Consider the following 71,324-nt stretch of genomic DNA (forward strand, 5'->3'; position numbering starts at 1 on the left):
GGATCAAAGGCTCCACTTCTTAGTGTGAAATAGGCAGCTGTCAATCTTAAATCACGTAACTCCCCAAAAATCAAAGCCGCATTATAAGCCTGTCGCGCTGCCATTGCACAGTTTCACGGCCAGGCTTGCACAAGGGTGCGAAGCCCACGTCCCTCACGGCCGCGGCGGAGCAGCGCGGGGCCCTGGCCTGCGGGGAGCGGCGGGGCCCGGGGCGGCGGTGCTGGGCGCTGCCGTCTGTCCACACCTCCGGAACCCCGGCGCGCTGCTCCCGCCGCGTTCCACGGAACAAAGCCGCTCCCCGTGCACCGGGCACGCCCAGCGCCCTCACCGCCAGCGTCCCGGTGCCCGCCAGCGGCTGCGACACAAGCAACCACCGCCCCCCTTCGCCCGCAGCCGCTGCCGAAGCGCCGCCCGGCGCCCTCCCCTCCCCTTCTCTCCTCTCCTTCCCCGCTTCCCCGTCCCTTCCCTCCCTCCCCTCAGCGGCCGCTCCCTCGCGAGAGGCGCCGCTCGCCGCCCCGCCCCGCCCCGCCCCGCACGCCGCAGCCCCGCCCGGCCGCGGCTCCGGCGGGCGCAGAGCGCCGGGAGCAGCCATGATGGTGGGTCCGGGGCGGCCGCGGAGCCGGGCCGGGGCGGGGCGGGGCGGGCGGCGCGGCCGGGCACTCGCTAACCTGTGCGCTTTGTCTCCCCTCACCCTCCCTGCCGCCCGCCGTGTCCCTCCGTGCCCCCTGCCCGCGCCGCCGCCTCGCCCCCAAGCAGGAAGGCTCGGACGACGGCCCAGATTTCCTCTCGGAGGAGGACCGAGGTGTAAGTGCCGCGGGGAGGCGTCGGGATCCCGGCGTCTGGGGCTGGGCGTGGGGGAAATGGGGTCGGGCCCTCTTCGGGGGCCTCCGGGCGCTGCTGGCCCGAGCCCGCCGTGTGGGTGTCGAAGGGAGGCGGGATGCTGGGCGGCGAGCGTCCAGGCTGGCTGGCAGTCCGTCCGTCCGCCCGCCGGGATCTGCTCCTGGCACAGCCTCCCGCTGATATCGGCGTCTGTGTGCGTGAGCTCTTCATTGTTCTGTCACCCAAGTTTTGGAAGGACAGTTCTCTGGTGCTGTCGTTGGCATAGCTGGGGAGGGGGTTGTGGCCGGCGATGGATGTTCTCTCCCTGCCGCCCCCTCCCGCTGCACACGCCCGGCGGGGCCGGTCCTGCCCTGGCTGACCAGCCCTGGGGAGCGCCAGCTTCCATCGCCAGCCGCGATCCTGGACCTGGCTGATGCAGTCCTGCCCTCTCTTCTCCCTTCAGGCCCAGGGGGCTCTCCCGTTGATAACAATGGGACATTTACATTGCAGACACATGCTGCATAATAAACTCTTTATTGAAAAGAAGTTCTGTTGTTGGGACAGGATGCCACAATTGCGTTTCTTACTGAGAAAACCTTTTTCCCTGCCTTCCTCTTTCTGGCCTTAGTTTCTCTTCTGACCTCTGTATCCATCTTTCTGTAACTTTCCTGCCTCACTTAAGCAACACATCAGCTAACCTAAGTGTAATTTGGTCGGACTGATTACCCCCTGTCACTTAGTATCTTGAGAAAGACCAACTTTGAGCAAGGTAGGAAAGCAGCTTCAGGATCCCTTAGGTTCCTTTGGCTGTTGGCGTGACTGTATACAGTATATTACTAAAAATACAAAAATCTGAGAAATATTATGTTGATATAATGTTTTATCATGCACACAATAGTCAGATGTTAAATTCAGTGCATTTTATGTTCCAGTAAATGGCCAGAAATTTAAAAAGGCATTCTCGTATTGGGCCAATTCTGGCCGCTGCAAAGCTTTGGTCTTTATACAGCTGCTTTACTAAGAATACCAGATAAGAGAGAGAGGAGGTTGTCATCGTTGTCCTTTGAGTGTCTTCAGAGCAAGGATGGAAGAGTTCTTTGGTCTAACTAACTGTGGAATTTTATTTACATAGGTGTTTTACCTAGGTCCTGGTACTTAGGAAGTGCCTTTGATGCACACAGTTAAGTTGCCTTTATCTGAAGGTGCAGGTAGAACATAGCGCTGTGGATGTGACCTCCTGTGAAACTTGTTTGCTTGTCTGGTTATTAGTTTTCCCTCTAAGGCTACAGGTTGTTCAGAGTTCACAGGTAATTTGAAAACCTTAAGAAATCTCTTAGCAGTCTTGTTTGTACGTTTGTGCTGTCATATGACTTACGATCTCAGTTGCAGGTTGTTTATTTTCTCTCCTGCATCTTCATCCAGTACTGAGGAATTAAACTGGAACAGTGGCCTTCTCATATCCCTCATTTTTTTAGGGTTTCTTATTTTCAATCACTGATTGCTGTGGGGGTTTAATTTTTTTTCTTCTGTGTAAATGCCTGGGGTTAAAACACAGGTTGTTATCTGCTTGGTTTTGTTTGTGATACAGAAAATTAATCAAAAGCAATATGGCAGTCTGTTCATGAATGGATTTGCTGTGCTTTAATCTTCAAAACTGTAATACTTTTTTCCCTAAGTAAAAGTAGTAAACATCTTTTCATAAAGTGAGTCCCTAGTTCTGATTTGTTGCCCTTCTCTGCAATTAAAATTTAACGAGTCAAGCCTTTATTTGAAAGCATGGATGGCAACTTCTGGTTGGAGTAATTGAGCTTTTAGTTTTGAAAATCAATAGTCTTGCCTCTGTTGAATTCAGATGTTACTGTGACAACTGTACTTCTAATCCTGCAGGAACATGTTTGTTGGCTACAGTTGTGTTAACTTTAACCTTGGGGTGATGGGATGAAAGAGGGCTGGAATTTATGCTGATGCCACACAGAAGAGCAATTCTCAAACAATGGTGTTACACCATATGGAGCCTTTTCTGGAGAACTGTAAAACAGCACTGAGAATCATCTTTGAGGAAGTAGCAGTGGGTGGTCTGTAGAAGGAACTTATTATAAATGGTCTGCATAAAATGAACTTGTGGGAATTGCTTTTCTGAATTTCACTTAGGAAATAGGATAGGGTTGAGTTTACTTGGTGCAGTTGGGATTTTTGTGCTCTTTCTAACGTAAACAGTATGTGCTTTGAAAAGTGGTGTGGTATTGCTCCATTAGTACTGCCTTGTGTATTTTATATCTGTATAATCTTTAGCTGACTTGGCTAAGACTCATTCAGTGGAAGTGAGCTATCCTTTAGAACAGGTCTGCTGGAAACTTAATGCAGTGAAAACACTTCGAAAGCTTTTGTTGTAAAGATATTCTTTGTCCCCTTGCTCTGTGTATTTATTTATCTGCCTGTAAAGAACCAGCTGAAGAAAGGGTCCTTTTACTCTAACATTTTTGAAAGAGCTTAGAGCAGGGAAGTTACTGTTAATGGATGACATTACCTAGGAATGTAACACTTGGTTGCTTCCCTTATCTGTACCAGATTCCTCTCATTATCATTTGAAGTATAATTGATCCTTAAGCAAGGGCTTAGATGTTACATCCTCTCCTTGCATTCTGTTCTCCTTTGGTACTGTAACATCGCTTGGCCTGGGTTTTGACTTCTGGTGTTTTCTAGACCCTTTGAATAGAACAGGGAATTTCTTGGTATAGCATAGGAAACTGTAAAGTAATTGAATCAGGTTTTGTTTTGCAAGTTGTTTAGCGTGGATGTAGATTACATACGTAAGTATAAAATTATTAGGAGATGTTGTATGTATTAGACTTGGATGGGGGCCAAGATAAAAAGGAACTATCCTATTTTTTCCATACTTTAAGGTACTTGCATTTCAGTTTTCATCTGTATCAGACTTCTTGTATTTTTTCATCTTCTACTTCCTTTGTGACTGGAAAACCATCCATTGGTAGCAATTTTAATAGTGAAAGTAGTGATGCAGAGTTTGTTTAAATTTGTGGTGTGATTATGTTGTTTGTGAATTCAATTTCATTGTGAATGCAATGTGAATCGTTGTGTCACTTGAATATATTTAAAGTCCTTCAACTTTCTGATTGTCTTTGACACCTTTCATAAATGCTTCATTACCATTGCAGATGAAAACATTCCCTGTTGGCAGTCAGGCTACATGGCATAATTTAACATATGATTAAACTCTTCAAAACCGTTACAAACTTAACTCAGTATAAATCAAACAAATAGTCCTTTACAGTTGTATGTCATGGGTGAAGTTGTCATATTTAGTTCTTAATTTTCTCAGCACAGATAGGACTTTTGTGTCTGAAATTCTAAATAGTCCATATGATCAGGCTGCACTGCACTGGTTATGCTCTAATGACAAACTTGATCAGCTGTTATACTGAATCCTAGAATTTTGTATAGTACCACTTTGAAAAAAAATAAAAAAGAGGTGCAAAAGTATTTTGGTAGAAACATTTGTGACCTGTGAAAGACGACAAAAATACCATTTAGATAATCCAGATTATTTGCTGAGATTACTCAGTCTGTTAATGTGTTCTGGGGGGACCGGAGAAAAACAAACAGTACCTCAGACAGTCTAACCACAAAAACTTTTTTACACGCTGAAAAGATGTGGTGTCATGACATAAGGGAGACATTGGTATGTCATTATATTTTTCTTTCCTAAATTAGATGATAAGCATATTGGAAACTCAGTGGGAGCTAGGAGATTCTGCCTCTGAGAAGTGATCTGCAAGGAACCGTTGCATGATAATATGCCTTTGTGTGAGGCAGTGACCCTCTAAACCTTGGGGAAACAAAACAAAAGGCAATGCCCGAATCACATCTGTGAATATGTTACTGTGCAGTCATTTTAATGATTTCCAACTTCACTGTAAGGAAAAACTATTACTCCTTGTGTAAGAACTATTAAACAGTTACATTTTGCTGGCCTTAGCAGAATATGCTAGACTGCATGATTCTGGTTTACTTTAATATGCTAACTCTAAGATCCAAGTGTCTGGTTGCTGCTGCATAGGCAAGTGTTGTCTGTGCATCAAAGTTAAGAGCAAGACTAGAGTGAGATCTGACCACTGTGATTTAAGATAAAGGTAAGTTAAGGAAAACGAGATGTGGCAGTTGATGCTTCTTTCCTAGAGCTTTTTCAGTGCCTCACAGCATTACCTTCAAAATCTGCTCATGTGTGACCTCTGTACTGTGTGTTGTGAATACTTAAAGCATTTTTTGTACTTGAGTATTGACTTACATATGCAATCCTGAAAAAAATCTACAGAGAAGAAGTCCAAATCTCTTAATGCTAAAGTATTTTTTATACTGTAGAATGGGATATTTGTAGAAAAAATGAAGCATCAGAGAAAACACCATCTCTCAGTAAAAAGTATGCCTTGTGAGCATGATGTTGAAATATTTTTTAACAAGATGATTGGAAAAGATTTCAGGGTTTGCATTAGTGTTTGTAAAAACATTCCAAATGTCTGTTGGTCATGATGATGAAATTGTCATGGGACAAATTCCTCTAGAACAAGGGTGCAGGGGTGAGGGGACTTGAATTTCCAGCTGGACTCTAGATGAGGTTGCACCAAGTATTGAAGCCTTTGGTTCAGTTACTGTCAAATATTGTGGTGCTCAGATAATATTTCAGTTTTGCTATATTTGATCATTATCTTTTTTTTTTTCCCAATGTGACTGGAATTATTTTGTGAAAGAGTTCAAGTTTCATGTCTTGTGGAAAAAAATACGTGTATTTCCTCGCACTTTTGCTATTTCGCATGCTCATTTTGAAGACATCATAGTCTTGGGTTTGAGTTTTTGCTTTGGGGTTTTTCAGAAGAATATTTCCAAGAAGACTTAGCTCTGTGAAGTTCAGGATATTCTTTTTAAGCTTTTTCATTATATGATGAGTTATGTTTAACAGAAGAATAGAGTAAGACAGTGTGAGTAAATCAGGTCTATAACTGCTCTCGCTTCTCTGAAATATAGAACTGCTTTTCTCCTTAAAAGTACTTTTCTAACTGTTAATATCTTTATAATTGCCTTTACAAGTGTATTTACTTAGAACACCTTGTCAGTTCAGAGGAATGGGGACAATAAAGAGAAAAACCTACCAAACTTGTTGGTATCTGTAAATGTACTTAATCTTGAGCATCTCAATTAGCAAGTTAACAATCTACAGAAATGAAAATAGTGCGTTAACAGGGAGTACTGTAAAGGAGATTATTATTTGTATGATCGTTTGTAAGGAGTACTACTGGAATTTCTGCTGGAAATGATCTTTTAATGTTGGGGGGGTTTTGTGATCTGTCTTCAGCATTGCAGGATCATGGTTCATTTCAAAGGAAGAATAATGGAAATATTGTTTACTTTTTTTTTAATTTTAAACAAAATATATATTTTTTTCTTTAGCTTAGAGCAATAAATGTAGATCTCCAGACTGATGCTGCTCTGCAAGTGGATATCTCAGATGCACTCAGTGAGAGGGATAAAGTGAAATTCACAGTCCATACAAAGGTAAAAACCTGGGTTTATACACGCAACAGTTCTTAATTATATACAAAAGTGAGTTTGCTTAAACTATTTGTTGAAACAAAGTGTAATGCAATCCAGAGGAAATGTGAAAGTAGAACTATCTTGTGTTTATGGGACTGCGTAGCTGCAGTGCATAAGAAAAAGATGATTAAGAGTTAAAACACTGTTTAGGAGAAAGTTATGTTCATTTTTTTTGTATCAATGTGTTGTCATGCCATTCTCATGCCTATTAATTAGCCTATTTGCAGGTAGAATCTGTAATATACAAGAATATACTTTAGTTTTTAGTATAGTTTTTAAAATTCAATTAGATCTTATAGTTTCAGATTCTAAAAGCATATTTTGTAATTGTATTACATTCAGGGATCATTTCTAATTACTGTTTATAGCTTTTTTTTAGATTTGAATGTTTATTGACTGCAGAGAGACAGAATAATTGAAGTTGAATAAATTATCGGGACATCATTAATCCTATCTCTTCCCTCACTTTCACCATTAAATTACAGTGCACAAGAGCACATTGCTCAGGATTTGTCCATTTGGGTTTTGATTACAAAATCATAGAATCACTTAAGTTGGAAAAAAACTCTAAGATTGAGTCCAACCATTAATCTAGCACTGCTGAATCCACCATTAAACCATGTCCCTAAGTCCCACATCTACATGTGTTTTAAATACCTTCAGGGGTGGTTGCTCAACCATTTCCCTGGGCAGCCCCTTCTAAAACTTGACAACCCTTTTGGTGAAGAAATTTTTTTAATATCCAATGTAAACCACCCCTGATGCAACTTAAGGCCATTTCCTCTTGTCCTGTCACCTGTTACTTGAGAGAGGAGACCAACCCCCACCTGGCTATGGTCTCATATCAGATACTTGTAAGAGTGATAACTTCAACCGCTGATGTTTCTCCAGGCTAAACCAGCTCTCTCAGCCACTCCTCACCAGATTTGTCCTCCAGAGCTGTCACCAGCGCTGTTGCCCTTCTCTGAACACGCTCCAGCACCTCTGTGTCTTTCTTGTAGTGAGGAGCCCGGAACAGGACACAGGACTTGAGGTGTGGCCTCTCCAGTGTCCAGTACAGGGGGACAATCACTGCCCTGCGTGCTGGCCACGTTATTTCTGATACAAGTCAGGATGTCATTGGCCTTCTTGGCCACCTGGGCACACGATGGATCATGTCCAACCATTGTTGATGAGGTTCTTTTCCGCTGGGCAGCTTTTCAGCTGCTCTGCCCCCAATCTGTAGCACTGCCTGGGTTTGTGACCCAAGCACAGACCCAGCTCCTCACCTTGTTGAACCTCCTACAATTGGCCTTAGTCCATGGATTCAACTGGTACAGATCCCTCTGCAGATCCTTCCTGCCCTCTGGCAGATCAACATCTCCACCCAGCTTGGTGTCATCTGCAAACTGACTAAGGGGCACTTGTCCCCCTCATCCAGATCATCAATAAAGGTACTAAACAGAACTCCAGGATTAAATTGATAAAAATACTAGACATGTCTACGAGCGCAGACACTCCACAACCTCTTATGGCAACCCATGTCAACTGATTGCTACACTAATTAAGATGAGGATAATTACTGTGGTATGAACTTTTGGGGACGTTTTTGTTGTTCCCTCAAGGTTTTTTCTTATGCAGTATTGAAAAACCTTGTTGTCTTTTGTTGAGCTTTTCTTCCTCCCTACTGCCTTCCTCCCCCATAACTCTACCCTCCTTTTACCCTTCTAGAGTTCCTTACCAAATTTCAAACAAAACGAATTTTCTGTTGTCCGGCAACATGAAGAGTTTATTTGGCTTCATGATTCTTTTGTTGAGAATGAGGACTATGCTGGCTATATTGTAAGTACTGGTATTCTTTTGGTTTATATGTGCCATTTTCCATGAGCTGGATCAAAACTACTAGAGACTGCTTTTAAATGCAGTGGAAACAGCAGGTGTCCATTCCTTATAAAATCAGATGAGCTTCTCTAATACTTAATTTTATGCAATTACATAGAATTAGTGGTTGAAGCAAGCTTGGAAGAAAGCTACAGTAGCTGTCATACTTTCTTGCACTTTACTCCTAAGAAATGAGTAGTTTAATTTGTCTCCAAGTGTATTTTTATGCCGCTGTGTTAAAAGCGTGGGAGAGAGTTGAGCTGTATAACTTGGTGGTATTGTTTTTGCAAGCTAATGTTTAACTTAGTTACAAGTTTCAAGTTGCCTTTGTTTTAGCTGGAATGGCAGAGTGAAGCAATTAGAGTTTTGATTTCTCATTATAGAGATCAGAATAATTTTTCAATAAATATGAGGAAGGAAAAAACTATTTAAATACTATGTAGAACTACAGGGAACCTCAATATGTAATAATATACAGTTTGAAGTTAATTTCAGGTCTTCCAGGAACAGAGGTCTCAAAACAGGCACTGTATGATACTGCATATTAAAAATGGTGCTGCTTTTCTTACATTAATTGCAAATAGGAATATTTGTCATCTAGGTATGAAAATTAGGTATTTGTTTTGTGTTTGGGGGGTGTTTACTGATTCAGAGGGTAAACAGATATGTCTAATTGATTAGTGGGTACATTATAATGAGTATAATCTGTGATGGTCATATCATTCTTGAGCTAGTGTTTTCTTAGTCAGAAAAGCTATTTGAAGTGTCTAGACCTTCAGTATGGTAATTACTAGTTTCACATGGTTGACTGTCAATATACTGGATTTTTCTTTTTTTTGTAACGTGTTTATGTAATGGGCCAATATCAGTAAACTGAAATTTAAACATAGTTCTGTGTTCGTTTCCTGGTACCAATTCAGGTTTAGTTTGACTCTTGTGTTTTCTCTTTCAGTGTTAATATACTATGTTATAAAATTAACCTAGAGCCTTGTTGACTGGGGGCTTTGTTATTTCAACACGTGTCTTTAATGTCAGCAGTGCTGCAAGAAAGAGCTAGTGCTTGCAAAACTTGCAAACAACAGAGAATGTTTTTTTGGTTTAAAGTTTTGGGGAGTTAGAAATGGATGGTGTGAAAACAATTGTGGTATTCTTTCTTTTTTCTTTAAACAAGAAATAATCCTTACCAAATAAGCTGAACCAAAACTAATTTGAAAATAATTATTTCAAGTTTTATGTCACTGTCATGGGAAATGAAGTATTATTTGGTTTCTCATGTAATTAAACTGAACCCATTAGTTAATACTTTAGTAATCTTCAAGGACACTTGATTGAAATTGGTGTAGTAATGCAGCACGTATAAGTCATGAATGAGAGACTTTATCCAGAAATGCTGTAATGAATGATGAAAGAGAGAAACATGTATTAAAAAGCTGCAGGCAGTCTACAGTTCCTGTACTGTGAATGGGTGTTGTTTTACTGAGAAAATGAGAACTAAGGAAAAATTGGATTCAATTCCAGATTCCACCAGCACCACCCAGGCCTGACTTTGATGCCTCCAGGGAGAAACTGCAGAAACTTGGAGAAGGGGAAGGATCAATGACTAAAGAAGAATTCACCAAGATGAAACAAGAACTGGAAGCGTATGTAGACCTGATTACTACTTTCTTTCTTTATTTATTTTCCAGAACTTTTAATGCTGTTTGCTATCCTGTGTTTCTGATTTCACTGTAATGGTTCTCTGTGAAACACAGACTTGAGAATCCAGTCGCTGTATAACCAAGGTTAAATCATAGTGATCATGATCAGTGCCATTAGGAAACTTGTAGAAATAATTTCATGGAAGAGCTTCTGAAACAGGAAATAAATCAGCTTGTTCTTGAGCATTCTTTTGTAAGAAAGAAAGTACTTAGATCCTGTTTTTCACAGAATATCTGCAAAGGGAGGAGATAACCTCTATCTTTTTAGTTCTGGTGTTCCACATTTTATAAATATGATTAGACTTTGAGGTTATACACACAGTGGTTGGGAGTAGGGAGTTGTGCATGTGGTTGGTACTGTAAACAAAGATGCCAACCTTCTGTTCCCCAAGAAATACGAAGATTACTAGAAAATTCCTTTTTTGACACTTTTTTTTTTTTAATTTTTGCACAAGGAGAATATACTTCCTGAAAATACTATTTTCCCTTACTATGAATTTAATTTATACTGAAACAACCACTCTGAAGCTTCTTGTTCCATATTGAGTGAAGTTTCTCCTTGCTTCGTCCATTTTCTTTATCATGCACTCACTTCTTTGATCTTTTTCCTGTCATTGGTTTCAGTTTTCAAGTGTATATTTACGCTGCTTCTAGACTGCTTCTATCAAGAGCTCTGAATTGGCGAGAAAAGTACATAGAACTCTTAGAACTGCGGCTTTCTCTCCGAACTTCAGCTGCTGTGAGCAAATGTCTTGAAAAGCTCTGTATTAGTGATATGTACCACATAATTTATAGCAGAGTAGATATACACTTCATATGCAGAAAACTGGAAATTAGAAGAACACTATAGATTTTAAAGAATCTGGTTTTCCAGCGGCCCTGATCATGATTCTCTTGTGGTCTGGTTAGGGGTTGGATAACACAGAAAACTTTGCGTTTCTTCTACTGCCACCTCCATCCTCTGCATCCTCCTTTTTTGTCTTCACTGAATGACTACTACTCTCACTGAGATCAAACATCTCCCAACACTGGCCCTGCTGGTTTGCTGGTATGTAAATCTTAACCTCCTTGCACATAGTGGAAGAAAAAGCACTGATTATAATTTCACTGCTTGACCTCAGAATGGGAAAAAGAGCCCTTTCCTCATTTTTAGATGAGTTGCACCTTACTCATTGAATTTGCGAAGCACAATTGAATTCTAGCAAACTTGTATTGATAAGAATGCCTTCTTTTTAATTAAATTGCACGTAATTGCTTTGAAGTTGAGTTGGCTGAACTGGGCAACTATGTGATTGTTATGGTTAAATGTGATATTTTGTTGTACCTACCAAATGCAACTCTTAATTTCACTTTAAGAACCACTATGAAGCAAGACATCAATGTAAACTTCGGCTCAAAAAGGCTAGGTGCTTTAACATGAAATAAAAGACTGTCTAAACAGCTACCAAAACTACATGAACATATAAATAAGTAAGGAGGGTGCAAATGGGCAAGGGGATGGAGATGGGGAGGAAGGAATTTGCACATCAATATACAGTGCCAAGGCACTGCACTCTGTACCTCGGTTTCTTGATTTTTGGGGTGCTGGGGAAAGGACAATGAAATGAGGCTACACTTTCAGCAAACCAGTGTCTGTTAGCTAACTATAAAAATTATGTATTTGTTGACTCTTCATTAAAGGTCTCTCTGTAGTGTGTTTGGGCTTCAAATTTCTCCCTAGTATTAACATTGCACTATTTATTTATGTCTATATCAAACATTGGAGTGATAAACTCCATTATATCTGCTTGTAATTTTGTACCCTTACTGAGGATCTCTTAAAGCTGCTCACTAGGTTTATCTCAAACTTAATTGCTTCATATGAAATTCTTATGTCTGTCTTATTTCTTATTTTTAGTGAATATTTGGCAATATTCAAGAAGACAGTTGCAATGCATGAAGTGTTTTTGTGTCGCGTGGCAGCACATCCTATTTTGAGAAAGGACTTAAATTTCCATGTATTCTTGGAATATAATCAGGATGTGAGTATTGAAAACTGAATTGCTGGTGAGAGAAATCAAGATGTACTTTTATGGTAGGATGGAAAATTGATTAAGAGGGATTTACCTGCTGGAGCAAATTACAGCAATTCCTTCAAGCCAGACATATTTGTACTGTAAAAGTTAGAAATTAATTTAGTCTGTAGGAGTTTATTTTCTGCCACCTGGGAAACCAAATGCACTATGTACTGTAACCTCAGCATCAAAAATATTACTGAAAGGCCAGTATATTTTGGATTAAAAAGATGAGCTTTTGGTGGTGATTTCACTTGACAGCATAGTTTTCCACTCTTTGAATCTTTGAATTTTTTTTTTTTTCCTGCAGGGAAGAATGAAGCAACAAAATGGAAAACTAATTTTTAGGATTTGGAACTGTGATACAAATTCTGTTGCTAACAAAGCTAGAGAGAATTTCTGATGAAATGTTCTGATACGTAAAACCTTTTTGTTAATGATGAGTGAAAATGTGGTTAACTTTTTCTGAGTATCCACATGTAACATACTGAATTGAGATAATGGAGAGTACTTTTGGATTCATAACTCTTTGGTGCTGGAGACAGTGGTTGCTCCTATTCTGCACACAGTTTTGGTTACTTTTTAAAATTGCAGGAATCAACATTAAGTGGAAAAAATTATTACAAAGACTGGCTCAACTGCCTATATACTTAATTAAAAATATGTTACAGAGGTTCCTCTGTTGCTTGATGTAGAAATGCTTACAGGTTCAGGCTCTCAGTTTACCTAAACTGAGTGAAGTTAGATGGACAGGAAGAGTGTGAGGAGGCTTAAACCAGCATTATCCTCTGGCAGTCAAAGATCTAGCATTCACCAGTGAAACATGGTTATATTAACTATCCTTTCATCAACTCAGCTATACTGTGCATAATAAATACTGTGTTATTGATAACTGAAATGTACATTCTGTACTATCTGCAGGTGCTAGAATGTTGCCGACTTTTTAATTTTAATTTTATTTTTTATTTTCCCTAGAATGGTATTTTAGGTGATAAACAATCTAGTAAATGAGGTAGTCTTCATTCTGGATGCAAGATGCTCTGTCCCCATTAGTGCAGATTATAAGAATAAACAGAGAACAGGAAAACTGTTTAAGTGTGGCAACTAGGAATATATAGTTCTGTTTAATTTTTTTTGAAGCTTGTATTGCCTACAGAAAATGAATTAACTTGATTAATTTGTTTTTCAGTTGAGTGTTCGTGGGAAAAATAAGAAAGAGAAACTTGAAGACTTCTTCAAAAATATGGTTAAATCAGCAGATGGTGTCATTGTTTCAGGAGTAAAGGTGATTACTGCTTAACATAGCAAGATTTTTTATATGATTTTTCCCGGTAGATGTAAGAATGTAACTGAGAAAAAAAAAGTAATGGAAATTCAATTTAATTTTTACTTTTTCAAAAGCTACAAGATCGCTTTTACAGCAAGCAGAAATTCTGCAGAGGATGATTTTTAATCTCTTTTCTTTCTAGTAGTAATCTTGCATTTGGTAGCAATTTTTACCCAAGTTTTCAGGTTTAAAGTCTTGGTTTTTTGAAACTACTGGAAGGTGGATATAACCATGGACTTGGAGAAAAATATAAAGTCCAAATAACTTCCAGTTTCATAAGAACATTGTTCAAAGCTCATGTTGTAGGCTATTCCATGGTGTTTAGCATCTGTGTTATTTTAGAGGATTTTTAAAATGAAGTATAAACCAGTTATCTCAAATTACAATACAATATACCACATTGAAAGAAGTCTGTCATTAAGTTCAGTGTTCTGAGCTAGGAGTTCACATCATCTTGTCTGAGACCACAGCCTCTGTGCTCCTCGGTGACTTTCATCCCTTCTCCCCTTTTCCTGGGTAGATTACATGTATTCTATTTTTCTGTCACCCTTGCTGACCCTTTGCTATTCCTTCATGTTTAGTTATATAGACCTTTAGAATGCTTGTTGCAAATTCTTAATTCTTGCTAAGTTCTTAATAAAACTTAAGGTCGTGATATAAGTGTAGAAGAAATCAGTTAATATAAATGATGTTTTATAAAATAAACAGCATTTCCTGTCACAGCAACAGTGAAATGTGCAAATTTACTCTGCAGTTGCTCTGTAGAGAGTGGGTGAAATCCTGTTTTTTTAATTGTTCTCTTTTTTTGTAGGATGTGGATGACTTCTTTGAACATGAGAGAACATTCCTTGTAGAATATCACAACCGAGTCAAAGATGCCTCTGCCAAATCTGATAAAATGACAAGATCACATAAAAGTGAGTTTTTTTCCCGGGGCGAAAATGGTGTTGGTTAAAGTGTACAGAAGTTGTTAGTGAGAAGAAGTAATTTTTAGTTTTCTTTTTGCATGTGAAAAGTGAATTCATTTCTCCAAGTGTAGCTTTCAGAGTCTAAAGCAGTTTAATCTGACTTTCTGAGTTTGGGCCTTGCTGCAGTAGACTAGTTGGAGTAAGAACAACCTGGTGCAACACTGAGGATACGTTGATTCTTCATGCTGTCTGCTTGAGAAGAAATGCACTTCAAGTATTAATTTTTTTTTTTAACTTATTTTTTTGACTTAGTCATTTAGGTGTAGAGGTGGGTAATATGGCAGTACGTGTGATTTTACTCCTAATGCAGTTGTTCTTGGTTGGATGTAGTTGATTCCACTGAGTGCAATCTCTTGACAAACTGGGCATTGCATTACCTTGCTAAAAAAGTTACTTTTGCTTGTAGCAATCTCCTGTTTGGGCCATTGGTTCTAGACTAGGTTTCCATTTTTTAGCTGTTTAGAGTAGAGACTGGAACGTCAGTAGCCTGATTTGCAGGACCCTTTTTTGTACTGAGACAAGATTTACAACTTGCCTATCGATTTGTCAAGCTGAGTGCTAGCTAATGTGATTTCTAAAAGCTCTAGATGGTTTTCTCAAGTGCAGCTCATTTATTTGAGAAAACTGAAACATCTTTGGGTTAGGACTTTTGTATTTGATTTAGGATTACTGTGTTTTGAGAAGCTCAGAAGAAATTGACCTGTGTTGCCCCTGATTTTTAAGTTTTTCTGCCTAGATAAATCAAAACTGATCTTCCAGACTCTGTCTACTTCTTTGAAGTTTGTGTCTGATTTACAGATATTGTCTTTGCTGTCTACAGTAATATAGTTCATACAGAACCAGGTCACAAACCTTTTATGAATCTCCATTGATAAGAGCTCTAACATGGATATTGGATGAGATGTTAAACCAAAAATTTTCGGAGTTCTTCAGATGTTTCTCTTGCTGTTGTATGAGCACTGAGTCTTTTGTAGTTTTATGTATCTATGCTAGATGGAAGGAGTCAGTTATGGCTCAGTGAGCTAAGGGGCCCTGTGTCTGCATTCGGTTCTCACCTGAAGTGGTTTCTGATAGTGTTGATTGCTTTCTTAAAATGATAAATGAACTTCATTCATGGTAATGAAGTGCCAAGATTTATTTACAGAGTCAGAAAGGCTTTCACATTGTTTGTAGAACTGGGAAAATCCTTTGAAATTAGGTTGTAGAGGATCTGATGGAAAGTGATTGATCAAACTCACGACAAAGCTTCATTGGTTTCCAGGCTCAAATCACGTACAATGTTTATTGACAACTTCTGCCAAACTGTGAATTGGGACAAATGGCACCTTTTGAAATTCTGGCTAGGGGATTAGAGCAATTACCTGGGAAACCTGTTCTGGAAATGGGCAATCTAGTTTATGGATAACATGATCAACAGAGAGTTGCAGGTCTTGCGAAGACACTGACTTGCTATTTCCAGTAGAAAATCCATTTTGATGTTGAAATGGGAAGAATAGAAGGGGAGATTAATTGCTTCCTAATATCCTTCTTCACTGTAACCAACTGCATTGATGACATATGGAGTAATGAATTACGTGGAAGTTGACCCGCTCAATCTGTTAAGGTTGTGCTATTAAGAAAAAATAATACTGCTTAAAGGCATATAAACTTCAGAACTAACAAACAAATGTATTTTCCTATTCATTGCTTGGATCTGTTAGTTTTCATCCATTGAGTTAATACTTAAAGCTTTTTAAAACAGCTCTGTGTGCCAAGATGTATTTTTTATGTTGATTATATAGCAATACCTCTCTAGTCAAATTATGCAGCTTTCTTACAAATGCTGCTTCTAATTTCATTGTTTAAAGTGATTTAACACTAATGCTACTTCAACCAGTGACTGCTTGTTGAAGAGGTAAGGGTTTCCTAAAAATAGGGATGTGCTAGAAAATAGGTTGTGCTTGATTTTTGGTAGTTTGGAGTTTATAGTCAATTAGCTGTGCTCAAGCACAGACTTTTTGTTACTGTTAAACTCTGATTTTATTTTTTCCAAATAGTTTTAAAATGAAATTTAAATTCAGACTTCAACCATTAAGTTTGTACATCTTCCACCAAAATAAAACCTAAAAAAATTGCACAATAAATTCACCTAGCAGGTTCTAATTGCTTAAAATACTCCTAGGAAAATATCAGACTGCACAATTTGGTGAAAGCACTGTTTTTATTGTGTGAAGTTATCCTTCTTATTAAGTGATGTGATCACAATTTTATTTCTACTTTTGTGTTAAAACATGTCCTTTTAGAAAAATACCTATTTTTGAAGAAAGGAATTTCAAAATTTTCAGAAAGATGAGGAATGAAGTGGTAAAACAAGTGCTTGTTTGTTTTTCTAGATGTGGCGGATGACTATAATAGAATTGGTTCTTCATTATATGCGTTAGGAACACAGGACTCCACAGATATCTGCAAGTAAGATATTGTTCATAACCTACGGCGTAATTTGCTGTGTAGCAGTCTTAATGGTGACCTGCTGAGATTGGTAGCTCTTCTTAGAAGAAAACTACAATTTATTACACCTGTATCACATTAAGATATTCTCATTTCTAGCATTTAATTTCTTTAGCAGGCTGCGTTTAACACCTTTAATAGTTGTCTGTGAAAAAATACTAATTTCTACAGTCTGTCAAAAATTGCACAGTTGAGATGGAGAAATCCTTGTCAAATAGGGAAAAAACCACAATTCCTTCACCATTTAAAAAAATGTTACAAATGCTTTGACATATGCAGCAAGCACAGGTCTCAGTCTGAGTACAGTAATTTCAGGATTACAAGCCGCACTGATTATAAGCTGCATGTCTGGGTGTCGGCAACATTTCTTTTTTTGTCCATAAATAAGCCGCACCGGATTATTAGCCGCACTTTCGTACACGGTGAGGATCCCTGTGCAACTTTCACAAAGTTGCCAATTAGTAGCAGAATTGCAGGATTTAGTGGCTCGGCTCGGGGTGGGCTCGGCCCGCTTGGGGCTGCCGATGGGGCTGAGTGAGCCAGCTCAGTGCTGCCACTTGGTGGGGCCGCTCAGGGCCGGCCGCTGCTGCCGGGCTCACTCGCCCCCGTCTGCACTGCCGGCGTTGGGCGGGCTGGCCCTAGGCTGGCCCTGGCCTGGCACTGCCGGTCCCGCTGCTGCCGTGTTTGCTCCCCCCGGCCCGGCACTGCCCGCCCGGCCCCCGCCGCGTTTGATCCCCCCGGCCTAGTGCTGCCCCGCCGGGGCCAAGTGGGCTCGGCTTGGCTTGGGGCTGCTGCTGGCTCGCATTTCCAGTTGGCAAATTTCAGAATTTTTTATCACATATTAGCCACTCTGTATTACAAGCCGCACTCTGGGTTCGGACCAAAACTTCAGTCAAAATGGTGCGGCTTATAGTCGTGAAATTACTGTATATAGATTTTTGAGTGTACCATCTTGAAAAATAGTTCTGCTGTTCTGGTGAGTTGACTGCCCTTAGGAAAAAAAAGGAATCTACAGAGATCCCCAAAACTTCAGAAGGGTGTCTCTACATACAGATGTTTGTCCTTTAATCTTTTCAGTGATTTGCTTGAAGTCTGGTGTATCTGAAAATAAAACTTAACTAGCTTAAAGATGTGTCAGTGCTTGTCAACATGCACACAGTTAGTTAGTGTGATGTTGGTGTCAGTGTGACAACAGGTAGGACATGAATATGAAAGTTAACGTTCTAATTTACCTGAATTGCAGTGATATGCTTCCAAATGTGGTGATAACTTATATACCAGATGCTTTGATGATAGCATTGATACTTGTAGTCTGTTAGAGTGTGTCAGAAATCACATCTGTCTTCTGTCAAATTAGTATAATTTGACTGTAATTCAGTCTGCTGTAGGACTGAAACCTTGTATTGTCTCCTGCAGTGGAAATGTTGCACAGCGTCCCTGAATTCCAAGCAGGACATACGTTGTGTTTACTGTGTGAAGAAAAGTACATTCAAATTTGTGTAAGGGACACTTGATAATAGTGTAAGACCATTGACCACGGTGCTGGTGTTTGGGGTTTAATTCAAAGAAGTGTAAAGAATCCTTGAGGAGCTGAGCAATTATTCTTTACTTTTAAATATCCTTTTGTTATGCTTTGTTTGTCCTTTGCTTTTTTTACATTGCACAGTTCCCACAGGTTCGAAGTTTCAACCTAGTGTGTTCTCTGAGTTTTGTGAATTATAATTGTAAGCAATGCCTTTGCAGTCTTTATTGCCAGACATAGACTATAGTGTGAGTTCTAGAAAGTAATTTGTCTGTTCAAAACAATGTTGTAATATGAGCTGTTTCCTTTGCACAGGTTTTTTCTGAAGGTGTCAGAGTTGTTTGACAAAACAAGGGTATGTACTATGAAACAGACATCATGTGTCAACAGGGCATTAATGCGTGGATGAATAGGGTGCTTCTAGCTGGAGTGTTTAAGCAATGTGTAGTATGGAATGAGAAAGCGTAAGATTTCAGTCATGTGTTTTGCAAAATGAACCCTGGGACTCTTCAGTTGACTAAACATTTCTAGGCAGTCTTTTGTAATACCCTTGTAAAGCTGCTGTTCCTCTAAAATGCAAAGGCATCTTCCACATGGAAGAAATCACAGAACTTCTTATGGATAAAAGAAATTAAGAAAGTGAATCCTTAATTTAAAAAAATGGTGGTCATGCTGCTTTTTTTCTGGAGCCAAGATCTGTTTCTGCAATTATTTGACTCAAAAGTAATGTTGCTTATGGTTGTAACAAGTTTTTCAGATATCTTCTCTTTTGCCTTACTTGCTTGTTTTGGTAGAGGGAAAATGTATGCTATGTATCAGGAAAACTTCCAGCTGAAAAATGTGTGCATTTCCTAATCTGACAATTGTATCTGCATAAACACATACTTCAAAGAAAATTAACAGAATTACTTGCTTTGACTCAAAATGTTGCATTTCAGAAATTATTTTTTAAATTAGAGTTTAAAAAATGCACTTGCAGACTTTATTTCTAATCTGTTTCATATGCAAGCAAATTAGTTTATTGGTTTTTTAGACCATTTAGCACATGCAGTTACACAATTAGTCTGCAAAGGTGCCTTAAAAATTTGTTTTCATTTGATATCAACAACATAGTACTGCTTGTGCAACTCTTAATGTAAGTTTGTTTCTCTATTTTCTTTCTAGCATATGATAAATATAATTGCTATTGGGGAAAAAAACCAGTTTTTAATATAGAAATTGTCAATTACTACTTCCAGAGTAGCTTATTCCTTATATTTTAATACAAAATCGTAATACTGCTTCTCATTTTGCATCTTTAAGTATCCTATCATTAATGCCTGATCATAGTTTTTGAAAAAGACCATCTGTTATGTACTGTGTATTTTACATTGAGTTTGTATTATGTAAATGAATACCCAAAGTCTGGATGTTTGTAAGTTTATCCTTTTGCTCACTCTTTTTTTGTTTTGTGGTGGTGTTTTGTTTTGTTTTTCCAGAAAATAGAGGCTCGGGTATCTGCTGATGAAGATCTTAAACTTTCTGATCTTCTGAAATATTACCTTAGGGAATCTCAAGCTGCTAAGGTGAATTTATGGATTTTTGTTCAGTGAAATTGTGTTTTTTTAACGTACAAAAAAACAAAATAAGAGAGAAAGTGATATGGGATCATGAACTCACAATATAGATAGATTAAAATGCTGCCAGCTCTAGCCTGCAATTTTTGCCTTAGCTGTAAAACCTATCTTTGTTGAGTATAAGGAATAGCAAAGCAGTTGCTGATGTGGGACTGACTGTGTGGAACTGAGTGAGCCACTTAAGGCCATATCATGTGGTAACAAGAAACAGTGGAAGGGCTGTTTGTGTGTTTGCAGTGTGTTTGTGCTTGTAATTGCAAGCAATTCTGCTTTTTTTTTTAATATTAAAATAGGATATTCCGTACAATCTGCTAGTGCTGATACAAAAACACATGAGCTATATTTGATATTTTGTGCTTGCAGAAAATTTCATTCTTACTTTTGTTTGATATAAGATTATTAAATAACATCACAGAATGAGCAAGCATTTGACAGAAAATGTCTGTAGTTAGAAGATCACTGTTTCACAAAAAAATATTACTGCTGTTTCTTGGGGTCTGTGTGTATTTCAAATACAGAATCTAAGTGTTGTTTGTTTCTAATCTAAGAAGCTGTGAAATTTCCCATGGTTTGCCTTCTTTGGTTTTTTGGAGTTTGATCTAAGCCATCTATTGCTAACCTCTGCCAGACAAGACAGAGACCAAACAGTATTATGGTGTGGATCTGATCTAGTATGGATATTCCTGTGACTTACAGGAGGAAGTAAAGTGAATGCAAATAATTTAGTAAGAACTGAAATACTGCAAGAAGGACTAAAATTAATGTGATTTTTTAAATTACTTGGAATACAATTAAATCCTTGGGTAGACTCTTCTAAACTCCATACAACGTTTGTTTTTTTAATAGGATCTCCTATATAGAAGATCTAGGTCACTAGTGGATTATGAAAATGCTAATAAGGCATTGGATAAAGCAAGAGCAAAAAATAAAGATGTGCTGCAAGCTGAAACTACTCAGCAAATATGCTGTCAGAAATTTGAGAAAATTTCTGAATCAGCAAAACAAGGTATTTGGGTGGTCTTTGACCCTATGTTACTTCTTGAAAACTAACATATTTTAGTATGTTATTAATGAGAATTAATGTAATTAATGAGAATAGATTTTTGTACTGTTTCCTAAGCAGGAATATTGTATTTTAATTATTATTTATTTGTTTTAGAAAGTTCAATTTTTTTTCTTCTCATAGCTCTGATAGGTAGAGCAAAGTCCAGGTGCAAATTACTTGTTAAGCTTTTTTTTTTCACACACATAAACTAGAATACAAAATGATAACTGTTAGCAGTAATAGCAAACAAGTATTTTAGTGTTGTTAAAAAACCCCTTTTGATTTTATGATTCCTTCTGTGAAGGCACCACTCTGTCATAGATATGATACTACATTAGAGAAGGGAGAAATAATAAAACGAGATTTCACAAAATTAGAGTTAATAGAGAAAAGGAACCTTATTTATGTGTTACTTTTCTTCTGGAAACTTACTGTCTTTTCTAGGTTAATACTTCAGTTAGTTAGTAGGTATCTGACTCATCATTTGTAGCAGATCTGTTCAAGGTTTAAACACTGTGCCCTCCTGTTTTTATCATTGAAGAGTTGTTTGAGCCTGTAAATCTGGTTAATGATTCCTACAAATGAGACAATGGAGCATGAGTGATCCTGTTAGCCACAAAGGTATATGCAGAAGGCATACTGTCATTCATCCTAATTTTAGCTTAATATATTCCCTGAAGACTTTCCAGTATCAGCCTTGAAAGAACAGTGCAGATGGAATAAGAGAAATAAATGTTAAAAGCATCCACTTGGCAGTCTTTTTTCGAAAGAGCTTTGTGTCCACAAAAGGTTATCTACAGGTGAGGAACTGCAGTGATGGTTTATTTCTTCCAACTGAGTCATAGTATTTTTGAGCCCAGACTGTGCTGAGATTAAATGTGAGGTTTTTCTTTTTTCCTTCTCTTACCCTTTACCCCTTCCATCCTGAAGGAGTGTCTATTAATAGCTGAGGTCACTAGCAGGGATACTGTTAATGAGTCCATTTTTATTTTCTGTAGAACTGATAGACTTTAAGACAAGAAGAGTTGCAGCATTCAGAAAAAATCTGGTGGAACTAGCAGAACTGGAATTAAAGCATGCTAAGGTAACTGCGATCCTTTTTGGCCTATATTTCAAGTGATTTTGAATATTATATGCTTGATTAGCCAAAATGGCTACAGTTGTTGTATGATACACACTTCCTGTTCAGGAAGGTGAATTTTAAACATTATCCAGAAAGATGAACTTTCTTTAATAATAGAGAAAATGAAGCATAGATGAAGTATCTCTGAGAGACTGGTATGCTTGAGGTGCCTTTGGAAAACTCATATCCCAGAAGACAGTTTTGCCTTCAGTTTTATGTTTATTTGACTGTTTGATATTTACAGTTGCAGAATTGGAAAACTTACCTATTTTTAAAACTTCATCTCATCATTTCACTATGCGATAGGAAGCAGTGTCTCCTGTTAGCCAGATTTTGGGACGTGATGTATAGGGTATTAAACATGAGGTCACACTGGCCTGTCTGGTATGATGAGTATGCTTTTTGAACCTTTTTGCCTTTAAACTCTAAACCATTAATAGAAGAGGCATGTTGCAGATAGCCTTTTCAAGAAAATAATTTTTGTGGGAAAAGAACTTCAAGAGGCCTGTATTGTCCTTAAATTTCACAACGTGCTTGATTTCATGGATGACTACAACAGCCTCTTACTTGAACAGTCTTATACTTGGAGGCAGCTTTCTTTTAAAAGTCAGTTCTTTAGCATTTCTCTTCAAATCTGAAACTGCATCTGTTGAAAGGACTTGTTAAGAGGTGTGTTGCTGCTTTACCCTCTTTTCAGTAGTGTTGATGGTGTCATTCTTCATTCTGCTAAATCCATTGCTTGTAAAACCAATGCACTGTAAAAAGGGTTGTTTGGGGGGACTTCTTTAGAGAAGATCTTTGTAGGTATAAGTTCAGCTTAATGAGATATGTATTGCTGGTAAAGCAATCAGTAATGTGTGGAACACATGACTCCTTTTTCAGATGAACAGTACTTTAAATAGTCCGATGTTATTTGCAACAGTTTTTATTGATTTGCCATATGGTGCTTTAGTAAGGGAATGCTTCTGTCCTGCTTCAATCATTGACTCCTCATCATCTCTTGTAACTGTCTCTTGCTGAACTCTCTGCATGCCTTGAAGTGGAATGCGTAGACAATGTCTCTGTCTTCTAAATTATCCTTAAAGAATCACTTGCAAGTCTATGCAAACTATGCAAGTCACAATGTTGGAGTAATATTCTCTTGAATCTTGACAGCTAATAACTATGGAATGCAGGGGGAAGATGCTTTATTTCTGTGACTTTCAACTTCATATGTGCTTCCTATGTCCTCAGTATGCCTGGAAGTGCTTGAAGATTTTTAGCTTTAGTTTGTTGCCACAGCTTGTGTCTAACACGGATTTCTTTGAATAGTCTGTCTGTGATATACCTTGTCTTTCTAGGTTAGTTCCATAAAAGGAAGAAAGAAGATATTAAAAGATTTGTTTCTTGGGGTTTTTTAATGTGATATTGTGCCCTGATGTGGGAAGAGCAATGTTAGAGGATTATGACTGAAATGCAAATCATGAACAATGCTCCCATTTCAAGGACTAGGTAGCCCTGGTTTTGCCTGGGCTAAGTTGGGCTGTTTCTAGACATCCAATTTCTCTTGAAGTACAGCCAGAAGAGGACCAGTAGAAGCATAAAAGAAAGCAATGTTTTTCAGGTAGGCAGTCAATTAATTAAGTCAGATTAAAAGCCCCCTGCTCCTAGATTCTTGGCACTTGGCCTGATGCTGGCAGTCTCTGTGCTTTTGCACTTACTGAATGCAGGCATGTGAAGTTTTAGTAGCAACAAAGTGGCAACTGCTTGGTCAATCCATCGGGGAGAACAGCACTGATAAACTTTGCAACATGACCTGTTACCCAAGGCTAAGTGTTTGCCTCCACCAAAAATCTAAGTAGGGAAGAGGTCTGGGGACAATGGATACCTACTGCCACAGCCTTTTGCTGGAAATCTTCTATTATGGGTTTTCTTTTTCAGTAGTGAGTGCCTCCAGACTAGATGCCATGCAGATGCATCTGCTTCTGAATCAGTCTAGCCATGTGTCTTCTGGACTCGGAGCTGCCTCGCACAAAAACATGGAGGTGAAATTCGATGCAGCAGTGGGTGCTGAACTCACCTGAGAGGCTCTTTTGGAGGAGTACAGACACAATGAAGGCTGCTGCTTGACTTGCTGTTAGAGTTACTTGCTCTGTGGAAAGAAAAACACAAATCTCAAAATACAGAGGTTGCTGCACTGAAGAAGTCAGAGTGACCAAAGAATCAAGAGAAGGTTCTGAGGCACAGCTTGCATTTTGTGAGCTATACCTGCCTGTAGCTCTAAAAGACTTGAGGGCCATAGGGAAATAAACTCAGAAATCACAGACACTGTATATACAAATTCTAAGTAAACCCTCTCTGCCCAGTTATATTCATACTACTTTCCTGTAACATACTTCTTGGAAGTATTGTTAATATCCTCTTATCCTTTTGAGTTGCAACTCAAGATTTTTGAAAAAGCTAAAAATCAGACTGTGGGTTGAGTTTGCTTTAAGTTGATGAAAGGGCAGTCTGCTGCCAGGAAGGATGATGATGCATGACTCTTCCTTTCCCTTATGTTGGCACAATTATGTGTGCAGCTGCATAGTAAGAAGGCGCTGAAAGTTGCTCTGGGTTTTCCTAAGCTTTACTTTGTCTTGTTTTTACAACATCCCTTGTATCAAAACACACAGTTTTTTGGCTGGGAGGGTCTGGCAATAAAAGAGAGCTGCCTCCTTAGCAGCAGCATGTACCCTAGATTTATTTAGAGTAGCTGCCAAACTGAAGCTTTAGATTATCATTGGTCAGTGACCTACTCTGAACATATTGATGTTTCTTTTTCTGTGGCCATTCTGGCTGATTATCCCCCTAGGTAATGCTTCTGTTTTGCTAGCTCTGTGTTTCCTCATGACTTAATGCAACTGTAGCTAATGTAAGATCTGAGTAAGTGTTTGGCCTTTTTGGTGCAAAAGCTGCATTTGGTGTACCGTTCAATATTTTAAATGGTCGGATTTTGAGGTATTCCTGTGTTGGACTTCATGTTCAGGAAGGGAGGTTTGACAGCTGGGGAAACTACTAAGGTTATAATCATATACTTAGAGCATTGATAGCCTTGGCTGTACATTTAGAGTCTTTTGACATTGTAACTAAGACAGCCACTTCCTTCACGTAAATAAATAGAAACATATATTTTCCACAAATATTAATACATGCACTTCTTGCCTCTCTGGGTTTTTTGGAAAGAGAATTTCTTGTGTTACTAGCAACAGATATCTGTTTGGAACCAACAGAAGGAAGTAAGCAAAATGCAGTGCTAAGGGATTTGCTGAAATGTTTTGTCAGTAATTCTTTCTTTCCTGAAAAGGATGTTTCTGTCACTGTGGTTCTGCCAGTAATTTTAATATCTACAGCTTAGGAGTGTGAGCTGGCAAGAAACACTTTTTGGAATCTGAATGCTTTTTTAAGCTGTGCTGATGTAAGTCAAGTATGTCAGATACTGCAGCCACAAGGAGTAATGGCTCACAGCTTCTATTGTCCTTGATTTATTATAATTTAAATAAGGTAGTTCTTGTGAACTTTGTAAATTTGATCTAATGAAAATGAATTATGTGCCTATTTGTAAAATTTTAGTAGACTGGCTGGTTTAGTCTGGAAATGACTGAAGTGTAAAGGATGTTGTGATGGTTTAACCTCAGCTGGCAGCTAAAACTCAGTAAAGTGAGAAAACTTGTGGGTTGAGTAAAAAGACAGTTTAACAGGGAAAGCAAAAGCCGTGCACACAAGCAAAGCTGAACAAGGACTATATTCAGTGCTTCCCATGGGCAGGCAGATGTTCAGCCATCTCCAGGAGAGGAGGGCCCCATCATGTGTGGCAGTGACTTGAGAAGACAACAGTCTGAATGTCCCTCTCTTCCTTCTTATTTCCCCCACCTTCTATCCTGAGCATGATGTCACATGGTCTGGAATATCCCTCTGGTCACTTGGGGTGAGCTGTCCTAGCTGTGTCCCCTCCCAACTCCCATGCACCCCCAGCCACTTTACCAGTGTGCCAGTACAAGAAGCAGAAAAGGCTGAGTGAGAGCTCTTCAATAATGAGAGCTTTTCAATAATGATGGCATCTCTGTTGTTATCAATACCATTTTCAATACCAAATCCAAAACACATCTCCATATTAGCCACTGAGAAGAAAATTAACTCTACCCCAGCCAAAACCAGCATGGATATCTTGGAACTTTTTTTTTATTTTTTCAAGAGTGCTACATGATGGTCTGTAAATTACAAATATACTTCATGCTTCCATAATAAGATGGCCAAAAGATTATTGTCACACTTTAGTTATAGATAATGTGTGCAGTTCGTAAGTGTACTTCAAATTGAATTCCATTTGAAGACTAAAGGCTTCAGATTGAAGTATTCCTTTCATTAGTTCATTACAGTCAAAAATCAGCTTTTCAGTTACAGAGCCCTTAAATTTATGAATCCTGTACACCACAAAAATGGGCCACCAAGTTCCCATGTATCTTGCTTATATAGAACTTGTTCATGTCACCGAATTTACAAGCCTTCTAAAAAATTGCTTGTGACTGTCCTCTGCCAGTAGAGACATAAAGAGACAAAAAAGCTGTTGAAGCTGTATCTGAAATTGCTGCCTTCTGTATAAGACTGAGGAGGATTTAGTAGGCATAACTGGGAATCTGCTTTCAAGCCTTTAAATCAGTTAAGTGCTTAATCTGGATTATAAGAACCTGAAGGCATAGAATTATGATTGACCTTTTGGGTCTTGCTTATCTATCACAAGTCACTTGGAGTGCTTTTAACTGAAAAAGTAATTATATATTCTTAAGGACTTCTGTGGACTGTTTATGAAAAGCATGCAAATCACACATACTTACATATTTTTGTGTGTCTGAAATTTTCTTTATATGTTTCTTTTTTGATACAAAATTTTTTTAGGAGTCAGCAGTTTCTTCCATGTTCTTAACTGGGAATTCAGACTGCTTAGTTCCTGCCTTTTATCTGAATCTGATAGGAATTACTCTCAACAGCCCAATATTTTTTTCTTACATAGAGATTTCAGATTTGGGAACAAATGTAGTACAGGTATTTAATAGTGAATAGCTCATAGTTGAAAGTGATGTAAGCATAAATGAATGCTGCATTTATGAATACTGTGTTGTTTTGGTCAGGTGTTTTTTCCTGCAAAGTAAATTCTGGCTTGTCAATCACATTTGCTTAATTCATAAGGGTATCAGTTCTCTAAATTCATTCAGATACCTGAAAATCAGTTTGCATATTTTTATGGAAGAGCCAGAATGCTTTAAGTAAGATTAAAAACTGTGTTCAGAAAGAAGGCCAGATCTTGGCTTAGGGTTGAGTTAATGTTCTGATAATCACTTCTGTAGCTCCAGCTGTAATGGATAAATTGAAGTTGATAGCTAAATCACCTGGCTAAGCATGTAAATCAGTCTGCTGTCGTCTACCAAGACCTCCTCCTTGAACAAAGCTGTCAGCTTGAATGGCCTCTATAAACAAGGAGATCCCAAGTGCTATGAATTGTTTACTATTTGTTGATGAATACAGTATTCAGCGTAACACATGAATATTTACGCTTTGGGAATCTCATTCCAGAGACAGCAATGGTCCTGCTATATAAAATATTTTAAACTTTGCAACTGTGAATTTCATTGCTGAAAGAGTGCTCTGTAGTTTTTGTAGCCAGGCTAGACCTCTAGGAAGAAACATGAAAGGGTATTAAGTGCTTGTTTTGGAATCTTAAATTGGCTCTGTTTATTTCCATGACACTATATTCTTACTTTTAATACAAAAGTAACACATATTTTTCTGTAAGTTTTAAAACCTGTCTATTCTTCTTTAGTGGTGTCATTGCTATTTAAAAAGCATTGTTCTGTCACAGGCTTAAAAGAAAGAAGACAAATGTGGTGATATTTTTCTTTATTTTTACAGGGTAACTTACAGCTTCTGCAGAGCTGCCTGGCAGTGTTAAATGGTGACACATAAGCTACGTTCCGTCCTCCCACTAACAAGGGCTGCCCTCCTCTGGATTTTGTTTTCGTGACTTTAAATAGGCATTTACAGTTCCCTGGAGAACACATTTGACAAAGTGCACATAAACAAGCTTCTTCTTCAAAAGAATTAAACACCTGAAAGTAGCTCCAGACGATACGAACAGCATACTTGTTACACATACATATTCATGTTTATTTAATCATTATACGCTTTCATTGTTCAGAAACCAAATGCTCGGGTTTTGTGAAAATAGCCAATATAATAATGTTCATGTTATGAATACTATGATACGGCTTCAATCTTATTTACCTTTGTAAGTAATTTCTGAAGATCACCATTTGAAGCACATTGTTCAAATGGGCTAAATATTACCATTAGATATTTGAATATTGTTACTATAATGGCATTGTATACACTTAGTTTTTTTTTCCATGTACTTATATCAAAAAACTTATCTTTTTTTCAATTGTGAACATTTCTTAGAAATTTTGGAGAACTTTGTGTAACCTTTATAACTATGATTTAAAAAGAAAAGCAGATGCATTAGTATGTTTGCCTTAACTTGTAGACTAATCCAATTATTGTAAAATAAACCATGAAATCAGTGATTTTTCTAAAATGATGCAGACACTGTATCATCTATAAGCTTAGTATTTTCTAGTAAATTAGATTAATTTGGTTTTTTTTCTCTATTCATCGTGTAAAAACCATTGACTAAGTATTGGATTGGTCTGACACTACTCGCCCACTACTTTTTCACTCGCATTCTCAGGTTTTATCTGTTTGTCTGTGACTTTCCTATCCAGTGTACTTAAATTGTTTTGAGCTTGGTGGCTGACTCTGCAATTTCTTTGGCAGAAATGTGTTTGAGAGAACTTCCTGGATTTCTTCTGACAAAGGGGAAATAAAGTAGCAGAAGGGAGTTCAGAAGGTACATAAAATATTAGTGAAAAGTAATACTGCCCCACTGTGATCCAGATAAAATGTTTTGCTTCAGGAAAAAAGTGAAGGTATCCCCTATAAAGAAATGTGTGAAAACAATCTCATTCTGCTAACTGGAAATAAGACTTAGAGCTATAAATCCAATATTGTTAGTTGTATTGAATGGTCTCCCTTCCTTGAACTATGACCCTTTTCCAAGAGGTGCTGCTATGTGATGTAATTTCAGATGTCATAAGATTAGGCTTTACTTGATGAACTGCTCTTCACAGTGGGATTGCTGCTTTATAAGCAATATATGCTGTCTGTAGGCCTTCAGTGGAGCATCGAGGTTTGGGTGAATGGTATGGTTGGAAATGCAGATCAGTAAGTCAATGTCTGTGTGATTACAGATGCCCTGTACTGCCATACAGAGGCGTGTGGTTTGTTTTTCTCAGATAGGGTGAATTGCACAGTGTAGTAAACTTACCCTGCTGCCTTGCACATCAAAACGTTGCAAAGGCAGAGAAGTTTGCATTGTGCTTTGATTCACGTACCCATCAGCTCAGGCTTTGATGACCAGTGTCCAGTGGGTTTTGGCAATTTACCTAGTACAGAGAGTATTCCCAGCAATGCCTACTACACTAATACTGTGCTGTTCATCTTCTAGATATAACAGGTATAATTCCTAAGGAACTCATCTATAAATAGACTACAAGAGACAACGCTGACAATGTAAATATCATTAACAATATTGTAAATATTTTAAGTAGGATGTGGGAACAGTTTTTAGGTTAGTCCTCGCTGTAGAGTGTTACTAGCTCATTAAATTTTTTCCAAGCCTCTTGGTATTGGGTGTGTCTCTTAAAGCTCCAAGTCTGGCTCGGTAACTCTTGAAAAAAGTGTTTAAAACGTGACCCGAGGAGTTGCAGCGCCAAGGAGCAAAGGGAAAGGACTCGCCTGCGCGGTGCTCGCAGCTCCGGCTCGGGCCGTGGCGGCGGGCGCGCCTTTCCCCGGCGGGCGGGGCCGGGCGGGCGGGGCGCGGCCGCCGGAAGCCGCCGGAGCGCCCGGAAGGGGCCGGGCCGGGCCTGGCTGCGGCAGGGGGCGGGAGCGGCGCCGCCATGAGCTGCCTGCGGGAGGAGGATGATCCGTACGTGGTGGAGGAGCCCAGCGACGATGAGCGAGCGCTCAGCAGGTGCCTGGAGCTGCCGGCCGGGGGATGGGCTCGGGCCCCGGTCCCCGCCTGGCATGTTCTGGCCCGGGCGCGCAGCGACGCCGGCGGTGCCAAGCCCTGAGCGCCGGGGCTCTCGCACGGCGCTGGGTGCCGACCCCGGGCTGGCTGCGGAGTGCAGGAGGATCGGCCTCACATCAGCCACGGCGATTTCCTTGAAACCGGCGTACTTACATTTCTGAGCCACAGCTCCCTGCGCGGAGCGAGAGCTGCAGGGGCATTGTGGCAAGGCCGCACGCAGTCGGCTGAGGCTCTTCTGCGTTTAAACGAGAGTTTTAATACCCCATAGCCAATAAAATGTTTTAATATGTACATTTTCCGTAAACATAGGAGTAAGTGCTTTCCAGTGCGCCCGCGCAATTCAGATGTTCGTTCTCCAAGTGCTTATGTCCACGTGTCTGCCTGTTTTTAATAATTAAGTGTGTACCACTTACATGTTTGTAGCTCAGAGGATGAGGTGGATGTGCTCCTACACGGCACTCCTGACCAGAAGCGGAAGCTGATACGGGAGTGCCTGACTGGCGAGAGCGAGTCTTCCAGTGATGATGAGTTCCAAAAGGAGATGGAAGCAGAACTGAACACCACCATGAAGACTATGGAAGGCACATGGAAATCACCCGAAATGGGTAAATCACGCTTAACGTCTGCTTGCATATGAAGTAGTGAATTATGTGTTAGTAGCCAAATCATCTTTACGTTTTGGTTATATAATTAAGATTATGTAGCAGTATTTGCATCACCCCATCCATACAGCACAGAATAGGAATTTTGGTGCAGAGTGGTTGTGACTGCTTGGCAGTTCATCAAGGTGTTTTTTGAACTTCTGTGGCCCTGAAATTTTGGGGGACTTCTTTTAGTGAATTTTACTGTAATCAAAGTTTGTGAAACAATGTGCCACACCTGTATTACTTTCACATGACTAAAGATGTCATGTGAGTATTATGTAGGGCAGAGACAGACATGTTTGACGTGGTGTCCTCTGTATCTAAAGGGAGTGTTGAGAGAAACTTTCCTTCAGATGCTATCTGAGGTTCATCTTCGAGGGAGAAGGAGCAGTTGTGCTCTGAGAATGCCTGTAAATGAAGTAACACAAGTGATGTGAATGGTAAGGGTGTAGGAATAAACTGGGAGAGCTGTTACCTCACACCCAGGTAGAACAGAGCACTTTGGACAGAGTAACTTGAAAGTAAAGGTTTGTTCTGGGCTATGTACTTTTTGTTTGTTTGTTTGTTTGTTTGTTCTGGGCTATATAGACCTTTTAGTGAGGTGTTCTTACCACTTCTAATTTCACTTGTAGGTACTTCCTCAAGTACTGGGCTGACTGGATCTGCCAGCACTTCAAAATACTATGATGATATTTACTTTGATTCTGATTCAGAGGATGAAGATAAAATAGGTAAATGACAAAGGCAAGAGGAGGGTATCTTTATAGTACCACTTACTGTCTCAGATCCTGTAAAATCCTCTTCAGAGGGTCAAGAGGCTGTTTTTGAAGGTAGCATTTTTGAGGGGAATTACCAGCTTGCATTATCTCTGTGTAGTTCTTGCAGTTTTATGATGTATCCCAATGTAATGTTTTGGGAGGAGAGATGCACTTGGAGGAGAGATGAGCCAGGCGTTTGAGTTTCAGTTTAGATTTATAGCAAGCATGGTGAATGAAAATTGGAAATTGTATATATTGATAATTTGTGTTTGATGTATGTAACATGTTCTTGCACAAATTTTTCCAGATACACAGGATGTCCGGAAAAGCAGAAAACATCAGCAGCGTCGGATTCTCTCCAATGATGAGCTCCTGTATGACCCAGAAGAAGACAGTAGGGACCAAGAGTGGGTAGATTCACAGAGGAGGGGGTAAGCAACCATAAATACTTGAACTGTAGGATCCTTAACATCAACTGAAAATTTTAAATTAAAATGGTAAATGTGGAGAAGAAGCCAATGCTGTCAAATCCGTGCAATGAAGCTAATTTTTGTATATAAACTTAAAGCATAAGAAACAAGCCTGTAAAATGTTTTAGGTGTATGTAATGGAAGTTGAGTCTTCAAAGCTACACAAAACTTTAACATTTTTAAAATTGAGATTTCCGAATTCTCTAAGCCCGTTTTGTCTGTAGATCTCATCTAAACAACCATGCCGTGAATTAAAAAATTGCAAGATTATTTGATTGCTGATGAATATTTGTTCCTGAGAAATACTGTATTTCTGGTTTTGGAAAACTTTGAATTTAGCAGGCAAAAAAAATGTTCAGAGAAAACAGGAGCAATACAAAGCTGCTTTAATGAGGGTTTTTTGAAGGCTGAAGTAGAAAAATTGTTGTTGCAGCAGAAGCAAAATTTTCCACTTAAATCTGTTGAACAAGATAATAAATGTTGCCTGCAGAGATTGCACTTGAGATACCTGCTTTGTCAGAGGAGAGGGTTATTAGGTAAAAATTCTCATGCTAGATGTATTTGGCTCACCAAATGAAAATACTCTGTAAATCTTAAGATACTGGTATGCGTTTTCCCCTCACCTTCTCATTTATGTTCTTTGAGTTAATGAAAAAGGTGTCCAGAAGAAGCCAAGTATTATTTGGTGTATTTTAATGCAAAGAAAGGTTTGACATTGAATTAATATGACAAACAGCAAGGGCATGTAATTGCACTTTTTGTCTCTGCCTCCTCCTCTCTCGAATTGGTAGGTACCGTAACCAGAGAAGAGCACCACAACAGCGGCAGGCAAAACCTGCCCCTGTTCCAAATAGTGATGCTGTTCTGAACTGCCCTGCTTGCATGACAACATTATGCCTGGACTGCCAGAGGTGAGAACAGTGAACAATAAGGGGTCTCTCTTATTTTGGTTAGTAGTATTGTCAGTATATTCTGTTTAATCTATGGATTTTTATCAACTGTTTTGCAAGGTGACCCTAATAAGAGAAGGCAGGTAGATGTTAGTCAGATTTAGGGTTATATGCTGATTTGTAAGAATGATGATCAGTTTAACCTGCAGTGTGGACATGTGGAAGAATAGGGTAGAATGTTAGCATAGTGAGAAAGTAAATGGAAAAAAAATAATCTTGGAGACGCAACAGGCATTTCAGGCAGATTGGGGATTTTAGAGATACCTATCTATATATGTTTTGCTTTGATGTTTAGAGTCATAAAACTATTCCAGATTATTTTTGTCTAAAAATGCCTTGTTAAAGGAGGATAAAGCAAAATAAAGATAATGTATTCTTACTTGGTTTGAGTCTTAGCAGTTACAGTTTGAGTATAGTTATATTTAAAAGTGCCAGGAAGGTATTCACGTGGGAATCCACAGTGCGTTTTGCAACTCTTCAGTATCTGTAGAGTGCATTGCAGGCCTAGTTAGTGCTGCTAACCCATACTAAGGAAAGGAAAATGCCTTTTAAAAACAACAGATGGCTGCAATTCTATGTTTTTATTATTTTTGTAGCTGTGAGTTCTGTTTATAAAATTCCTATTTATTTGGCTTCCAGCCCTGTGGCATGTTACTTCCTATCTTTAATCCCACTTTCAGTGATAGTAACAGATTTCTTGGAAGCAGAGCTGTATGAATGGTATGACTTGCATTTCTCCCCTTCTCCATAGACATGAATCTTACAAAACACAGTACAGAGCAATGTTTGTGATGAACTGTGTTGTTAACAAAGAGGAAATACTGAAATACAGAAAGAAGGCAAAAAGAAGAAGTAAGAAAATGAAGCACAGCAAAGAAATTGGCTCTATACAATCAAATCAAGAAGAAGAAGAAGAAGAAATATATCATCCAGTATTATGTAATGAATGCTCAACTGAAGTAGCAGTAATGGATAAAGATGAAGTTTTTCACTTCTTCAATGTTCTGGCCAGCCACTCCTAATGTGCAAATGCAGGGGGGAAAAATCCTGTGCTGTTTTTAAGAGCGTGGGAAGTGTTAGAAATGTTAGCACACTCTCCTTTTTTAAAATGTGGTCTTAGAAATGTACATTTTCATCTGAGAACTTTATAATGGTTGGACTTTTTGCAAAGTTTATAAAAGGCATACAGTTAACTGCGTGTGTATGAGAGCAATATTCTTTCCCACCATCAGGCGGTTGTATTATTGGGGATTGAATATTTTGTAAATACGATGTAAGATCTGTATATTATGATCATTCCCTGTATATATACTATCCATTCATTATCTCAGTGTTATCTCATATTAGAACAGCTTCTTGGAATAAATACTTTATAGTAAGTGTTTTTTCATAGCTGCATTGGTTATATTTATTGCAAGGCATAAACAATGTTTATCAAACATCAGAATGTTTGATGTCATTAGGCTGTTCCTGGTAGATTTGCACATGTGGTCTGTGTTGCGGTTTTACCCCAGCTGGCAACTAGACCACACAACTGCTTCCTCACCTCCCCCACTCCCTCCCCCAGTGGGGAGGAAAATTTGGATCTGAAACCCATGGCAAAAGGAGCCCACACTAGAGCAGGTGTTTTGATAGACCTTGTGACCCTATGGCAGACCCATGTTGGAGCAGGCTGTGCCTGAAGGACTGCACTCTGGAAAAATGACCCACATAGGAACAGTTTGGAAAGAACTGTTACCTGTGGGATGGACTCGTGGTGGAGAAGTTAGTGGAGTACTGTCTCCTGTGGGAGGTACCCCACACTGGAGCAGGGGAAGGACTTCTGGAGCAGTGGCAGGAGCAGTGGGTGATGAACTGACCATAACCCCTGTTCCCTGTTCCCCTGCACGTCTGGTGGGGGAGGAAGTAGAGCCCAAGAAGGAGGGAGAGTTAGGGGAAAGTGTTTTTAAGATTTATCGTACTTCTCATTATCCTGCTCTGATTTTGTAAGTAATAAATTCAGTTAATATCCACAAGTTCAGTGTGTTTTGCCCATGATGGTATTCGGTGAGTGAGCTCTCCCAATACTTAACTCATGGACCTTTTTCTGTGTTTCCCCTGTCCTTTTGCAGAAGGGAGTGACAGAGCAGCTTTGGTGGGTACCTGGTGTCCAGCCAGGGTCAACCCACCACAAGAACACAACTGCTCACCACCTGCTTGTCCTTGAACTGTGATCATCTGCCTTCCAGGTACCTCACCCAGTTTAGATACTGGGCATGATATTCTAAGGTATGGAATATCACTTCGGCCAATTCAGTCACTTGTCCTGGCCATACTCTCCCAGTTTTTTGTGGGGTTCCTCACTGGCTGAGCTTGAGACACTGAAAAGTCCTTGACTTATCCTAAGTACCACTTAGTGTTTTGCCAGTGAGTAGGGTCAGAGACAGACACAGACACCAACTTAAGAACAGTGTAATTTACTATAATGCAAAACTGCAAAGAATCACAAAAGGATAGGCTATACAATGCAAATAATCCTTATCAAAGAATTACAAAAGGATAAGGTAAGCAATGAACCTAACTGTTACTATGAAAGAATGCCTATAGTGATTAAGAAAGATACATCACCTAGTTACCCTAATAGTTGACCGTCATCCAAGTCCCCAGAGCATCACCTGGTGAGGAAGCTGTCACAGCAAAGGACTGGAGAACACAACTCCAGTGAGTGTGTCAGAACAGTAACAGAACTCCAGTGGTGTGTCCACCTTGCAGGCCATGAGGCTCCCTTGACTTTGTCGTGACAACAGCACAGATTTTATACTGTTAAACAAACAAGCTGATATAATTTCTACTTTCATTCTTCTATTGGCTTTTCCTCCCTCCAGGAGGAACCAAAGGGAGTTGTCTTTTATCCTATACCCCCCTAATAAGGCCTTACTGGGTTTCTAGATATGGAAAGGTAAATACATGTTTTGCCAATAAATGAATACATGTAACAATACTTCATTAATGAGTGAATATATACATAACATTTGGTTGGAATGTTCATCTAGAGGTTAACTTGGGCTCAGGGCCTGGTTTTTGGGCCTTAGTACTTAGCAACAATGAAAACATCAGGGTGTTTGTGAGAATATTATTCTCAGACTTAACCCAAGCTACTGACAAGAATATGAACTCCATCCCAGCCAAAACCAGGATTCTCTAATAAAGAAGAAATTGTTATGATATTTGGATTTTTGGTTCATTAAGATCTGAAAAAAATTGAAACTTCTTTATCCAGAGTGGAAGATGAGCTTATATTGATTTTGCTGGCATGGACTGTTCTGCCACTGATCATCTAAATCAACATGCCTAGTAATGCCTAGAATGCAGCTAAATGTTAGTATGTATATGAAGAAAATACTAACTTCATTGTCCTTTTTCCTTATGATGATACATTTTAAGAAGAAATTTGTAATCAGATCTATTACCATAGAATCAGTTTGTATGTTTTTTCTGTTTCTTTAATACATTTACAGCTTCTTTATGGAAGCACAAAGAGCTTCTTCTACTTGGTATTTATGTCTATGAAGCCAGGGTATTGTTAATGCTGGATCCTTCCATCTTTCATACAGATATGTGCCCAAGAGGCAAACTCTTGCTTTTTATTTGTAATTAACATCTCATAGCCTCATATTTTTTAACTGTACCTTGAACGAGGGTGTCTGGCAAAAAAAAAAATCTTTGTGTTTTTTCTTGTAATAGTACTAGGAATAATTAGTTGTATGTGCTTTAAGGAAGTGTCATAAATATTTGAATTTAGGAGATAGAGACCTGAATAACATCTTTTGTGCCTTAGATTATAATAAAATCTTGTAACTCTTTGGTTACCTTTTGTAGTCCCTGGTGTGGTATTTTACTGATCCACACTTACTCATTCTATGCTGTTACATGAGATTAAGAAGAAATAAATATGCTGGTTCATTTGGGATTACATAAGAAAAAACACTGAATTACTATTTTCAAATCAGCAGAAACTTAACCTCTGCTTCATAAAGTAGAGAACTGTTGATGCAGCTCTGAACATGTGGTTGGTCAGTACAATGAGCCTTTCTCTGCATGTGCAACCTAAGAACAAAATGGAGCTCTACTGGTTCTGAGGCCTGGGGTATATGTGAGACAAGATTTCAATCTGATCTTTGCTACCTGCATTCAGACTCATTAGTGAAGTATCTAACTTGCAGTATCAGATAGGTGTGGAGTCACGTGAAGTGGGATAAATTGTTACTGTGTGCCATGCGCCAGGAAAGTTTGGATGTATGAAGAGCTGTTTCTTGGTAGAAGTGTGGAGGAACACATGTAATAGGGAATATGGTCTGTGCTCTAGAGCATGCTGGCCTCGATTTACCTCTCTTCGCATTCCAGATGAAACACAAAGGCTCTCTAGTATCAGGTTAAGGATGTTTGCATTGACCTGCTGGAAACATGAGCACGTGAGAATGCAGTTCAAGGGCTCAAGTGTCGAGGCAGGTGGTATCAGTAAAAATAGTTACATGATGACAGTCCCTAAGCAGGGGTAGAATAGAGCTGGTGAAGGAAGGGAAACTATACAGAGGAATAATGTCAATTTCTATAAGGGGCTAACTAGCAAAAAAACTTGCATGAGTATGCACCATACCAAAAAGGTGTAAGGGGCCACCTACCTGGTGAGTTAGGGCAAATGTAGGAGATTTTGAAGCTGGCATGCCTCTAGGCATTACCTTTCCTCTCATCCCACGTCCTTTCTTGCTGCTGCGTTTTGCTTGCTTTACCACTTGAATTGCAGAATGTATTGCTAGGAATCACTGGAGCAGAGAGCACTGGACCTATTTACTCCACGTTGCTACTGTTCTTGCAGCTTTGAATGGGAGTAATGCTTTAGTTGTGCTGAATACCTCACTTGCCCTTGAACTTTGAATATGTTTATACAGAAAGGTACCTGTCATGATTACCACTGTTTACTCAAGCAGCAATACCAACACAGCGCTCCTCCAGCAGCAACTGCAACAAGCAGCAGACTTGGATAGTGGCAATAGCTCCCACAGGCAGTTATGTTGGGGTATTAACTGTGTGAATGCCTTAATTTCTCCTTGTGTTCAAATAAATCAGCATAGATAAGGTGTGTCTAAATGTCTTCAAGGTGAATCAAACCCCATTTCAAAATCCTGGTTTTTTTCTGATCCTGTAGTTTTATTTTACAGCTGTATGAGTAACTCAAACGTGCATTCTCCTGTGGTTGTATTTCCTTATTTTTCATTGTATAAATACACAGGTGAAGGTAGGGGTGAAATGGCTACGAGGACAGAATTACGTTGCTTAGTGACGTAATTGTGAATTGATTTACTAAGCAGACTAAGTATAGTGGGTCAATTCCAGTTTCTAATCTATGTTGTGCACACTTGGAATGTGTGGTCTGGACTACTGGCCTGGACCCAGTGCCTGGAAGTTGCAACACATGCTCTCCTTATTTAAGGTGTCTGATGATTGTGTACATCCCCGTCCAGCGGGCTTTCAACATGTGCCTTCTACAGTGCCAGCATGAACTGCCAAGGGCCTTCCTGATCACACAGTCCCAAAGCAGTCTGTGGGAATTTGCCTTAGGCCAAACGGCAGGGGTATCCACACCCTCTGGTTTCTGGCTCGAGTGCTTTAGGGTAGTGCAACGTTAGGAACAGTCACAGTAAACAGCTGATTCATCACCTCTTTGTGTTTCCTATTCATATGGATTAACCCCGACAGAGCTGGCCTATTTTAAGGTCGCATTTAATTGAGCCACGTTTTTAGTGGGCTTTACCCTCCGACAATTGAACCAAGCTAAAGACTCGTGCAGATAATTTTTAACAGGGCCCTTAGGCCCTGCCAAGCACAGGCTTTGGCTCTTCCGTGATTCCCAGAACGTTAATTCAGATTAAACAGGATGACAGAAAGTAGGTTGCAGCACCATCTCCTCGGTGTGACTCGAGCCGGGAGGTTACCAGCTTCAGGGTCAGGCGCATAGTTGAATCAGATCGGGCCCGATGTCGGCGTTCGGCGGGGAGAGCCGGGGCAGCCGTGTGTGCCCCACGTTCTCCCCCGCTCTGGGAGCGCCCCGTTCCGACCCCACAGGCCGCGGCGCCTCCTTGCCGGTGGCCGCGGCCGCCCGGGCCCGGGGCGGGGCCGGGGGAGGGCGGGCCCGGCTGCACCGCCCCCGTCTCCGCTCGGCCTGGGCCCGGCGCGGGGCCGCTGGCGGGCGGGGGAGCGCCATGGCGCTGGGCTCGGCGTGGAAGCAGATGTCGTGGCTGTACTACCAGTACCTGCTGGTCACTGCGCTTTACATGCTGGAGCCCTGGGAGCGCACCGTCTTCAGTATCCTTCTGCCGGCCGGGCCTGGCGGCGCGGGGGTGTGTGTGTGTGCGCGGGGCCGGGGCTGCCCCTCGCACCGTCGCGCTGTGTCCGGCGGCGGCTCCGGGGCTGCCCCGAGGCCGCCGGGCGGGTGTGGCGGCCCCGCCGGCCCTGCGCCGTGCTCGGGGAGCGCCCGGGCCGCGGTCGTGCGGAGGGCGCTGCCGCCGGCGGGGCTCGCTGGGGGTGGAGGAGAGCCGGGCCGGGAGGGGAGTGGGGCCCAGCCGGGCCGGGCCGGGCCGTGCCGGGCCGGGGGCAGCCGGCCTGAGGCGCCGAGCGCGGCCAGAGGAGCGGCAGTCTCCGCTTGGCACCGAGACTTGACCCCCCTCCTTGCTGGCGTGGACTCAGCTCCTCACCGTTCCAAACTAACATCCTGCCCGGGCTGGGAATAATCCTCACTCTGCTGTTTGGCGTGTCCGGGCTTCTGGCAGCCCAGTCCGTTTCTCCTCTGGCAAAAGTTTATATCTTTGGAATTATGGTAGTTCTGTCTTTTGCACTGAAATCCCGAGCTTTCTGTTAAGGAGATGTGTCTTAAATGATTTTTTAAAAATTATTTGCCTAGGGGAAAGTAAATGTGCACGCTGCAAAACCTTGGTAGCCTGGGCTTTCATGCTGCTTTGTCACATGGCGTTTATTGCATGGGTATTTAATCCTCGAGCTGGTAAGTTTGCTTGACTGTTTTAGAGTAGAAGAACTTGATAGATGCTCATGTAAAGGCATCTCTATAAAATCTGTTTATAGATTTGGTTCTTTACCCAACCCTTTCATACAGGCAGTGCATTTTCTTAAGTATTGCTGTGGCATCACGAGTATTTTTCTCTGAAGTGTGACTATTTTGATCCTGACTTAAAATGATATCTCAGTATGAGTGATCCTGAGCCATCTCTGGTTAATGCTGAGAGGTAGAATTAATTAAAATATTAACATAGAGAAGGGTTTAAGCAGTAGCAAGAAACTACTTTTACTGAGATTCTGCTCAGTTTTATAAAGAAACTCACATTTGTTATGTAAAAGTGGTTGCCCAAGTTAAAACGGTGTGATCAGTCTTTTTTTTTTTTTTCCCCTGTGTCAAGTCAATAGAAATGGAGATTGCTGGAAAAGAGAAGTAGTAAGTTTCTATAGACTTACTGTGCACGGTTGTTCAGACAGGAGTTCTTATGTTGTATTCCTTGTTAACATACCTTTTCCCTTTTATGCTGTGCCTGTATCACTGAGGAAACCTAATTTTTGTTTTCCCTGCAATTATATTAGTCATGAGTATTTTTTCCCTTTTTACCTTGTGCAAAGCATTTAATGAAGTGAAAGTGTATGCATGTTTACTTTCATAAAATGCCCATATTGTAATTGCCACATAAGGTACAAATGTAAAGAGTGGCACAAGCATTGCTTCTGATCTCAGATCGGCAAAAAATGTTCTTTGTCCTCAAACTGGATGCTTTGGCTGTAGGTGGGTCGTGTCTGCCAGGTGCTGCATGGATGCAGTGCGGGCACAGTGGCCTTGGGAGCTAATGGTGTGTGGCTGTGCTCCAGTATCAGAAGTGAGCACTGATACGGAAATGTGGATTTATGAGCTGACCTTCATTTTAGTATCTCTTACAGTATAATCCTCTGGGACTATAAATACACTGAGCAGCTCTAATAGGCACACCTCAGTGCCTCTGCTGTGTCTTGGTTGAGTCGGTCGTAGGGCGCTTGTTCCTCCTGTACTGTGGAGACTTGATTTCAGGAAAGCGCAGAGCATGCACAGCTCCTCTGGTTTCACCTGTGGAAACTGAGTACTGCTGTCTGGTGTTATCATGCTTGTTAATCTCCTGTGCGTTTTATAGTGTTTCGGGCTAAGTTTACTGAATCCCTGCAGGTAGCTGGATGAAATCGACAGCTTTTTATTCATTTTATGTACTTTTGAATTTCTGAAACCACAGGCTTTTAGTAATCTGATGCCAGAATTTGTTTAAATAAAGCTTCTAAAGCCCTAGAGCTTGACAAAAGTTCGGCTGTACATGTACTTTATAAGCTATTGTCTCAGTTCTCTATATGTTTTATAAAAGTTCCTGGTTAGAAGAGCAACTAATAAAGTGGTCATCTGCAGATTTTTTAGCTGATAACTTCCCATGAAGTTTATATTGCAGTGCAGTCTCCTGTAGTAAAATGAGTGTTTATTTAAGTACACACCTTGACTCAAAGCTGTGCTGGTGCTCTGAGGCTTTATGAGTGAAGTAGTTAGAAAACTCCTAATGCTGTCTGCTTAAAAAGGAGGTCGTCCACATATAGCAATGGTGTTGTTCAGTAAAGCTGCTCATATTATTGTAGTTTTATTTTGTTTTGGATTTTTGTGGTGGTTGATTTTTTTCTGCTTGGCTGAATGGGGCTGCCTTCTGCAAGACTTGCTCAACATCTGAGAAGATGAATGTGAAAATGTGTGTTTTCTCAACGCCCATTTTCCATTCTCCATCACACTTCCCATGCTCTGGCCTGTCCTCTTGCGTCACTGACAAAGCAGTGGATAATTTGCAAGGCATCCTTTGTAGTTCAGTTGATTGTTCTACTGGCATTCTGATTTTCAGTGTTCAGTACGTTTTTCTTTGGCTTATAATTGCCGAATACAGTTGATTGTGTCTGTATCAGAAATGTAATGTTGTAAGATAGTAACCACTAAAGTTTTAATGCTGTAGTTTCTGATGTCATGTGCTATTTCTATTTCAAATGCTTTTTTCCTCAACTGTTAAATCAGATTCCATGCTAGTTTCCATTGTTGGAATGGCACTGTACACAGGCTATGTGTTCATGCCTCAGCACATCATGGCAATATTGCACTACTTTGAAATTGTGCAGTGATGAAGAACGTATTTTCAAGACGTAACTGGGGCTTTGAAATCTGGTCTGCAATGAAGAATGAACCTCCTAGTTTTACCAAGATTTCTACTGATGTTTGAAAGACACAATTATGACTCTGAAGACTAGGAAATGAGATGTGTAGAGCAGGGACGTGAGATGTCCCCTGTGTTGTGTTCATTCCCTTTAATTTTACAAGATATGCCCTTGTATAGTAGTTTTGTCTACTTTAACATTGTGATTGTACTTTGATATCAGTATTTTCTTAACTTTGTGACAGTTTCAATATTGCACTGTGAAAGCTTTTCTTAATTGTAATTTTGAGTAAATCTTAATTGCCTTCTATTTTTAATCAGAAAGTCATCTTATTAAATGGGGCTTAAAGCTTTTGCTATTGTATGGTATGTATTTGCCTGGATATTTCTATTAATGCATTTTGTAAGAAAATACATCTAGATTCATATTAGAGACATGGATATATTAGTCTAATGCTATTTACAAAAGTTAGTTTGTATGACTGAACTCAGGTGTACTGTTCGCTGTCCAAACTTTGTTCAACAGTATATTTGTGTATATCACCTACATTTGAAATTAGCAATTATTTCAAGTTTCTGTACTTGCTGGAGGAGGGAGGGGCAGATGAGGCATTGAAGCAGAGTGAATACTGCGTTTGTTATGTTTGAAGTAGTGCTGAAGTAGTTCTGGGCTCGTCTCGGTGGGGGGGGAAATGGACTTTACTGGCATTGGGCCACATGCGGCTTTGGGATAGCACTTTAAATCAACCCTGTTTTTCTAGCTACCACTTCACTTTTACAGGATGCTTTATTATGTTCCAATGGCTATGGTTTCTGCTGATTTTCACTCAACAGTGTAATTATATCTAGGTTTTCAAGGGGTTTTCTATTGCTGCTAGTGTTCCAAACATGTTTTCGCTACAAACGACCAAAACATAGGGATTTTAAGGGACTTGAGTTACAACTACAGCAATAAGTAGCTGAATACTTGGCTGAAGTCCTGTCTTTTTTTTAATAGGGATTTTTTTCAGTTTTGTATTCTGAAATGTAAGATGGTGACAACTTAACTTTCCTAAGTGGACAATTTTTTGTTGTTGTTGTTTAAAAAATAAAAGTTAAAAAGCAGAGCTTTGATGCAAAACCTTCTTGGAGAAGTTAATGTCTTTCTGAGTGCTGCTTGCTTTTCTCAGAACTTTCCAAAAGTGATACTTGACCAGAAGAACTGTGATTTTAATGGCCCAGTAATAATCGATACTGTTCCATCTTTTATGCAACGTCTGTCCACATCAGAAATTGTAGAGGTACAGTGTCTGTAGAGATACTGTCTTTCAGATTTATTTCATTTTCTCAAACTTGTACTCGTGAGAAGAGAGTGTTTTTCCCGGTATTTAAAAACTTCATATGTATTTGATTAAAAATCCTGTTGTTGTTTTGGGAACTAAAAACAGTGAGCCTTAAACTTCTTTGATGAACCTGAGCTTTACTGAAGTTTGTAGGAGTCTCCCTCTAATTCAGTGCTTTCCCTTCTTAATAACTGGTCAACAAAACATGGATAGGTTTCTGGGATTGTGGTTTTTTGGTGCTTTTTTTCTTATTTTTTGTGGTGTTTTATGTGGTTTTATTTAAATGTGTCCGGAGGTGTATGTGAGCATTTTAAGTGTGTACGTGGAGATAATGATGAGTTAATGTACTCTTTTTGAAGTAACATAGCATAAATCCAATCTCTCTGTGGGTTAAATTGATACTTGATTGTGATGTTTCTTTGCAAACTACTACCATGATTGATAACCTCTTTTTCAGCAGTTGATACGTTATTTGTACGAGGGCGAGAAAATCCCTTCTTTGTGGTGGCATTAGGAATGTTAAGCATGATTTTTAATTGTGAAATGTTTTATAAAAGGCCTTTGATATACTGACTTTTATTAGCTGTCTGCTTTTCACTGAGAAAAAAAAAGAGTAACCATTAATTTCCAATTATTTGTGTTATGTTGGCTTGATTGATACCATACTTGAATTCAATTTGCTAATTTGAGTGCAGTATTTTTCAGTATTTCTTTTAGTATAAATCAAGAATCTATTAGTCTTGGACAGTTCTTTTTAGATTCTGAATATTTTGTTAAAGATGGAGTAATTTCATTAATAAAATATGATGTGTTTATTGAAGTTTAAATTTCTAGAAAAAAGTTTTTGCAGTGTGTCCTTTTGTTTAGATTAAACTAGTGAAGAGATGGTTTAAGTGGTGATAATTACAAAGCAGAGCTTTCTTTTTTAAAGTAGGGGTATTGGTAGGGATTTAATTAATCATTACATTTGAATAATAAATAAATTAATCAGAAGGCTATAAAATTGTTTTCCCACTGCAGTCTGCCTTATTTTTGTATCAGTTGGGGGATCATATCCTCGAGGATAGAACCATAAGCTTTTTCTGTGCAAGCTGGAGGTTGAAGGCAGTTCAAACATCATTTGGAGGCAGCTGGTCAATTATACTTTTGTTCAGACATGTTGATAACAATTGAGGCATTAGTAATTTAGGTAAAATTGAAAAAAAATGTGAGAAATGAGAAAAAAAATACCTGAGAGACCTGCAAGTGGCTGTATGTTAATCTTTTAAGAGTAATAGCTCTTGGAATTTAGATTGTATCATTAAAAATAAGCATTTAAAAATGCATTAGGTGTGTCATATAGCAGAACTGATAATTCCAGTTCGTGAGGCAGGCAGACTGAGCCAGGGTGACTCTCTGTGCTGGAGGCCCTGGGGCTCCCAGAGCCAGCTCTGCTGAGGCTCCTTGGCTGCCTCCAGGGCTGGGCACTGTAGAATTATTTATTAAAAACCTTTGCAGAAGGAGCTGCTTTAACCAAAACAGGCATTGCATTGCAGGACGTCAGGCTGGAGCCAGAAACAGATCCAGGACCTGTGTCATGTATGTATGTCTTGAATCAGTAATATCTTTTTATATACATATATATGCATATATAAGCTATTACATAGCAATTAATTTGGAGACAGAGGCTGTGAGGTTTCTTTTCTGGTTTCTTTCCCATGAAGGAGAACACAGCAAATCCTAAAATGAGACTTTCTTTATGAAATTTTGCAAGAAATATATTTGTATATCCAACAATATTAAAAAGAAATAGGTGTGAAAGGAGCATAACACTGTAAAGGGGACTCTTAGGTGATAGATGGGCATTGTGTTACTGCAGGCTGATGCAGCTGGTGTGGTGTGAAGCATTTGCCTTGTTCCATTCAGGTGAAGAAATGAAGTGTGCATTATAAGTGCTGAAGAAGGGGTATTTGCTGTTGACTAACAACAAATAAAGGTTCTATTGAGATGAAGAGACACAACTTGAAGAGATTGGGTACCATGGGCTGTGCACAAAGGTGTGGACAGAGCAGCCATCCTGTATAACACCAGAGCTGTGGACTCTGGAATTGGCACCCCAATAAAGCTTTTCAATGCCAGAAGTTCCTTGCACCTGCTTATTTGCTCATGTTTTCTACAACTGCTATTGTAGGAAGACAGTTTTTCCCCACTTGCTGACATGTTCTCCTGATACCAGTGTGGTGCTTTTGGCCTTTTTTTGTCCTTTGTCTTTTTTTTCCAGACAAAAGGAAACCAAAACCTTCACGCGTTGTTTCTCTGTTTGATCTGCTAGGTCAGCTTTAAACAGTAGTCATCACTGAACACAATAGCTGCTGTCTTTTCTGCCTTTTGTTCATGTAGTGATGATTTGCGAAGAAAATCTGGTATCATAATCCAGAGCTGGATCTGCCCTCTCCTTATGGACAGAGATGAATATCTAGGTCTCATCTAGATTTCAGTGTAGGATTTTGGCAGAAATCCCTCTGCTTTTCATAACCTTCAGTGCACCGCCACAAGATCCTCAATCCATTTTAACTAGCACTGCATGATGAAATAATAAGTTATGAAGGTATGAAGAATTCTTTCTGAGAGTTTAATTGGGTAAGAGTTGAATAGGCCTTGATGTAAACCTTAGTCAAGCAGCGATCCAATTTCTAAAGTAAAAGTAAAGACATTGTTGGAGCTAATAGGTGATCAACACTTTGCTCATCATGTATAATGTATCTGTTCTTTATTTGTGCCCATATCTGCAGGTGGAATTGTCTCAGCATGTTTTGCATTTTGAGTTCTCTGCAATTTGAGATGGATAGCATATCTCAGGCCCAGATTTTATACTGACAAGAAGATGCACTATATAACCCCCCAAATAACTTCTTTGGGAAAAAAGTCATCATGGCATATTTGTCTTTTCTGTAAAATTTATGTCTACTGAGGCAGAAAAGTCAAGTAGCTATGGATCACATTGGAATTTAAACCAAAAATCTTCTGATCAGTATTTATGTTGTTTTCTTGCCTCTGTAGTGATTGGCTGTTGTCCTCCCTTCTGTTCTTGCTCCACATACTTCCAAAGGGAAGAAACGAATGCCTCAGAACACATTGTTTTGTATTCCTATTTAATACACACTGGTAAGGTTATGAAAGTCTGGAAGATGCCTTTGAATAATAGTATTGCTGGAATAATAGGATTATCCTATTAGCTCATCTGAAGTGTGATCCAGAGGCATACATGCATGCTGAAGTTGAATATCTAGTTACTATCTAGGTGCTAGACTACTGACAGCTTATTATTGTGCTCATCTTATGTTAGCAGCTCAAAATAAGCATTTTTGAGAGAAAGCCTCCTGTGCCACATCCCAGGATCTGAGAAGTTTATATACTTAAGCAATACTTCTGAATTTTAATCAGAATTAGCAAATAGTTCCCAACCTGAGGATAGAATTAGTGGGTGATTATATGAAGTGAGGTACATTTTGTTGTTAAACTTTAAAAAAAAAATCTTCAAAACCCTTTCTGTGTTGTGGAGTATTTCAGTAGGTTGGACAAGAAGTAATGCTTAGCTCTGCGTGACTGAGGATAAAATATGCAGTCTCTTTGTCTTAGACCACAAAAAGGGACCTTTGAACTCTTGGTTTTCTAATCAAATGGAAAGGTGGGCTATCTGTACCCAGAGAATAAGTGACAACTTCTGTGGATGTGAGGCTTTCTGGGTCAGGACACAGCTTCAGGGTCTGCCTGCACAATGTGATGGTGCCTAATGCTGAGATCAGAAGTATCCTGCAGAAGGACTTTGTGCCACTTCTGCATTTCCTTGAAGAGAGAGTTATATTAAACTATGCTCACATTGAAAAAAGTTTCAAGTATTTGTGAGGAATCATAAGAAGTTGAAGTAAAGCATGCCAGCTCTGGTCTCTTTGTGGTATGAGGCCTGTAGGTATCTGCATGACATCTTGGGTTTCCATGCTGCCTCTGCTCAATGTCATGCACATGTGAGTACAAATGTCCTCTCTTGTGCCATTTGAAAAATCTTAAGGCTTCTTCAGAAGAGGGACAACTATAGTTCAAGTCTTTTGTTCCTCCTTTGACTGCAATCTGGGGAGCAGGTGCAATTACGCTGATTGGTAATCTTTAAGTTGATAGATGATAACTCATTCCTTTTGAAGCCAATGTGTATACATCCCATGATATACCAATGATATGGGTATCTCTACTTGCTGCAAGAAGCAGTCTTGCTGGAAAATCCTCTTGTCTGACATTTCCGCAACATTGGAACTCTCCATGGAACTACTGATAAACACTTTGCATTGTGCATTAGTTTCAGGCCTAGACAGGACAGTAGACATGCTGAAACAGGGATAAGAGAAACAGAAATCCATCCATGTCAATTTTATCTCACCTGCTGAGTTACCAGGAATGTTTTGATAGCTGGCTACCAAGGGTGAATTACATTAACAAAGGAAAACAATATCTGGAAGGTATCAGTTGTGATACTGTGGTGAGGATTGAGGGTCTATTCAGACATCTGGCCTGTGAGGGTGGATTTAAAATTTTTTTTTCCTTTTCTTTTCTTTTAGGGCTTACCTATATAAGCGAGGTGCTTGTTACTGAACTAGAAGTAAAAAAAAAAAAAAAAAAAAAAGGGGAAATATGTAGGGACAGGCTCTAAAAGAGATGTGTAAAAGCATTGCTTATACAAATAAATGGTCTTATAAGACTAAATTACTTGTTATGTCAGCAATGGCAGTGCTTGTCAAGTGCTCATACCTTGACTTTAGAATGGCTTCTGACACACTTTCCCACAGTGTTTGCACGTGTACCTCAGGAGCTATGAGTAACATGAATGGACTGTTTGGTGGTTTGAACTGGATGGATCACCGTACTCAGGTGAGTTACTCAATGTTAATTTGTGAAGTGGCTAAAAGTGGAGTACCCTGTAAGATGATATTGGGGCTGATGTTCATTATCTTCATAGCTGACCTTAATTATTAGTCAGCGTTGTTCTATGGGGAAAATAATTGCAGTAATTTCACTATTACAAGCTGCACCACTTTGACTAAAATTTTGGTCCAAACCTGAAGTGCGGCTTATAATCAGGTGTGGCTTATATATGGACAAAGAACAAAAAGTGCTGTTTTAGTTTGGAGGACAGGTGTCTGCTGAGAGAGGCAGGAGTGTCTCTTTGAAATGGAGAATGTAAACCCCCTCCCTCCAAATTATTATAATTTTGAAATCAAGGGGCTTTCAGGCAAAAATATGGGAATTAGGAAACAGTTCTTTACCAGGGAAGTTAAAATAGAAATACAGTACTACAAAGAAACAAACTCCAAACCCTGACAGAGTACAATCTGACACCCCGTCAGGCAGGGTGTTGGTAGCAGTCCCATTAAATGGTGGCTGCATCCTCCTGCAGTGACAGATGTGATTCAGTTGAAGCAGTGCTCCTGTAGAAGGTGCAGTTTCCCTCCAGAGGTCCAGTGGTGATGTGGAGAAATCTGGTTTTCCTCTGGAGTCCAGTGGAGAAAGGGGCTCCCTTAGTGTCCCAAAACCTCTGTTTTTATCTTGGTAAGAAATGTTGGGCTCTTGCCCCTGGCTGGAGCAACTTCCAATGGGATGCAGTAATTTTATCAGTCACACAGTGGGACTCAATGGGCCATTAGCAGAAAATGACTGGCTGGAGGAAGGATGGGGTGTGAAAAGATAAAGAACAATGCCCCGCCTGGTTTCAATGGATGGCCCATTAGCAGAGTATCTGCCGCAGAGATAAGGATCACTGTCCCCACCCTCAACAGATGGTGATAGAATAGATACCTTTTATCACACTCTGTATTGTAACATGTGGCTTATAATCTGGTGTGGCTTATATATGGACAAAGAATGAAAAGTTGCTGACACCCGGGAGTATGGCTTATAATCGTGAAATTACTGTAATATGCTGCAAGATAGAGCCTGGGTTCAGAATCTGGCTGACAGAAACCTCAAACTGTTTGACAAGAAGTGCAAAATTCTCAGCTTTGCTGATCCTTGGAATCAGTGGTGTCTGCTGAACATGAGCCAGCAGTGAATTCACAGCAGTTATGGCAGCCTGCATGCCAGCCTATGGTAGGAGAATGTTGCTACCAAATTGATGAAAATTTTTGTCCTCATCATGCTGCTGAAGCAGCTGCTGCAATATTGTGTTTCATTCTATGCACTTTGATTCCAGAAACTATTCAGAAGAGAGTATAAGGATAGCTAGGAACAATTTTCCTAGACCAGCTGTGAAACCTTTCTCCTTGAAGGTTTTCAAGGCTTCTCTGGACAAAGCCTTGACTAACCTGATAAGAACTAGTGTTGGCATTAATCCTGCTTGCAGTGGGAAGCTGGACTAGGTGATCTCAGGAAGCACAGCTTTTTTATTGTTCTTTGAAGACCAAGGAAGAAGTCAGGTGAAGGAGTGTGAGAAAAGTATTTACATGGATCATAATAGCAACTGAAGCAGTAGGCATTGGGAGAATGATACAGAATCCAGTGTTAGAAACTCACAGGATGACAGAGTGAAAGTATAGGGAAGGTGCTGAGATGACAGTGGTGACATGATTCCAGTATGATCTTTACAGCAACACTGCATTCCCCTCAATGCTATTTTTAGTCAATAAAACATTATAAGACTGAAACCAACAGAACAAGCCCCACTGTTTTCTGAGCCTTGCAATGAGAAAAAAAATCACTAGAGGCATCTGCTGCAATATTTTGCAGGTGTGTTTCCTATAAAACTGAACAGCTTTCAAACTGAGTGGTTATTTACCTTCTTATGAGCTCTGTTTTCAGAACAGGTGTCTCATGGACTTGCTCTGTATTTTGTTGTTATTTGCCTTGGAATGTATGTCCTGAGTTGTCTTCTGGGCTTAAACGTTGATTCATTCTTACTCACATTTGAGGACTTTTATATTTGAGACTTAACATGTCATAGTCTTGGATGACTGCTGTTAGAAATCACAATATTTCCTTGTATTTTCTGTAAAGTATTGTTTCTGGAAGAGAACAAAAAGAAGAATCTAATTCCCACTCATTCTGTTTGAAACTGTTCTGTGTGGAAGTAGCTTATTTTTGGGAGCTTGTTTTCTTCATGAAAGCCCAAAACTGTAAACTGGGGAAAACAAGCTTGTTTTTGCAGTAAGTATTTATGGAGTGATTTTTTCTTTCCTTTTGGTTATTGTAGAGTTGTTATCAATGTTCTTTTGTAAATTCCTGAATGATACGTGGTTAAGAATTGTTAAAAAGAAATGCTCTGTTGTCTCCTAGCCCTGGATCTTCCTTATCAAGAAAAAAGTACCTTGTAAAGAACTTCTTTATTGTAGGTGTCAGAACACTTCAAAAATGTCACCTAGATGCTTTCTGTCAGATAGCCCTTTATTTCATGGCCTTTTGCAGTACCTGAAAAGAGACAGAGCTTTTCTTCTTGCTAGAGCCAATTTTTAGTTTTTTTGGACTATAAGGTACTGAGATTTTGGCAAACATGAGGATCCCTGTAACTTGAATTCCTCTTGTCTCTATGTCTAGTCATGTGGGTATGGGATGTGCTTACCCTTTCTAGCTGAAGTTTTTGTCAGCTGTAACTTAGGTAGCTAAAATGCAGTAGTATGGTCATATACCTGGGGGAAACCCAGCTTCCAGTCATTGCTTTCACATCCATATAAATTTAGGAGTGTATCAAGGAGACTGTCACATCCTTCTTAGCATGTGTCCAGCCTAGGTATCCCTCGACCACACTGTATATTTGGTCTTAAGTACATTAGCTTCCAGTTTTTCTTTACACCTTGATTGAAAATTTTACTCTGGGAATAAGATGTATCAATTGAGTTGTCAATGGAAAATCTATTTCAGGGCACCTTCACCTGATCCCTGCAATTCCCCTCTACACAACAACTCTAAATCTAGTGACTTGTTTTGAATGACAGCACTCAAGGAATTAGAGCTCACCTCTACAGTGTGGGGTGAAGCTTGTGAAAATAGTCCCTGCTCTCCATTTAATTAGCCAGTTTGTCATACCATCTTGATGTACTGGTATAACAAGCCAGCATGTGAAGTGGATTAAAAACATCAAACAACTGCTATGCTTCTAAATGAGCTGTAAGTCGAAGATTTCTAGTCAAAACAACCTTCTCCCAAAACTATCAGCAAATGACAGCCCTGCGAGAATTACTCTTTAACAAGGATGCTGTCAAGTAAGTCATGGAGTTTACACAAGTGAAAAGGGAATGGCACCTGTCTCTCTGCAAGTGGCTGATTCCCCAGCTGCTCCCAGCTGTGTGCTTTTGCAGAGCTCTGTTCCAATTAGAGATTCATTTTGGGGACTGCTAGCACAGCAACATGCAGTGCATGGTTTTGAAGAGAAGGGAGTCTATTTTCATGATCAGCAGGATCTTCTGTAGTTTTGGAAGCTAAAATGTGGTCTGATTGTTCTTGTCCCTGTGTCTTTTCAGGATGCTTTGTGTATGTGTCACATGCTTGTACAAATAAAGAAACAAACCAGATAATCTCTAGTGGGGTGTGGCTACTACACTTCCAGTTATAACAATTTTCCTTATTTCTAACCATAATCCTGCTTTTCTTTAAGCCTGTCCTGTCTGCCATGTCCAGAGATGTGATTGTTCTTTTGCAACTAATTTTTTTACACTTCAAGGCAGAAGGGACAAGGCAGGGAATTTATTCCATAAGTTAAATTGCCTCAAGTATTTTCGGAAACTGGATGTTACCTCATCCGAGGTGTTATCAGTACCAATTGAAATAGACAAATTGTATCCTGAAACCCACATGAAATAATCCTGTTCATACATCCCTGACAAATGTTTCTCTTTTCATTATGGCATTATATTGACTTGCTTTTGCTTGGTATCTCCTGCCTTCCCCTCTCCTAAGAGCTGTTACCTTGCCAGCCATTTCCTGTCCCAAATAATTAAATTGGGGGTTATTATGAAAATACAATGCTTGACATAAGTTCCTGCCTGGTTTGTGTCCTTTTTCCTTATCCCAACCACTTTCCAGTTTGTTTATGTTGAATTCTGTTTGCAATCCAGTATACTTGCAGTTCTTCCTACTTTCTCATGTACAGACTTAATAAGGTTGTTTATTCCATTGTCCAAATTTTTAGTGAAAGCACTGAATGAAGTGGTGCAGTTACCATGAAATACCCACCTCAATGCATTTTCTTTTTTTGAAAGGGAACCACAGGTAATTAGTGCTTAGGAATAATATCTGATGACTTTTGCAGGCATCCTATGATGGTTTGTTCTCATCTTTGCTTCTGCAGCTTACTTGCTTGCTTACTTACAGTAAGTTTGTCATACTGGGTAATGTCAAAGGCCTTTACTGAAACTGAGCTTTGACATTGATTTCTTTTTCCCTGTCCATAAGGTCTGTTGGTCTATTGTGGAAGAAATCATACTGGTTTGGTATGAATTGTTCCCTACCATTCATCTGCTTTAGTACCTTTGGTGGGTTTATAGACATGATTTATTCTAGTAGTTTTCTGATAATTGAACATGACAGGTTTTTAATTTCCAGCTCCTCTTTTTTTCTCCCCTTGTTAGAGATTTGATGTAGATCTTCTGCCTTCTAGAAACTACCTATGGGTTCTTCAGGGTGACTACCGACTTCCTCTGGGTTTTTTTTGGTGTTTGTTTTTCTGGTGTGTGGTTTTTTTTGTTTGTGTTTGGTTTTTCTTCATTATTATCCTAGAACCGAAAACATCATGCTTTACCAATATGAAAAAGGATGGCCAAGTTATCAAACCTATTGTTTTTGCTAGGGGTTTTGGGTTAAAATTTCAAGCAATCTTCTTGAAATCTTTGATTTTATTACTTTATTTTAAAGTATTTTTCCTTTAAATACTTAAGCAACAGTGCCATATGTAATTTTTTACCTTTTTTTTGTTTTGATATGAATTATATTAACCATCTGCATACTGCTGATGTTTCTGGTGAAGACTCTTCTGTGATATTAAGTGTTGTGGACTTGTGCCATTTTAAAATATTTTTCTTTTTTGAATTTCTAAGCTTAATTTCCTATTCTTCTAGCTGCCTAAGTGTATATGTTAATGTTCCTTCTTAGTTGTGTCTCACTTTGTCTTACCATTCCTGATTTTGTCTCTAGGCTCTCCTACTATTCTTTTACATTCATCTTTAATGGTAAGACCTAGATTGTTTTCCATGTACTTCCCTGTTTTTATCTGAGGTGACTAAAGAGCTTTTATGTAATTTCTTTGCGGAACTGGCACCCTAATACCTCCATTATTTATTTATTTTTATTTCCTAAGTGCAGAATGAGTTTGTAAGAGGCATCTTTCTTTAAATTTGCCTCATATTGAAGGTAATTTTCTTAATCCTTTTTACTCCAAAGGGATCAGTCAGTCTATCATTCCTTGGTTGCTGTCACCTTCGGTTTCCCAGGTGATCCCTCCTTACATGTTAGCACCAAATCTAGCAAGCCTTCCTCATGTTCCTTTGCCTTCCATGTCAGAAAGGATTTTTATTATCACCATCCACAGGGCTATGTGCTGCTCTGCTCCCCTCCCGTGGTGATGTGGCCGGCTCTCCATTCTCTGAAACGGAGAGCAGAGCTTTGTGTACTGAAGCTGGGAAAACCATCAGATTGTCATCAAAACTTGGAAAGCCAACAAATTCCACAGAAAACCTGGGTGGTTTTCTGATGCTTACTGCTGGAAGTCCCCCTTTTGGTGACTTGAAGGAAACTGAGTAGAAACAGAGAAAACGGTACTGCAGGATATACAGATCACAGCAGCAGATAAAAAATGCAGTGACTCTTCATTTTCTTCAGGTTTTATTTATGTTCTATCTGGGTAAAACACGTCGTAGCTTGTTTTGAAACTGTGCTGAAGGCAGCAGGGGTGCAGGCTGTTCCTTGGGGTGTTTCCAAGGGAGGGTGGAGGTGATGCCGCCCTGGCTCCCGTGCGGGGAGCCGCAGGTGCGGTGCCGTGGCCGCAGGTGCGGGGCCCTGGCCGCAGGTGCCCTGGCCGCAGGTGCCCTGGCCGCAGGTGCGGGGCCCTTGGCCGCAGGTTCACTGTGCTCTGGGCCTGAGCCAGCCCCCGCCTTAGTGGGGATGGCACAGCAACGAGCTGCAGGTGGAACAGGGGGCCTCTGCTTGTCTTGAGCCAGTGCTCTTATTTCTCTTTTTCTGCCCAGTTTCCCAGGTGTCTTCAGGTAGAGCAGGGCTAGGTAAGCCTGCTGTTAGGGTAGCAGGTAGCTTGGCCGAAATGCCGAGGAATCCCAGCCCCGTTCAACTCAGTGGGATTGGTGTTGCTGATGTGCCAAGTGCCAGGATTTAATGCCGGTGAGTCTGGACTGTTTGGAGATATTGTGCTGTATTGAATGCTGAGTGCAGTGTCGTTAGCGCTTACTTATTCTCTCTTTTTAAGTGGTTACTTAATACTCAAACCTTTAGCCAACTCAATTCATTGTAGTAAAGCTGAATATTTGTGAGAAATAAGTGCAAGTCTATTCTCAAAGCGTTAACACGTACATTTTCATTGCACCCAGTGTAAATGCTTCTGTAAAATGAAGGCAACGCTGGTGAAGAGTGCCAGTTTGAGGGCTTTAAAGCTGGAGATCTCTATCCTTAGGGCAAATCAAGCGGGAACTTCTGATGCAAGGTCCCTGGCTTTACAGTTCAGCTTTGCACAGGGCTGAGTACTTCAGATAGCCTGAGCTGACTACAGTACAGCAAATAGTTCAGTCTGTGGCAGCACAGAGCAGTTCCATGAGATTTTTTGAACCTTATTTCTTACAGTTAGGTACACTGAACTTCAGTGAAGAATAAAATTAAAATATGCTTTCTGGTCAGAGTCAGTTTGCTATACTTTGTAAAGAGTATATCTCTGGCAAATTGACTAAAAACTTCTCTCAATTTAGATTACACTTCAGGCTGTGCTTAGGGACTTGTGTGGGATGGTGTTCAAGTAGGGCTTATTTCCATAAGCTTTATGATGCTGTGTAAGACCTCATATGAAACTCCACCTTGCCCTTAGTGAATGCCTCACCCTTACCTGGGCATTTATTGCACTGCCACCTGCCTGATGGTGCTACCCCATGCTCACCCTGCAGCCCAACCCAGATGTGAGGGGTGGGACTGGGGCATGCCCTGGAAGAATGGGACAAAGATTCCTATTGCTCATCTTCTCCAAACTGATTTCCACTAGTTTTAACGCAGAGCTCGGCAGTGCCTGAGGAAGTGGAAGGTAATCAGGGATAACTGAGAAGAAAAATACCAGATTTTTAATACCTGGAAACCTATAGTGGTGCTAGAACGATTTCTTTTGACATAATGAGGGCCAAAAATTGGGTAATTCAAATTAACTCCATATATTTTCCCTACTTCTGGTTGAGTGATAGGATGATTCAACCCTGACTTGAAGTATGAATCATGTTATATGATACAATATTGAAAAACTGGTGATAATGTGAAAGATGGTATTACCTAGTATTGAATGTTTCTGTCTTCCTGAATGGAAGCTCATAATTATGATAGTAACACTGGGAATTATTTAAAAATTTTGGTCATTACTGTTTTCATTATGAGCCACTATATGTATATATATATGCACCATTGAAAATTGCTACCATTATCTGTGTCTGAGGTCAACAGTTCCTGTTCACAAAGTTTTTCTGAGGGGAGATGGAGCCTTCCAAAAGGCATTGCTGACTGCTTTTTCCTAGAAGCCCCTTCTGAAAGCCATGACCAAGGGGCAGCTGAGGAAATTGGTTAACTGGGTGTGCTGAGTTAGATCCAATCCTGTGCTGGCCAGTTTCTGCTGAAGGATCTATGGATTGTTCACAGTGGTCTTATTTGTTTTGGGAACAGAAGGGACTGACTTTCTGTTTTATATTGACTTACCTTGGACTCAGTGTCTATTTTGTTTTTCACTATGGCAATTAATTTTTGCATTCTGTGAACATACTATTTCTGTGCTGTAACCTACTGTACACATATTTGCTGCCACATGCTGGCTGCCTTGGGTCTGTGCTTATGCACAAGAAGCTGAAAGAACTCTTTTTGGTTAACCACCACCACCTTGCTGTCCCTGGCCAGCCTCAACTCCTGTTTTGTTTTCTAGAATTGGCTTCAGAGGATCTTTGGGGACTGGGAAGAGTGGGGCTGGTGATGGTGCCAGCACTGCAGATGAGAACTGATGGGCATCAAAGCCAGACCTGTTGTGAGAGTTCCTGACACCTGTGACACCTGGGAGGTGTGTTACATAACAGGACAGTGACTTTAGGTTCTTTTTCTTATGGATCCATATATTTGTGGTCAAGGCTGAGCAAGTGGGCAGTAACAAGAACCTAGGGGATGAAACAGAAGCGTGGAAGTGTGTTGCATTGCTTGGTAAGGAGGGGTATTGATGTGAGGAGTAAATATCCTTGCTTCTGGACTGTAAGTTCAGGCAGATGGTATTTGTGCACTGCCTTTAACTGTGCTTTCATCACAGCCAGTGAAACCTCAGCAGGAGACTAGGGAGCCAAGTCAAGGTCTGTGCTCTGAGGATGGTGGATCTGAGTGAGGATGGCCTGTGCCCACAAATGCTCTCAGCTTTTCAGCAGTGGCAGAAGTGCACTCCGTTTGTGTTTTCTTCTTTGTGATGCACACAGACCAGAAAGGTTATGATCATGTTATGGCTTGTGGGTTTAATGAAAGCTTTGATAAACCTGGTCTTTTTTATCCTCGGTTAAAGCTGACTTTCAGTCATTTTTTGTTTGAAAAACAGATCTGCATTAAAAACGTGTTACAGGGGAACAAACCTATACTTTAAGGTGGTTTATGTTTCAAGTCAAATCTGGATATAGCTGCAATGCTTAAAGGGTGGGTCTGAAGCAAAGTTAAACATGGTATTCTTTCACATCTTTCTCCTTTTCTTGACCTGCCATGCAGTAAAAGGGAGACACAAGAATGACTATGCCAAGGCACAGCACAGAAAAAAATACTCTGATCTCATCACCATCTCCATTTAGCAAATATATCCAGAGCACAGTACTGACAAACTCTTATTTGTCTGGTTCCTAATTCCCCTTTGAAATGTTACATGCCAAAGTTTATCTGGAGTCTCCAATGCCTCATTTTAGGTCCAAACAGACATTAATTAGAGACATTAAGCTCTCTGCTGCTCCTAAGCTTTTCATGCACCACAGCTGGAGTTTGTTTGTATTGCAAATCAGTGCCAAACAAGGCACACCCAAGTGCAGGCTCTGCATAGTCAAAATCTTTAATAAACAAAGTGAGGTTAAGCCTGTTCTTTATTTAAAAAGAAAACAAAAGGAAGAAAAAGGAGGAGGGGGGAGTCTTTTCAGTCTTGAAATCCTGTAGGTTTGTTTACGTTTTGTTGTTGTTTTTAGTTTAATGATGTTTTGGAGGCAGAATTCCTATTTTTATGAAGACAAAAGTTGACAAGACTGTTCTTTTCTGTTGTCCTTCCACTTTTGTTTTGCTGCTGGCCCTCTTACCCTTCTTTGCACACTGTTTTCACTTTCAGTTTCCATGCTACTTTAAATTTGTGCTCTTTCTGATTTTACTGAAAGTCTGTTTCCTAATTAATCCCATTGTCTAAGTCTTTGGTTGGTTATACTTTTCCTTGTTTTAAGGCTATTGAGGCAGGATAGTAATAATTACCTTATGGATATCCTCTCCATATTTATTACCCTACTGTTCTGGTTTTATTTGGTCTGATTTGTTCTGTAACAAATTTACAGGACTTTTAGCTTTCTCAACATTTCAATTTATACTTGGGTTTGTTTCCTGAAGTTTTCATACAGCAGCTGTAGATATTTTGGTTAGGAAAGAACTGTGGAGTGCTAGTTACAGATTATTTAGGAGCTCCCTTGGTAAACCAGGGTCCATATGTTGTTTTGACTTGGTCTGCCATAGAATTACTTCTGATTATTACTTAGTGCCTTCTCCCAGCCACAGCTTCTGGATATTAACAAAGGTCTAATTATTAGTAATTGATATTATTAATTATAATGAATAATTGTGAGGGGAATTTGAGATAATAATTGGGAATTGTCAGGGAAGGCTTGTACAACCAGGTTGCTGGCTAATTTTATCAGAAGTGTTTGCTGGGGAAGGAACAAATACCTGCTTTTGTAGTTTTCAAAAGTCCATGTAAATCTTGCCTCCATGGTGAAATGTGGCAGAAGTAGGTGGTTTTACTGTGTCAGTGTGGGTCAGGCCTGGGTGTGCTCCAAACCACATCTCTAATTGCACTGTGGTTTTATCTCTAATTTGGAAGGTATTTTACCTGACTGCTTGATCTGAAGTGTTTCAGCTACTCTTGGGCAATACACCCACTTTATTTATTGCAGATGGGACCAGTGTGAGATACTGTTCCAGCCTGTGCTTTGGGTGGTGAGGTAACCTTGAGCAGACTGGCAGGTGCAGTTCCCTTTAATTACCTTTCTTCAGGCAGTGTAATGATCAGCTTGCTAAGGGTCAAAGTTAATCTGATGTAAGGGGGAGGCAGCTCTCTCTTCTCTGCATGTTTGTTGGTTTTTAATTCAATAAGTGGTTTGTTTGGATGAACAGACAAAAGAAAAAGACCAAAGCAATGTTAGGATAGCAAAATCTGAGTTCCACAGAAAAAATTACACTGGACATAGCTTTGCTCATGTCCCATCCAAGCACAGGACCAGTTGTGCAGATCAGCAACATCTACTTTGTTGAACTAGGCTGATGCCTGTCTAACCTGAGACATCACCAGTGCTGGTGATTTTGTAACATCCCTGCTCCATCTATTCTTCTGCATAGGGGAATATGTATTTATTAAATTAATGAGTGGTTATTGATTAATAATGTTGGTGACTCTACTGTAGCCTCCTCTTGGATTTTGTGATGACATGGAGAAGGTAAGCAGATGTGGGTGGTGCCATGCCTGGGCAGTGCTTATCTCTTGTAGGTGCATCCTGCAGTCCCCACGGATGGGTGCTGATGCTGCATGCAGGTGGCCTGACTGTGGTGCTCACAGCTGTCAGCTCTGAAAAGAGGAGGTTGAATCTGCACTGGCCCATGATTTTAGATGCTTACTGCTTTCTGAATGTAATATTGAGGGACAGTCAGCTCAGTAATGATTAACCTTTGCAGCCTGTCATGGAGCTTATATTCTGGAGGCAGATAGACAACATGTGCAAACACTTGTTCCTTGTCAGCATAATAGCAATAATGAGATTACAATGTCAGCAATGGTAATTGAAATTAAAACAAAGCCAGGTGTATAAAATATAGTACAATAATCTAGAGCCAATTAAGCTTCATTGTAAACTGTCAATGAATTTAGCTGCAAATCATTCAAAACCTCAAATTATGTGACAGTGGGATTAGTTTGTTTGCATTAGTATATCACTGTGTGTATCAGGCTGGTATGAATAGACCAGGTTTTTTTTCTGAAAAAACAAGCAGCACTTTCCTAAATTTGTCTTCAACTGTTGTTTTGTACCTCTTGAATGAGACCCAGCATTTTTTCAAGATTGTTGAAAAATATATATATCACCTCCTTGTCAGTTTCTCACACTGCCTCATTTTTGCTTTGATTAGATTGTTTATATTCAGACTAATCCTCATTCCTAGGTTGTATTGGATGTATAGGAAAATAAAAAGGGAGACAGTAATCCACAAGCTCTAAATGAGATTTATCTCATGTAAGACTTGAGATTTGAAATATACTGCTACTGTGGGATACTGAGTTTCTGACAGTTCTTGTTCTTTCCTATTTATATAAATTGTCACCTTTCTGGTCCAGGTGCTAACTCAGTCGCCTGAAATAGTGCTACAGGACAGACCCATCTAAGTGATGGTAGAAATGCTTCATTCCAGTGTTTCAAGTTTAGCAGCATCATGCTTCTGTCTCAGTCTCATTGACAGTTCATAGGGGTTCAAACCTTTCGAAATGGAGGGAGGATGACAGCTGTGACTCACGGCTGGTGTATCTTGATATTTACCCTTGTGAGGAGATTTTTGTGACTCATTTGAGAACAGCCTGAGTTGCCTGATGTGCAATCACTCTACCTCTGAGAGTGAACCTCATCCTCCTCAAAATAGGTTTCTATACAAATTGTTCCTGTGAGAAGTGCCTCAGTGCTTGGGTGTCTCAGCAATGGAAATAGCAGTGGGGTACAGAGCCCGCTCAACAGTAAGTGCCACAAAGACCGAATGTCTCTCTGCTGATGCTCTGCCTCATGTTATTGCCAGGAAAGAGCTCCCTTGATAAAACTCCAGGAGACACTAGAACTGTTACTTCTCAAAAATATATGAGAGGCAGCTGCTCACCAATAGATTTATCGAGACCACAGTACTTGTCATTACTTCAGAGTATCGACATGTCACAGTGAGCAAAATAAGAACAACTCATCTTTCCAGAGATATGCTAGGAAAAGAAGAGCTCACCCTTAAATGAGCACCTCTTACACAGAGGGTCAACCTGATATGCATAAGTCATACAAGACGTGAAACAGAGCTCTTCCTCATGTTGACATGGGACATTTTTTTGTCATTACAGCAAAACAAATCTGTTACCATGAAGCAGTGTTGGTGCTAGGTAGTTGTTTGGGCTAGTGGTCATTGCAACCACCTAATGCTGTTTTTGCCTTGTTCAAATCTTGCAGTTCTATTTCCCCCTCCTCCCTTAAATGTATTTGATCTGACCTCAGGCTTCTGCTCATTACAGCCTTCTAGGCTTCTGTCTCTTCGCTTATGAATCAAGCTCCATCACAAATATCTGCAGTTTTAATGCTGTGATGGTAGCACTCCTTACATGTTGTTATAGCAACAGTGCATACTGTATATCTCAGAATATCCCACCTTATATCACTGAAATGAAATATTTCATGCTCTATCAGGTACATGAAATCTGTGGTGTTTTAAAGGATATGTTGTAGCCCCTATCTGCTTTCTTAGATAACAGCTCCATTTCCTTGCACTTGCTCTACACTTCCTGGGTTTCTAATCATCCATAACATTTGTCCCAGAAACACTGTCAGTGCTGATGTATCCCTTTTGTAGTGGAGCGAGCAGAAATGCGTGTGTGCCTGTGGCAAAGAGCGGACAATTGATTTATACAGTGGCAGCAAAGGAGCCACTCTCTCCTGGAATAAATGTGTGTAACAGAATAAATTAATGTTTGGAATTGAAATTGGGTGGGAGCCCAGGAAAAGTAAGCTTATTTTAGGGGAGGATGGGTTGCATGGCCCAGAGTTCCCAACGTATTGTGAATTACTGGGATGAAGCAGAAGGATGATGGCAGGACCTCCAGTGGTCTGAGGGGGGAAGATGAGAGGGGGTCATACTGGTCCTTCCTGATTCTTCCCTGTCCTACCGTAAGCAACCTGAGGATTTGTCTCTGCTCAAAACCTCTTTTTTCTCCTGCAGCTGTCTAAGTCTCCTGGCTGTCAGTCCCTGCTCTGCTCAGCCCAACACAGCCCTCTGCTGTGAGCGAGTGGGAAGCCTCACAGCCTGCCTTCAGCTCATCTGCATGAGCCTGATTTTCAGACACAGGTTTTAGGGATGTTGCCCACTTTTTTTTTTTTTTTTTTTTTTTTTACTGCAGGCTGGTATATTGTGTTGTGTATTAATTCAATGCTACAAATGTTTGGCTCGGTTTGAAAATAAAAAAATCCATCGATTCTCTCAAAAATTTCACAGGTAAATGTTGTCCCTGCCTCACTCCACCAAGAACCTCCACAAGGAGACCCTCAGCCCACGCTTGTGTGAGCACATGTTAAGGACAGCTCTTACGTGGGGGCTGTTTTTACAGGTTCTATCAAAGTATTGTTGGGGAAAGGAGCTGGAGCTGCAAATGGAGTATTTCCATTTATGGACAGAGTGACTTGAATTACTGCAGTTTCTGGCAGATGATACCAGTGACCTTCTCAATAATTTTACCATTGCCAATAGGTGGTGCTGTTAAGTACATGAATTTACAAAGCATTCATTTGTGTCTGCCTCTGCATGTTCACTGTCGAGGGGTGATCCCCACTGTGTGTTTATAGGAATTTGCTGTAACCTGTTTCTCATGGTGCCATACGAAGGCACCTTTTCTTCTCTCTGGTGGAAAAATATAAAAGTATGATGTCTGGATAAGTTAATAGGCTAGAAGGCTTTTGAGTACTTTGAAAAGTTTATGGATGAATACTTCCTGTATATGTTCTGCTTTTGCATGCTCGTAACACAGAGATTAGAAATCTGTAGCAAAGCAGGGGATGGACTAGATGACCCGCAAAGGGTCCCAGTCAACCTCAGCACCTCTTTGTGTAAGAGGCATATTGCTAAAATGAACATAAAGTGATTAGTGGGGAAGGGGAATCTCATATACATGCAGAGCTGGGGGAGGAAGGTGAAATCAAAAAGGATTGAAAGGTCCCTTTTTTTGTGCCTTGCTTACATTGATGTTATTAAACCAACCAATGTGTGCTCCTTCCAGAAATGAGTCCAGAACGGGAGACCCTGTTGTTAGAAAGAAATGAAGGGCTGGTTTCCAGCAAGGCACATACATAATAGTGCTTTCTCCTCTCCTGAACAGCACATACTACTGTGCTTTCTTCCCAGTGCCTGTTTGAGGTGTACTGAACTCTTCTGTAATTCACTTCAACTCAACATCTTTGAAAGGTCACATCAACAGCAGGCAGTTGTGTGAAACTGGAAGGTTTTGCATAGGATCAGCAGGGGTATTTCAGGCTGTGCTGAAGAAGTATTTGTAGGAATCTACTTACAAGTTTATGTGGAATTTATTTATGTCATTCCAGTGATAGTATTTTTGCTTTCACAAGCATGCAATTAAAAAAAAAAAAAAAAAGAAAAAAGGGTAAGTTAAAAAAAAAGACTGTCACAAAAACTTCTGCAAAATAGGGAATATCAAAACCTTGAACTATTTGCTACCTGAGTAGTAAGTATGTACTTTTCTCATCATGGGCTTTGTTAGAGGGCTGTAATAGCATGCAGTGCTTTCTCTCTGAATGATGTATGACAGTGTGGTCTGAGCAGCAGTGTGCAGGCTGCATGGGGCCCATGCACACTTCTGCCTGTTCTCAGACACTGCCCACAAAGCCAGACTTCACACACCCAGGCTAGAGCTTCATGTGCCACCTCTCCCAGTATAGGTGGGCAGGAGGTAAATGCTTCCACAGCATCTGCAAAGTGCTGTTGATGCATTTCCCCATGGTGGGGTAAATGCTGGAGCATCTCAGCAGGCTCTGTGAGGCTGTGCCTGAGGGAGGGAGAAGGGGCAGTGTTTAGATGGTGCTTGTAGTGTAGGTGTGTGTGAGTCATGGAGACGTGTTTGTGTCTGAGAAAGGAGTTGTGGTTACAGAATTATTGCAGGGACAGCCTGGAGCCATCTCTGCAGTGAGAAGAACTTGGCAGAGGCAATACCCTGAGTATTCCAGCAGTGTAGCAAAGCTCTTGAAAAAACTGGGTAATCACAGAGCTGCAAAGATAGTGAAAATAAATTGTCAAATGTAAGGTTCCTGGGATCAGTTAATTAGTACTAACACATGACTGGTGGCACCTTTGAATTTACATTGCAGATGGACCTTGGATTTAAGTCCTGCTCTGTGGATAAGTTCCTTCTGCTTTTCAGCCTGACCTCTACTTGTGCCTGGTGTTGCCTGCAAGGGTTGGAAGGGCTCTGTAAGGTTTTCAGGCCTCCTCACTGATCTCAGTGGCACTGTATACTTACAATATAGATTCTATTAGCATGATTCATAAACAGACTTTGCAGACCATTGAGTTTATGAATTAATCTAATCTAAATTAGAATTTAGACTAATCTGAATTAGAACTTGGACTAAACTAAATTAGAACTCCCTCTTAATTTGGGGGAAGTTTGAATTTTTGGCCTGAACTCTGGTGATATGGTCTCTTTTCCAATCCCCTGATTTAGTGGGCTGGGAGTCCTAATTCTGTATCTGTCAAAACTTTGATTTCCTTTGTGTGCCTGGCAGTCTGGACAATCACTGGATCTATTTGTTTCACAGTCATTCAAGGTGCTCAATAATAAGTGCTTTGGGCAAGATGTAAGAAGCTCTGTAATGGAATGGCTGGCTAAGGCTCCTTGTGACCTTTGATTTAAAAGTTTGGATGTGAATACTACATAGCCCTTGCTGCTCAGTGTTTTCTTCATTGGAATCAGTGGGACCTTGATGGGTCTGTGGCTCTGCTCGCTCAGCTATTCATCCCCAGGACGTGCTTTGCTTGTTCTGTGCCTAAATTATTTCTGCAACCTGCTGCTAAACATCTAGCATCAGTTTGCTTCAGCAGCAATAGAGAAAAAATGTCTGAAAGGTAGTTTATAGAGGGAATGAATCTCAGGCATTGTTGCTTTTATTGCACATCTCTGTTCTGCAGATGACTTTCAGCATCTTCATTGGTTTGTTATGTGGGGTAGGTTTCTGTGTGCATAACCCTGGGTCTTGACCCGATAATTGGAGAGAGTTATCTTGTGCATAACAAGAAAACTAAAGAGAGTAATGATTTATTAGTCGCTCTACCAAAATGTCATTTTTAAATAATGATGATAGGAAACGTCCTGATTCTCTAAAACAAGAACTGAGAGCAGTTTGAGAATACATCAGACTGCAGTTAACAGATGCAATTGTTTCTGCTTTCCTTCCCAAAAGAATGCAGTTCAGCCTCATACACATTGTACCAGGACAACTGCTCATATAAATAGAGCAGGCTAACAGCTGAACAGTTTCTGGAAAGATTTAGCAAGTAAGATAAACAGAAACTACTGATATTAACCCTCTGAATAACCTTATCAAAGATTTGAACGACTTATGTTTCTGCTGTATTATTTTATTTAGGTGAGATCTACTTTCAATACTTTGTTTGGAGAGCATATTGTCAGAAATTCTACTTGCTGTTAATAAATACATGGAAAAAAATGTTTCAACAAAAAAAACAGATTAAGCCCAGTTTCTTGAGAAATGCTATTAACTCCTGTCAACAACTGCTGTCTGTTCATGCAAGATAATAGGTACCCACCCTGGATTGTTTTTAACTTGCTGTGGAGGAACATTTCATGAAATAAGATGGAATTTCAGCTTGTGGCTGTTGGACGTTATCTTGGTCTTTTTCAGCTCCTTTTTTGCATCAGTTATCATATTTTTTGTTGCTTTTATTAGACCCCTGGTTAAAACCAGACACGTGTTCCTGAATACCCGCTCACAGCTTGAGGGGAATCTAGCAGTGGTTTTGACAAGAAAAACCATTATTCATCATGCCTCATTTAGCAGGCATCAAATCTTACATTTTCCCTCTGCCAGCTATTCACTCTCCTGCCCCTTCTCATCAGTCAAATACAATTAATATCACCTTAACTGACTGTTAACGTTGATTATCCAGTCTAGTACTATTACTAGCTTTATTTCTTGACATTAGCAAGCCATGAGTAATGATTGATAAGCTAGTTAAAATGGTATTGCTGGCATGTCCATATACCTGAGTTTATACAGTAATTTCACGACCATAAGGTGCACCGGACTATAAGGCGCACTTTTTTTTTGCAGCGAGGCTCCGCCCTGAGCTCCCCCTGCGCGGTTGCTGGACGAGGCCCCGCCTCAACCTGGCAACCATTGGCCCCTGGGCCCACCTGTATCCAGCGGGGCTGGGCTATGCCTGCTGCTGCTCTGTCCCGCCTCCCCGGGGCCGGGCCATGCCTGCTGGGGCTCTGCCCCGCCTCCACCTGGCAGCCATGGCCCTGCCGGCTCCCCACGCGGCTCACAGCTCACGCTTCCGGGTTTGCAAATTTCCGAACTTTGCCCATATATAAGGCGCACCGGACTATAAGGCGCACTTCTGGGTTTGGGGGAAAATTTTAGTCAAAAGGGTGCGCCTTATAGTCGTGAAATTACTGCATTTATTTTTTTTACCTCAAATGCCTTCCAGACTAATTTCATATTACTATGCTGTTTACTTATGCTTTGACTCCCTACCAGCCTTAGTATCTCTGACTGTATTTCACTGTGAATTCCTTTCTGCCATCGACTCTTCTGCACAACTTCTTGCTGACTGCTCTTCAGGGAAAGTGTTTTAGTATTTTAGTTTTTTGTATTTTTGTTTGTTTGTTTTTTAAATTTTGTTTTGTTTTGTTTGCCTTTTTAAAAATTTCATTATCCTTGCTTGTATATTTTCCTTGTGTTTTTCCAAAGTAGATTGTGACCTCTAAAATAACATAACCTTTGCCATTTAATCTACATCTTGTATTATCTCAGTTTAACTGAGTCCTCCAGCCAGTGTTCCCCCACTGCTCAGAAGCACCAAGGAAGGAGAGCTGTCAGTCTCAAGTAGATGGTTGCTGAGATTAAATTATTTGATTTGCTGGACCACCTGCTGGTAGCTGTTACTCTACTTCTTCAAACACACATTTTTGTTGTATTTATTCTGAATGCTGCAAATGCTCCTGTGGTATTGAGCTGTTTGGCACAAATTGGCTCTGAGAGATCCTTGCTGGAAGCAGAAAAAAGATATGGGAAAGGCCTGAAGGAGTGTTTCCATTCCTCATGCTGCAGCTGAAGTAGGGCTGATCACAATGACCTGCTGCCTTGCTCTCTGTCCCATAGTGACACACACTCTTTTCTGTATGCTACCTGGCTTTCAGAAGCAATGATTCTTGCTATGATGTGTCAATACTCAAAATATCCTTTTGTTATATAACCTTTTGTTGCAAATCTAGGAAGAACACTGAACTATCTGTTTGAATCAGCTTAGTCATCCAGCCCTCCTGGAATGAGTTTGTGTAATTGTCATGGCAGACTCTCCATCAGGAGGACTGGAGGTTTGTATACATTTATTAGTCTGATACTTCTTCATCTAAACTCCACTTTGTCTTCTGCAGCTTGCTTGCTGTGGGCTTGCAGGGTTTAATTTTCCACTGTAGCACTGGTGGGAGCCCTGCAGGGAGGAGTCTTCTGGCTCACACCTTTCTGTCTTCCACAGTTTTTGTGGCTGACCAACTGGCAGAAGTCACCTCCCTGCATTGTCACTGGTTTTACTGTCTCTTAAAAAAAACCATTACTTTTTCATTGTTGATTTGTTATATCAGGTATCTTCTTGTAACCACATATAACCACATACTAGTGAGTGAAGAAGGCAAACTTCATTTCCCGCATGAAAGTGATATGCTACTATACTCATAAAACATGGGAATGGCAATATCCTGCCCTCAAAGAAATGCATGTTCTAGGAACTTAGAAAGTTATGCTCCTGTGTCTGATTTGAACATGGTTTAAATTCTCTACAATGCATCTTGTGCTAAATGACTATTTAATTGTTCCCTAATCGAAGAAACTTTCCTAGAACTGTTGGAAAAGACAAATTATTTTGTGGAGATCTTGCATCTGTATTTCTTCAGCTCATCTATCCTTTTGAAGGCTACCAAAATTTTTATAACAGTAGATTTTTACTTATGGGGGAAGTAATATTCAGAAAGACTTCTGAGACAGTTGGGTTGTTCTTGGGGCCCAAGGAATATGTAAGTATTCCTTGAAAAAATAGGACAGCTTCAGTCTGGTGGTTTTGACACCATCCTGGCCCTGGATGCTGCTCACCTAATTATGTGAGACATGTGAATTTGAATTCACAAGGGACATGAGGGATGTTGTACCAAAATCTCTCTCTTTGGTAGATGTGACTCGTGGCCATGGTTCCATCATGAAGGGTTAGCTCCTTAGTGCAGGGGAGTGCTGGAGGATGTGCATCCAGACCAGACAGGGGCAGCGTTCCTTACAGCAAGTCTCTGGTTTAACACATGCAATTCTCTTTTGTATCTGCCACCTCATGACTCCTACTTGCATGTCTGTGCCCTGAGCAAGGCAGAAGTGGGGCTGTGGAGCAGCACTGCTCTGCTTGAGCAGTACCTGCTTTTCAGACACAGTTTGACATTTAGTGACAAAATTGTTTGAGCCAATATACAGCCCAGGGCAAACCTGTGATCATGTGTGCTCTGGGGTAATGCGCACGCACATGGTTCTGTTGAGCCTGTCATCAACAATAGCTGCAGATTTGCCAGGGAGGTGTGGGGCCCTGCAGGGTCCCATTAATGCTTCGTAGAATCATCAAGGCTGGAAGAGACCTTTAAGTTATCCAGTTCCTGACTAGCATCTTCTTGGTTATCTGTTGGCACTGGTCAGTCATCCATGCTGCAGTTGCTTCTGCCTAGGCCAGTGGAACCTGGGCACCTGATTAGGGACTCCCAGTTCTGCAAGCTGGCAAAGTACCTAGGAGTGCTGAGAAACTAAGTACTGTATTTTCCAAATTCTTCAGTGAGTCAAGCTTGGAGACTCTTATCACTTGTATATTTTAATTTCATAAATCTCTGGAGGCTAGAGGGAGGATCAGGATCTCACTGTGTTAGATGTTATACAGACATGTAGACAGAGTCTTGCCCCGAAGGTCTTTCAATCTACATACAAGAAGATTAAAGATTAGAACAATAATCAGATAATAAGTGGTTAATGTTGCATTAGTTCCACATTAGATTTTTCCCTTGTTTTTGTGTTATATTCCTTTACTCTTACCACCAAAGATAAGAGGTAAAGAAAGAAGAACTGAGTGCTTTCCCCTCTTTTTAATATATCTCACTTATGACAAAAGAGCAACTGGAATTTTTGTTGGTCTCTGGTTATTATGTTTAGGTTTTGGTTTTTTTTTTTTAATTGACATTTAACATAATTAAAAATATTGCCATCAATAATGTTTTTTTTTGCTATTATGTTGTATAAAGTCCACAGAAATAAGGGCCATATTGGCAAGATACTCTGTAAGCAGAGGAATAAATCCACCTCTAGTTGGTTTAGCAGCTCTTATTCTGCTACTTACAAGAAAATGATACTTCTTAGAGGAAAATAAAATTTCAATAATTAAAGTATCTCCTTGAGCCCTAGCCCTCTTAAGAGACAGAAGAATATTGCTGTCAGGAAAAGTCTGTGTTTTCCAGCTTTATAGCTATGGAATGATTTTTATGCATAGACTAGTCAATATGCTTCTCTGAAGATTTTGTTTCTCTTAAGTGAAGTACAGCAATCAGCTGTCAATACTGAAGTCCTGTATGAAAGGCAGTCAATTTTCTTCCTATGTTCAGCTCCATCATGCTGCCTATAGCTCCAGTAGATTGCACTATTTGGCACACCTGTGAGTTTAGTGAAGTGCAGTTCATATGACAGAAGGCTTCAGTTAAGTTATATCAGCATCTGGCACTTGCCATGATGAGATGTAGGAGAATTGAAAGAAATCATAGTCCCATTGAAATCGGCAGTAACACTCACTGTACTCCATTGAGGACAGGATCTCGGGATGTGTATTGGTAAGGGGATGTCCCTGGCTTCTCTTAAATGGTTCCACTTGCAGAAATTGTCTTTTATATCCTACGTGGAGATGATCTTAAACATAATTTCAGTTTATTATTGCTCAGTGTTCTGCTGGAGAGTAAATCTAACCAATTTATATGATGACAAAGTCTCAAACACTGAAGAGGATGGGAGTACTATTTTCAAAAAGTTAAAGAAAAGTTTTCCTTCAAAAAACCGAGTGTCTCAGAGGCACAGTGATACAAATCCTTTTCCTGAGACAAGCTGAATACAGTGTCATCAGTGTCAGAACCAAAACTTCTGCCATTCACTTTTGTAAAGAACTGTAAAGAGCCCTGCGTTTTCTTCTGTTTCTCTTGTCTCGGCTCCGTGCGCCACATCCTGAGCCAGAAATTTCCTTGGCCACCTGTCCATCGGGGAGTGGCATGTTTATGGTGGTCACAGGCTCACTCTTGAGCAGGATCTGGCGCTAGGGAGCACGGAATCTCTGGTGCAGGTTGGAGGATGCTGTGGATCGTCCATGCTTTTCCTGGCTGGCACTAGATGGTGCTGCAGCACTGGGCTGAGCCAGCCCGCTGCTCTTCCCAGCGCATCCATCTCACCCCGAGACGCGCCGGCAGTAAAAACACCTTTCCTAATGCTAAAAGTGAGCTTTTCCCGCTCCACGGTCTGTTCCAAACCTGGACAGCATTCAGGGAAATCTACTTGTTTCCTTTTCTTTTAGAAATAGCTCTGCTCCTCCTGTATTTCCTTGGTCCATGTGGAGTATGTGACAGGGAGTATGTGACAGGCATCAGAGACTCGAGGTTACTGCTAACCACAGTATCTCATTAATTTCTAATCTGTTCCTATAGTTCCCCATCTTCCTCCCTCCTCCTTATACGCTCCCATTTTTAACTTATTTTCAAATGTTGTTTAAGAATATAATGGAATATCCCTTTAAACCTGCTTTAAACAGATCTGCTTAAAGCAATTGCTGTGTTTTCCAATTAAAAAATGGATTGGATAGGTTCAAAAGAAAGAAATCAATAATCTCCAGCACAGAAGACAATAAAGGCAAACTTTTCAGTACAACACAGACAGTGCTGTATAAGGACCATGTAGAGAGACTCTTGAAGCATCTCCCATTTTGCTGCCTAGGTGCTTGAGATTTGTCTTGAAATGCTTCTGCAGCTCTCTTCCCGAGTCTGCCTGGAACCAATTCTGATGACCACATGAATGAGGGTAGAGGCCTTTATTAGAGTCCCTGCTATTCCCTGCCTCCCACCATGTGATTTCTGTGGGTGTGAAATACCAGGGTGAGATGC

At 40.2% G+C, this 71,324-nt stretch overlaps 3 protein-coding genes across 3 annotated transcripts; all 3 read left to right on the plus strand.

Annotated features, from left to right (window-relative positions):
- The first annotated feature begins 555 nt into the window (after positions 1-555).
- On the plus strand, positions 556-29,873 carry SNX6 (sorting nexin 6). Its single transcript, XM_033062511.1, has 14 exons — positions 556-596; positions 754-804; positions 6,283-6,387; positions 8,137-8,247; positions 9,805-9,926; positions 11,881-12,004; positions 13,227-13,322; positions 14,176-14,281; positions 16,705-16,780; positions 18,657-18,696; positions 19,820-19,906; positions 20,804-20,963; positions 22,001-22,086; positions 28,048-29,873. The coding sequence occupies exons 1-14, from the start codon at positions 591-593 to the stop codon at positions 28,099-28,101; spliced, it is 1,224 nt and encodes a 407-aa protein (XP_032918402.1). The 5' UTR covers positions 556-590; the 3' UTR covers positions 28,102-29,873.
- A 229-nt stretch (positions 29,874-30,102) lies between these two features.
- Positions 30,103-34,484, plus strand: LOC116998157 (E2F associated phosphoprotein). Its single transcript, XM_033063605.2, has 6 exons — positions 30,103-30,223; positions 30,704-30,885; positions 31,557-31,655; positions 31,990-32,113; positions 32,944-33,063; positions 33,854-34,484. Exons 1-6 carry the CDS (start codon positions 30,150-30,152, stop codon positions 34,122-34,124), a joined length of 870 nt encoding a protein of 289 aa, XP_032919496.1. The 5' UTR covers positions 30,103-30,149; the 3' UTR covers positions 34,125-34,484.
- Positions 34,485-39,167: 4,683 nt separating this feature from the next.
- On the plus strand, positions 39,168-44,297 carry SPTSSA (serine palmitoyltransferase small subunit A). The gene is made up of 2 exons (XM_033063611.2): positions 39,168-39,444; positions 42,209-44,297. Exons 1-2 carry the CDS (start codon positions 39,342-39,344, stop codon positions 42,310-42,312), a joined length of 207 nt encoding a protein of 68 aa, XP_032919502.1. The 5' UTR covers positions 39,168-39,341; the 3' UTR covers positions 42,313-44,297.
- The last annotated feature ends 27,027 nt before the right edge of the window (positions 44,298-71,324 follow it).

The sequence above is a fragment of the Catharus ustulatus genome, chromosome 6 (genome assembly GCF_009819885.2).
Source record: "Catharus ustulatus isolate bCatUst1 chromosome 6, bCatUst1.pri.v2, whole genome shotgun sequence".
Classification (NCBI taxonomy): Eukaryota; Metazoa; Chordata; class Aves; order Passeriformes; family Turdidae; genus Catharus; species Catharus ustulatus.

Excerpts from the sequence above, each read along its gene's own strand:
- SNX6 (XM_033062511.1), top strand. Across the intron at positions 805-6,282 it reads TCTCGGAGGAGGACCGAGGT|CTTAGAGCAATAAATGTAGA; the intron begins GTAAGTGCCGCG and ends TTTTTTCTTTAG. Across the intron at positions 19,907-20,803 it reads GGGAATCTCAAGCTGCTAAG|GATCTCCTATATAGAAGATC; the intron begins GTGAATTTATGG and ends TTTTTTTAATAG.
- LOC116998157 (XM_033063605.2), top strand. The coding sequence starts at position 30,150 with ATGAGCTGCCTGCGGGAGGAGGATGATCCGTACGTGGTGGAGGAGCCC. Across the intron at positions 32,114-32,943 it reads GTAGATTCACAGAGGAGGGG|GTACCGTAACCAGAGAAGAG; the intron begins GTAAGCAACCAT and ends TCGAATTGGTAG. Across the intron at positions 33,064-33,853 it reads TTATGCCTGGACTGCCAGAG|ACATGAATCTTACAAAACAC; the intron begins GTGAGAACAGTG and ends CCTTCTCCATAG.
- SPTSSA (XM_033063611.2), top strand. The coding sequence starts at position 39,342 with ATGGCGCTGGGCTCGGCGTGGAAGCAGATGTCGTGGCTGTACTACCAG. Across the intron at positions 39,445-42,208 it reads CTGGGAGCGCACCGTCTTCA|ATTCCATGCTAGTTTCCATT; the intron begins GTATCCTTCTGC and ends CTGTTAAATCAG.